Here is a 71919-nt window from a genome sequence, read left to right as displayed (position 1 = left end):
TGGGAAATGATATATAATGAAGTGAAAAAGATGTTTAAGATAACATTCGTAAAAAAAACAACCCAGAAGCTTTTCTCTTGGCAATTATAGGATTAGAACTACCCAAACAGTATATCGGCTGGGTGAGGACTGCAGGGCCTGCTCCCTTCCAGGGCCTTTTCCAACTGGCCCAGGGGGCGTGGCCCAGGCCCTCTCTCCCGGCTATAAAGGGACTCCTGCTGCAGTGAGGCCTCGGACCATCGGCTGGGTGAGGACTGCAGGGCCTGCTCCCTTCCAGGGCCTTTTTCAACTGGCCCAGGGGGCGTGGCCCAGGCCCTCTCTCCCGGCTATAAAGGGACTCCTGCTGCAGGAAAGCCTCGGACCATCGGCTGGGTGAGGACTGCAGGGCCTGCTCCCTTCCAGGGCCTTTTTCAACTGGCCCAGGGGGCGTGGCCCAGGCCCTCTCTCCCGGCTATAAAGGGACTCCTGCTGCAGGAAAACCTCGGACCATCAGCTGGGTGAGGACTGCAGGGCCTGCTCCCTTCCAGGGCCTTTTCCAACTGGCCCAGGGGGCGTGGCCCAGGCCCTTATCTGGAACAAACTCTTGGGGAAGTGTGGGAAGTGTTCTGCCATTGCTTCCCTGTTCCAGGTGGTCAATGTGCTTTAAAATGTCCTCAAGCAGTCGGTGGCAATTTAAATTTTTATTCCTTTTTTTCTTTTTTCCTTTGCTGGGGGTGGGTGGGTGGGATGGATAGTTGGTTGGGGGTTAATTTTAGTACAATTGTTCTGTTCCTTTTGTTGTTATTTTATTGGTTCTGTATAGTTTATGTTTTGTTTTTAAGGGGTGGGATCAGGGCTGCCTGGGAGTGGCTCCCCAGCCAACACAATGGCTGGGACAAGTTTCACAGGGGGGAAAGCACTGGGACATCCGATCTCGGTGATCATGGGCAGGAGGCGGAGTTACGCTAAGACCAGACCATGTCATTACCGAGGAGGCAGGTTTAGTCGTTGTTTGAAGACTATCCCTGCCTCCGGGTCTGGCCTTGACCGGATGGATACTGGAATCAACAGGGGAAACCCACATGACCTGAAAGTGTTGCTGTGCAATGCCAGGTCAATGATGAATAAAACCACTGCCATCCACGACTTGATTGTGGATGGAGGATTTGACCTGGCATGTGTGACAGAGACCTGGTTGGAGGAAGCAGATGGGCCTGTCCTTGCCGCTGCTTGCCCACCAGGTTTCTCTTACGCACAGCAACCCAGGTCATGTGGGCGGGGAGGGGGGGTTGCAGTGATTTTTAGGAAGTCACTAGCTTGCACCAGGCGTCCTACTGGGAAGATCCAGCTCTCTGAGTGCATGTTCTGGAAGTTGGGCAATAGGGGCAGTACAGGATTCCTTTTGGTGTACCGACCTCCCCGCTGCACCAAGGATTCCCTGTCCGAGCTGCTTCAGGTCGTGGCGGATTTTCTCCTGGAGACACCTAGTTTGGTTGTCCTAGGAGATTTTAACATCCATGCCGACACGACCTTACAAGGGGCTGCTCGGGACTTCGTGGAAAGCATGGCCTCCATGGGGCTGTCCCTGAATAAGTTTGGCCCAACTCATAGTCATGGACATGCCTTAGACCTGGTGTTCACCTCTAGTGACGTGGGTGATCTGACACTAAGTAAAAGTGAAACAAAAGAAGTGCCATGGTCAGATCACTTCCTGGTGCAACTGGACTTCTCCGCGACCCTTCCCCTCTGCAGGGAGGTGGGACCAATTCGGATGGTCCGCCCCCGCCACTTAATGGATCCAAATGGTTTCCAGAGAGTGGTAGGGGATGCTTTAGCCCATGTTGATGGCCTTTCAGCTGATTCCCTGGTGGCCCGCTGGAATGCGGAGTTAACCAGGGCTATCGACTGTCTGGCTCCGAAGCGCCCTCTCCGATTGCATGGAGCCCGAACAGCCCCGTGGTTTTCTTCGGAGCTGAGGGCGATGAAACAATCGTTGAGACGGTTAGAGCGTCGGTGGCAGAAAACTCACTCCGAATCTGACAGGACACAGGTTAGAGCTCAACGTCGAGCCTACCAAGTGGCGATAGCGACGGCGAAGAAGACTTTCTTCACCGCCTCTATTGCATCTGCAGAAAATAGTAGCAGGAGACTCTTTCAGGTGGTTCGCAATTTAACGGAACCACCTTTACCACCGGGGACTTGTAAAGACCCCAAGATCTCCTGCAACGATTTTGCAAAGTTTTTTGCAGATAAAATCACTCATATTCGGAAGGAGCTAGACACCACCGTGGGAGCAGGGCCGGGGCGGGAGAGTGCTAGAGCTCTGTCTGGTCAAGTTGCATGGAATCAATTTCAATCCGTTACCCCCGAGGATGTGGACAGGCTGCTTGGACGCGTGAAACCAACCACCTGTCTCCTTGATCCTTGCCCATCCTGGCTAATAAAAGCAAGCCGGGAAGGGCTGGGCGATGGGCTCTGCGGGGTGGTGAATGCTTCCCTCTGTGAGGGAACATTCCCAGATCCGCTGAAAGAGGCGGTCATTAAACCGCTTCTTAAAAAACCATCTTTAGACCCGGCCAGTATGGCCAACTATCGCCCAGTCTCAAATCTTCCATTCTTGGGCAAGGTGATTGAGCGCGTGGTTGCTGAACAACTCCAGGCACGCCTGGAGGATGCGGACCATTTGGATCCCTTCCAATCGGGATTCAGGCCTCACCATGGGACTGAAACTGCCTTGGTTGCGCTGGTTGATGATCTCCGGCGAGCTAGGGACAAAGGTGAGAGTTGTTTCCTGGTTCTGCTGGATCTCTCAGCGGCCTTTGATACAATCGACCATAACATCCTTCTGGACCGTCTAGAGGGGCTGGGAGCTGGGGGCACTGTTATACAGTGGTTTCGCTCCTTCCTCCTGGGCCGTGTTCAGAAAGTGGTGGTGGGGGATGAGTGTTCAGACCCCTGGGCCCTCACTTGTGGGGTGCCTCAGGGTTCCGTCCTCTCCCCCATGCTTTTTAACATCTATATGAAGCCGCTGGGAGAGATCATCAGGGGGTTTGGACTGGGTGTCCATCAATATGCAGATGATACCCAGCTCTACCTCTCTTTCAAATCAGAACCAGTGAAGGCGGTGAAGGTCCTGTGTGAGTGCCTGGAGGCGGTTGGAGGATGGATGGCGGCTAATGGATTGAAGTTGAATCCTGACAAGACAGAAGTACTGTTTTTGGGGGACAGGAGGCGGGCTGGTGTGGAGGACTCCCTGGTCCTGAATGGGGTAACTGTGCCCCTGAAGGACCAGGTGCGCAGCCTGGGAGTCATTTTGGACTCACAGCTGTCCATGGAGGCACAGGTCAATTCTGTATCCAGGGCAGCTGTCTACCAACTCCACCTGGTACGCAGGCTGAGACCCTACCTGCCCGCGGACTGTCTCGCCAGAGTGGTGCATGCTCTGGTTATCTCCCGCTTGGACTACTGCAATGCGCTCTACGTGGGGCTACCTTTGAAGGTGACTCGGAAACTACAACTAATCCAGAATGCGGCAGCTAGACTGGTGACTGGGGGCGGCCGCCGAGACCACATAACACCGGTCTTGAAAGACCTACATTGGCTCCCAGTACGTTTCCGAGCACAATTCAAAGTGTTGGTGTTGACCTTTAAAGCCCTAAACGGCCTCGGCCCAGTATACCTGAAGGAGCGTCTCCACCCCCATCGTTCTGCCCGGACACTGAGGTCCAGCTCCGAGGGCCTCCTGGCGGTTCCCTCATTGCGAGAAGCAAAGCTACAGGGAACCAGGCAGAGGGCCTTCTCGGTAGTGGCGCCCGCCCTGTGGAACGCCCTCCCAGCAGATGTCAAAGCGATAAATAACTACCTGACATTCAGAAGACATCTTAAGGCAGCCCTGTTCAGGGAAGTTTTTAATCTGTGATATCTGTATTTTTTGTTTCTATGGAAGCCGCCCAGAGTGGCTGGGGAAACCCAGCCAGATGGGCGGGGTACAAATAATAAATTATTATTATTATTATTATTATATATGTATGTGACTACAACTGAAAGAATGTTATTTGCCCAAAAGTGGAAGGAAGAAGAGGAGAATGGTTGCAGAAACTAATGGAGTACGCAGAAATGGCGAAACTTACCAGAAGAGTAAGAAGTCAAGATAAGAAACTTTTTAGAAAGGAATGGAATGCAATTTGTAGGAAAGGATGGAAATAAATGTAAGGAACTGCAGAGAGGGGGAAGGAAATTGATTGAAATTGAAAATGTTAAAACTTGGTTAGATAATTGCTGTAACATATATAAATGAAAATTATAAATATTTTTAAATAAATAAATAAATAAATCACACTGCTTTGGTTCCCAGCTTTCTTTCTGTGAATGATTCCTATCATGAAATGTCCTCCTCTACCTTCATGATCATCCTGCACCCTCTGAAAAAACTGCTTCTGGAGGTTAAAATACCTATGGGAATAATGTTAATTATGGTACAGGAACTGCAGGTTGGAGGAGGAATTAGCAGAATTTCACTTTCTTTTGTAAACAAAGGAGCAGCTTGGGTCCCAAGCTATTCATTAATAATAATAATTCTGATCTACAAAAGCATCTTTCAGGATTCTTGAATGTTCCAAAATAAGAAACTTAATTTCCTTTCTTCCCTGCAATGCAAATTATTTATAACCCTGATGTATACATTATTAAAGGCCAGTAAAATAGTTATTTAGGCGACAAGTCTATGCTTACTTACTTGGAATAAAGTCTCATTGAGCTCAGTGGGACTTATTTCTGAGTAAACCTGTGCAAGTTTTGCAATGTTAAAAATAAATCTCCTATGTTGGCATAACAAACTGTTCTCCGGTAAAGCTTGTAAATGAAGACTTAAGAAATCTCAGGCAGGGAGGGTTAACTGTCATGAAAGAACAAATAGACTCACTGAGCTGTCAGGCAGAATCAAAGGTTAATTTCCTAGGGTTTAGCATTTGTAGAGCTGCTTTTATGCCACCTATAATTTTTCTTAATGTCAGTTACGACAGATAATGCTTAGCTAACCTTGAGCAGCTAACAGTAATGCACGTTACAGTCTGTTGGGTTTGGTTTTTTTTTCAAACACACACACACACCAAGGGGAGGGGAGAGGGGGAATTGTACCACCGCAAGCTTCCCTTCCCACGGCTTATTATTATCCCGTCCTCTAAACATTATTCATTTCATCCTTGAGGGAAAAGATGTGGAGCAAGGAGGTGAGAAAACATAATTATTTGCCACCAGGAGAGCCTTTATGTGCTACTTAGTGGGATTTGTTAAAACACACACACACAAATAGATTATATTAATACTCAACCATTTTGCCGTATCTGTTTAAACGGCTTCCATTATTTTTTTAGAACAGCCTTCCTCAACCTTGTGCCCTCCAGATGTTTTCAATTACAGCTCTCATCATCTCTGCCTATGGGCCATGCTGGCTGGGACTGATGGGAGTTGTAGTTCAACATCTGGAGGGCACCCAGTTGAAGAAGTCTGTTCTACAATAAAGGCAACAGCAATCAATCTGTGAAGCATTGATTTGATTAAAGAAGGTGCTTGAATAAAAATGGTAGCATGTTCCTACTAGTATAATGTTTAAGGCAAAAGGATAGATGAAACAGGCTGAAGGGCCCACCAATAACAAGTGGTCAGTTTGGAACTTCTTCATTTAAAGGTCCTGCTTCCTTCACAAGCTGGATGGTGATAAAAGCTGGAGCAAGAAAATCAGTTGCAAAAATGTGTAGGCAACTGCCTTCCATGCTTCTTATTTGGACTCTCATTTAATGAAGGTTTTAAACAGAGGTTGGATGGCCATCTGCTATGGATGCTTTAGTTGAGATTCCTGTATTGCAGGGGGTTGGACTAGATGACTCTTAGGGTCCCTTCCAACTCTATGATTCTCAGGTCACATCACTGCCCTATCCCCCATGTCTCTAGTATAAGTCATGCCACCTCCTGGCCAGGTGTAAGTGTCAACATGCAGAGGGCCAGAAGGCCAGTTGGCTAGCCCCAGCTGGGCCATCTCCTTCCAGCCGTCCCGCTGCGAAGACCCATCGGCCTCTGCTCCGACGTAAATCAGCGCCCCAGGCTTCAAAGCCAAGGCACACATTCAGCAGATCAAACTGCGCACACAGAAGAGGCGTGAGGCTTGTGAAAGCAAACCACAACTACAGATTTATTAATCATAAATCAGGACAAAGAAATGTGTCGTCTCTCTCTTCAGCTTCTCAGAGAGACAGGGGGAAAGAAACGCAATACACACAACGGAAGTTTCCAGCAAGCTGTGCTGGAATGTAAACAGACATGTGACACGCAACAGTTCCACACGTCTGCTCCTTAAGGTGGAATAGAAATTCTCAACAGTAAGGGGGGGAGAGAAGCAGGAGATGGGCTGAATCCCAAAATACAGACCTCCTTTTTCCAGCTAGGACATCGGTCATGGAATCATTACAAACACTGCATTTTCCATTGCAAATCCAGGATTTTAACAGCCACCCTACAACGGGTGCAGCTTTCACGTTGTGTGAATTATTCTTTTGAAAGTGTTTACAACAGAACAAGCCCGTCAAGATAAATCTGGATTTAAAATGAGGTCTTTTGAAAGTTTCCATTTAAATCTAAGGCATCCCAATAGCACTGCATGTCAAGATGACAGCACTCTTGCCGACTGCTGGGGGAGGGGATTGTGCAACACAATCACAGGCTATTTCTTTTCCATTTTGATGACTTGCCTGTCAGCAGCCAATATATGGCTGTACATATGCTTCATTCACGACAACTCAGAATGACTGGGAAACATCTGTAAAACTTATGTAAACCTCTCAACAGGTTTTAAATTCTAGCATTTAATACATTGTGAGCCCTATGTTGTTAATAAAACACTGCAACTCGTTTGCTGGTCTAAAGAACCAATGTGATTTAGAACTGATTTGTCCCATGTGAGTAATAAAATGAAAGCTGTTAAAATCCCATTGTTAATATTTAAGTGACTTCAGAGCAGGGGAATCATGTCAGACTGATGGAACCCTGGAAATCATTTAGCCACAGCTTTAGACTCAACTTTCCTGTTGATGTGCCCCAATGTGCTAGTTCAAGGATCAATTATTTTTCAGTGATATATCAAACATTTCCTTTGGCAAACAAAGACTAACCTTGATCTGCATTTAGGCAGGAATAGCCAGATGCACAAATATAAGATGGGGCACATCTGGCTTGCCAGAAGTACATGTGAAAAGGATCTATGGGTCTTAGTAGACCACAAACTTAACATGAGTTGCAGCAGCAAAAAAGCTAATGCTATTCTAGGTTGCATCAACAGAAGTACTGTATAATTCCCAGATCAAGGACCGTAATAGTCCTGCTATATTCTGCCTTGGTCAGACCACACCTAGAGTACTTTGTCCAGTTCTGGGCACCACAATTTACGAAGGATACTGACAAGCTGGAATGCGTGTGGAGGAGTGTGACCAAGATGATCAAGGGTCCGGAATTCAAGCCTTGAGGAACAGTTGGGGAAGCTGGGTATGTTTAGCATGGAAACAAGGAGACTGAAAGGAGATAAGTTAGCCAATCCAGTATATAAAGAGCTGTCACATGGGAAATGGAGCAAGCTTGTTTTCTCCTGCATTGGAGGGTAGGACCTGAACCAATGGCTTCAAGTTACAAGAAATGAGATTCTAACTAAACTTCAGGAAGAACTTTATGACAGTAAGAGCTGTTCAGTAGTGGAGCACACTCCCTCAACGGTGGTGGACTCTACTTCCTTGGAGGTTTCAAGGCAGAGGTAGAATGGCCACCCATCATGGATGCTTTAGTTGAGATTCCTGTGTTGCAAAGGTTGAACAAAATTACCCTCAGGGTTCCTCTACAATTCTATGATTCTATGAAATGTTGCATGAAATGTAGGAACATTCACTACCTTCATTTCAGTGAAGTCAGCCATTCTCAACCTGGTGCCTTCCAAATGTTTTGGACTCCAAATCCTGTCAGTCACATCCAGCATGGCCAACAGTCAGGGAGTTGTAGTTCAAAACATCTAGAGGGTACCAGGACAGTCTGACTTAGATCAACATATATGATAGTGGTGAAGAACCTCCAACCCATAAGTTAAATTAGACCCACCATCAGTCCCAATTTGGTATGTGAAGCCATTTTCTCCAAACCACACCCTCCTGCCTCAAGCCCCACTGGGATCAGCTGTGCTACAGAACTTCTGACTGGGAACTCCATAGTGCAGCTGAATTCTATCCAAAGCAGGGCTTGCCAATCAACTGGGTGCCTTCATAAGATTTCCATGAGGATGTAACCGACAACTGCAGGGAGGGGGGTTGGTGGGGGGACAGGATCAGAAAAGGGGAGAGGGGATTGAATAGTAAGAGGCAATTACAAGGCAAACTGCTAGAAAGGGAGAGATAGAGAAGTAAGGTGACAAGCAGCATCGCAGTGATGCTTCATCATGCCAGAAGAATGGAGCAGATACTGCCAAGAGGAAGAGAGAAATTTAAAGGCACAGAGAGAGACAAGTTGTACTGTTATAGCTATCCTTTTGGGATATGTCAGACGCATACCAGAGGGAGGGAGAACTGGTTCTGCAGCATTAGAGTAGATAAAATAATAATAATAGGTGAAGCTGCGATTTCCAGGCAATGGCCTAGCAGAATTGTGGGGTGCAGCTATACAAAATAGGCACCCCAAACAGGATCTGGTTTGGAGGAGTAGCTACTGGCTGGACAGTTCTCAAGAAGAGGGCGAAAGTCTGAAAGTACAGTAGGCCTTCCAGCAGAGCAATTCAGAAGAGTGGGTAATGTAGAAACTGCAACAATACCACGCAAAGGAAGAGGGAGCAAAGAAGATCCTTGAGAGCTCAGGAATCCATGACAAGTATTAGTCCTAGAAAACAAACACCAACAGAACCCACTTGGTCAGCTTTCAAAATGCTTCATCAGACTTCATCCTTAGTTTCAGGGTACCTTCCCAGAAAGAATGCCACGTCAATAGGAAGGCCAGCCTGACCCTAGCCATTGGCCAAGAAGGAGCAGCTCAAGATAGCTTGCTTCTCTGATCCTGAAAGAAATCTGTTTCCATTGTCAGTTGTCTTGTTACTGCAGAAGCAAGAAAAGGGTCCCCCTGGCCCCTATAACCATTCAGAAAACCCAAACCAATTGGGAAATGCAATCCTAATAAGAACACTAAGAAAATATTATCAGTCTGGCTCCAGCTGAATGCAGATGCCTTTAACAACTGTCCTTTTTGTTCCGACATTGTCAAAACCAATCTTCCCCATCCACCATTTTCTATCACCTTTTGTGATAGGAGTCTCGTCCTTTTGTTTGCAAGCCTGGGGATCAGGGGCTGTGTCTGCTTGTGGCTTATGTACAGCACTGACATAACGCAGGCACTCTGGGAGGGAAAAAAATCACAATAACGTTATTAATATTCTTACAAACAGATCATTCAAAGGTTTTCATTTCATTTTCAGCCCATCAGAGTGACACTGGTGAGCATTCAGTGGTAAATGCATGGATCCAAATGAAGTGCTCAGTATAACAGGCCAGGTCCTTTAAACAATAGTGAGAGGGGAAGGAGTATGGCTCTGCAAACAAGCCTGGCCTTGTGTTTCTGTAAATCGAACAAGAGTGGTTACCATCTGGGCCTTCACTTCACACAGCAAAATGTCTCAGATCAGCCCTGCATCTTAACTTCTGGGCTCAGGAGTTCAGCCAATTTACAAGTCGCATTAGACTGGGATTACAAAATGAACTGACATTTCGTGTGTGTGTGTGTGTGTGTGTGTGTTGTTATTACATTTATATCCCACCGTCCCTCCAAGGAGATCATAGTGGCATAAATGGTTCTCCTCCCTCTCCATTTTATTTTCGCAACAACTCTGTGAGGTAGGTTCTGCTGAGACACTGACTGGCGGCAAGCTTCATGGCCAAGTGGGGATCTGACAACTTCATCTCTCAAGTCCTAGGCCAGCACTCTAACCACAACACTACACTAGTGATGTTGACATCCATCTGTTTCATGAGATGTAAGTGATGCAAATTCACTGAATAATACATGGTGTTAGCTCCTACATAGCCTACAAATAAATAGGTACCGGGGTCTATAGTCTAAGGCTTATCTAAGGCTGCAGTCTTAAACTACACAAAATTAAATTTAAAATGTCAGAGAGAGAGAGAGAGAGAGAGAGAGAACCAAGTTCCAGGAGATCCCTGGCTTGGATGACTACAGCTGCAAGGCTTGGCAAGGTGGTTCTTTGGTTGCTATCAATAGAATCATTGCTGGTCCTACTCAGTCCCACTGAGGTTAATAAACACAACTAACTCAGGTTCATTACTTTAAATAGGTCTGCTTTGTGTAGAACTTAATTGGATTCAACCAACACAGCGCATTTAAGGCTAAGGTTGAATCAGCTCCTTTTTGGTCTGAAATATGGGGTTTCCTTAAAAAATTCAGAAACTTGAAAATGATCAGAAATAAATACTATAATGATTTAAACTACACTTAAGACTGAGCATTTAAGATTAACAAAATGGAGCAATACCCGAATTCTATCCTTTCAATTTGGATTTGTAATAAAAACAGATCTGCTCAGTTACATGATTTCTCCCTTGCATATTTAAACTCTTTCAGCCTGTTGGAGTGCACACTGCAATCATAAACATATGCAAGGAACCAAGCTCCACTCAAAGCAGTGAAATTTAATTCCATGCCAGCATGCTTAGAATTAAACTGTTAATCTTAGCTATTTTTTAGCTAAGTTAGCTAGTTTCTATTTTTCCACTGTGATTCTTATTCAAGAGAGTACATGGATAGCAAATTCTGGAGGTATTTTACTATTCTGTTTGCAAACCATTCCAGTAGCAGCCTGGCTAGTCAGCTTTCTATTATTCCTCTTAAAAGCAAGATAGATCCATTATGCCACCAGTATCTGCCATTCATCATGCTTTTATATTAATATATCAGAAAGGAATTGTTTGATTGAGTTGTACAAAGACCAAAGTTCCTCCTAGTCTCTAAATTCTAAAGTAGAGCTATTCTTAAATGTTATAAAAAAAAAGGTTTTATTAGGAAGCGAGGAGCTAACTTTGTATCAGCTGAAGCAAAAATCCATTTATTTAACAGAATGTGATTTGCCATAAGGGAGATGGCCTATTTGGGGGCATAAGAGAGATCTTTCATTATTTTTGAATTTTTCATTATGTATTTAATGGAATTTTGTGTTGACATGGCTTTGCAATCATCGCCACTGCTGGGATTGTGGACTGCATTGCCATCGTTCATCAGCAATACAACATGCAGCTTGATTTGATTCAGTGCCTTGCGTGCAATACTAAGTATAAAGTCTGTTAAAGTCTAATTTATCTACAGTGAATTATCCTGAGTAGGGTGCCCTACTGAGTGATTGTTCTAATTTTTGTTAAGAGCTATAAGTGCAGAACCAGAATAAAGCACAATGATTTTGATGAGACTGGGAACAAAAGGAATATTGCTTGGCTTTCTTTGCCAAATGACTGTCACAGAACTCTCTCTCTCACTCTCTCTCTCTCTCTCTCTCACACACACACACACACACACACGTGGCAAATTTGCATTGATTTTGTTCTCTCTTACATTAACGAAAGATAAAATAAAAATAAAAGCCATAGCTACCAGCAGTTTGTTTTCTGGATGTGATTTCTCTGTGGCTTTGAACAGTCCCAGGGCTAGAAGACATTCATCTCAATGAGGTCCTAAAGAAATCCAGCTAGTCACAATGTCTTTTGATAGCCTTGACACTCTTCCCTCTGTCAGTTGCTGTATGAATTATTTGTTGTTTCTGAGCAAGTCTTCCGAGCGTCCCTCTGTGAGACACACAGCTTCCCAGAGCTGGAAATATTTTGTGGGTCTCTTTCATCATAGTGTTATTCACATCTGACTCATAAGACATCAGGGACGGCATTTTCTGATATCACAGAATTGTCTCGTGTTGCTTGCTCTGGAACTCTTAATGGCAAACAGATTCATTCAGGGTGTGTGCACATTACTACCTTAAGAGCAGAGTGAAGTTGTTTTTTTCAATCTGTTTCACAGCCTGCCTGCTTGCCCCTCCGCCCACCTTCCCCCCCCCCCCAGCTGATTACATCAACATGGCTTCATTAGTGTCAGATTCATTTCTGTTTATGCACATGCCATGGGACGTTGACAGGGTGATGATATATTTGCAGTGGTGTTCACACCTTGGCTAAAGACAAATTAGGAACAGTTTACAGACTTCAATCGGTGTGAAGCTGGTTTGAGAAACACATCAAATGGTTGAATCTTATTAAAAAGTAGAGGATACATATGCATTTTGGATAAGGTTGTGTGAACATGGATTAAAGACCCAGCATTAGAGACACAGTGAGTGCACAGTAAACAGAGCTGTGAACACATCCTCATAATCTAGAATAGTAAATTTGTGCATTTACACTTGTAGCCAGCAAAAGGCAGTTGTGCAAGTATGTATCTCCATGATTTGTAGCAGCTCCACAAGAGTTTCCACTTCCCTCTTGTTTTAACAATAGCAACAATATAAAGGGTTTCTGCCACCATGACAAGCCTTTAAAATTAAATTGATAAAATTAAGAAAGTTTGGGAGAAAACCAGTAATGGAGTTCTCTGTGAAAGAGCAACAGGCTTAGTTCTGGTACAGTGGTACCTCGGGTTAAAAACTTAATTCATTCTGGAGGTCTGTTCTTAACCTGAAACTGTTCTTAACCTGAGGTACCACTTTAGCTAATGGGGCCTCTCGCCACCACCGCACCACCGCCGCACAATTTCTGTTCTCATCCTGAAGCAAAGTTCTTAAACGGAGGTACTATTTCTGGGTTAGCGGAGTCTGTAATCTGAAGCGTCTGTAACCCGAGGTACCAGTGTACTGAGAACATATTATCTCAGAGGTGCCAGATCCCACACTGCCCTCCAAGTCTCCATAAGTCAGGCATAGGCAAAATCGGCACTCCAGATGTTTTGGGACTACAACTTCCGTGACCCCCAGCTAACAGGACCAGTGGTCAGGGATGATGGGAATTGTAGTTCCAAAACATCTGGAGGGCCAAGTTTGCCTATGCCTGCCATAAGTCATTAGTTTGCAACTAGTTCTGGTTAGTAGACTTAGAGTTCTAGTAAAAAGGCAAATAGATCTCACATGCCTGAAGTGTGAATTTTGAATGATAGCTGTGTTTTGGTCTGCGTATTGTTTCAAGTTCAAGTTTGATGGATTCACCTTTAAATGTGAACTGAATTAGATTTCTCCTCCATCACTAAGGTATCATTTGTGTTCTTTAACTAGTATTGGGAGCCATTGCCCACTCCTATGAACTGCTATGTGCATGCCCATCTCCTGGGCACTGGGCTATAACAGATTATAAACATGCAGCTTTAAAACCAATTTATTTTTTTGCTACTTGTTTGGTGTCTGCTAAGATATTAGCAGGAAGGTTTCAGAAAGTAAGTTATGGGCTGCATCCAATGCACAGCAGGAATTCCTCTCCTCTCCTGCCTCTCTTACCCATGAAAGTTTCTGCCATTATAAATTTGATGGAGTCTTTAAGGTGTCATGGGACTCTTTATTGCTTTTGCTGAAGCAAAGCAAACCAACCCCCCCCCTCCCTGGAAACTGTAGCAATTTGTAGTTTTCCTTGAGCTTTCTCAAAGACCTTAGTCATTCCCCTAAGGAGTTGAAGACTTATCATCACTTGCAGTTCCTCAAAGCCATTTCGAAATGTGTCTGCGCTGCTGGGCTGACAATCTCTATGTGTGTTTTAAAATCTCATCCTAGAGTGACAATGAGTGAGCAGCCCACGGGGCAAAATCAGCTTGTCTTTGAAATTTTCCATAAGCAAATGCAGGGGTGAGCATTCAGGCAGTAGTAGGCAGTAGCTGCAGATTGTCCATTTCTTAGCAATGAACCCCCTGAGAATTTCTTTTAGATGAATTCTCTTAATTTTCCTATCATTTTCATCACTGGGGCTGTAGTCATGTGGCTCCTTAGTTTACCTAGAAGTAAGCCTCATGGAAGACAGTGACATAATAGAATCACAGTGTTGGATGGGGTCTCAAGGGTCTAGCCCCTAACAAGGCAGGAAACCCACGGCTACCTGATATGTGACCATCCTGCTTCTGATTAAAAACCTCTAACATAGGGCAGACCACCACCTTTTGAGGCAGTGTGTTCCATAATCAAACACCTCATACTGTCAGGAAGTACTTCTTAAGTCTAAATCCTTTTCCTTGTAAATTGATTCAGATCCTAACCAATGGTCTGACATAGCATATAAGGCTGGATTTGTGATATGTGCTTCAGTAACCATTTTTTAGGTGCGCCTTCCTCTTTTTATTATTTTCCTGCATCTACTACATATTTTGGAAAGCTGTTTGTCCATTTAATATGCATTTGGACAGCTCAGAACAGGTCATAAGCAAATTTGATTTGTTTTTGTAAGTCACCTTTCTGAAAAAAGCAACTAAATAAGTAAATAAATAGAATAATAATTTTGCATTATGGTTCCTGAAATCAAGGAGCAAGGATTCATCTATTACCTGAAATCAAGGAGCAAGAATCCATCTATGTTTGGGTGCAATTGGACTCCATTTTGAATCAAGATGGTGGATCAAACCTTTCAAAACTGCACTGATCTTTACCACTGATTCCAAAACTGAATTGATTTTTTGGTCTTAGAATTCCCAAATAACACCAGGTACAAGGCTGCTAGTGTTTTATATATGCAATTTATAATATATACATACCCATTTACTATTCATCTTTTTCTTGTTATCTGTATTACGTATCTAAGAGAAACAATAGCTCCATAAAAGTAGAAATATAGAAATCAACATTGTAATATGAATCATACATATATTTTGCAACATGAACCAAAACAGAATCAGTTCAAATGCTGAATGGGAACTAAACTTATATTGGCCTGAACATCCAAACTGCTAAACTCAAAGTGGAACTGAGCTACAATATTTAGCAATGATATTCACTGGGGGGAAATCCATTAGTGCATTGTGCCACTTCTAATCTTTCATTTCTAATCTGCAAACAAAGTAATCTTTCACTTCTAATCTGCAAACAAAGGAAACAAAGTATCTCCAAAGTTTATTACCAGAAAACTCAACCAATTCCCTAGTAACATTCTATATATATGATACAGGCTTTCAATAAAAGCAAAATACTTTTCATCTGTCATTTTGAGTTGCTGTGAAAACCTAGTCCTGTAGTGCCACTTACAGGATAGATCTAGTAACTGTGAACAAACCGTTTGTGATATGCTGCTGTTCACTGCAACTACAGTGGTACCTCGGGTTACATACGCTTCAGGTTACATATGCTTCAGGTTACAGACTCCGCTAACCCAAAAATAGTACCTCGGGTTAAGAACTTTGCTTCAGGATGAGAACAGAAATCAGGCTCTGGCGGCGCGGCAGCAGCAGGAGGCCCCATTAGCTAAAGTGGTGCTTCAGGTTAAGAACGGACCTCCGGAACGAATTAAGTACTTAACCCGAGGTACCACGGTATTTCATTGTGTGAAACATTAGTAAGCTAACTTGCTAGTTGTGACAGCTCATTGGATTTCATCTCAAATTAGTGTATGTAAACAATCTTATTTCTTAAGGTGTTCAGGCAATTGCTGGGTTGAATTCTCCATGGCAAATGATTCTCACTGTAGATCCTTGTTTCTCCACTCCTGCCTTCCAACTTGATTTGAACAGCTCTGAATGAGCTGTTCCTTTGCTCTAAAGAACAAAGCCCTTCTTAAAGGTAGGTGCAGGCAAACAAGGTCTGTGGGTTTAGATTTGCTTTATTAATACTGCTGTTGGGTTAGACTTGTATGCACTCAATTACTGTGTAAGAAAACATGTGTATGGTCACGTTACCATCTTTCATGTGGGGGGCATACAGAGAAGTCTTCTTGAACCTGTAGTAGCCTCTGGTTCTGACAGCCACTACAAGCAGCAGCAGTTGTAAATCCATCTCCCAGCTTTTGCCTCATCCCATGCTCCTAGAAAGGAAGGCAAACATCCCCATCCACTCTACCTTGTAGCAACACCTCACTTTTTATTGCCAGAAAAATAAACAAGGAAATTGCTGCTGTTTCATTATATTCATTTGATGATTTGTGTCTGAGATCAAAATAAACTGTTGAACAGGTTATATACTGGCTCTTGAGATGGTTTAGAGGTGCAAAGGAATAGGCCAGTAGGGAACAGCATGATGGAGTGCAGCCACTCACCTGACCTCCAGTCAGCTGTGTGGCTGCTGCTTACTGGGGTGAGGAATCAGCAAGACTGGTGTGCAGCAACCAGTAGAGCCAGTTTGGTGCTCCAGTTAGGGTGTGTGTACCATGCCAATCTCCCCACCAACCTCCCCCTCCTGGTAAGCAGCAGCACCACAACTCACTGTCAGGTGAGCAGTGGCCCTTCACCATGCCATCCACTACTGGACTCAGGGTACAACATTTCATATTTAGGATGTTTAATCTAGGCCAGGGGTAGGCAACATAAGGCCTGTGGGCCGGATGCAGTCCTATCACCTTCCCAATCTGGCCTGCGGATGGTCTGGGAATCAGAGTGATTTTTACATGAGTAGAATGTATGTTTTTATTTAAAATGCATCTCTGGGTTATTTGTGGGGCACAGGAATTCACTCATTATTATTTTTTTCAAAATATAGTCTGGCCCACCACATGGTCTGAGGGACAGTGGACCGGCCCACAGCTTAAAAAGGTTGCTGACCCTGATCTAGGTGGCTATGAGTGGCAGGGAGACCTACTGGGTCAATTAAGATGAGGTTCACACAGGCAGCAAGGCAGCCTCAGTTAGCCCTTATTTAAACAAGGAGATGAAAGTAAGAGAATAATGGAAAAGGAGATTGCTCAGTCTATAGCTGACAGACTCAGCGTGGGTGGTTATGCCAGAGACAGTCTGCTTCTGAATACCAGTTGCTATGAATCACAGGTGAGGAGAATGGTGCCAGCTCTGCTTGTGGGCTTCCAATAGGCATCTGGTTGGTCACTGTGAAATCAAGATGTTGTGTCTTTGGCCTGTGCCAGAAGGGCTTGTCTTATGTTCTTAATGGAGTTTTCAGATAGTTTATTTGAAATGCCAGGGCATATATGCATGAGTCAGTCATCTTGAAGAAATGGATGTTAGCTACAATGGCCAGGGTGGCTGTACTCAGATACCCCTGAAAATGTGGGCTTTCACATACATATCAAACCACAGGCCTGGTAAGTGAATGTGTATATTGCCTTATGCCTTAACACTTAAAAGCATATTCCATTGCAATCTTCAGTGCAATTCCAGGGTGCTTAGGTCAGCAGCACTGGTTTTCTGATTTACTATAAATTCGGCAGTTAAGCAGCATTTAAACCGAAACCTGCAAGCTCAGCACACACTTGTTTAGCTTTAACAGGGTCATCACCTTTTCAACTAGTTACAAAAGAAGAGATGAGCTTATGCAAGACTGTGACATACTCATTTTTGTCCTGACTTTCCCTTTGTGGTTTTCATCAACTATCTCCAGGCTACTTAATGCTCTCAGCAAAGAAACCAATAATCCCAATGTTGCTAAGAAGCTACTCATTCCGTTGGCCTCAAATAGGATTGTGAAAATCAGCTCAATGATTTCTTACGTATCCCCTGTGAACAGAAGACACTCTGGTTTATTTTTTTAAGTGTAAAAAAGTTACAAATGACTACAATTGTAGTCATTTGTAACTTTTTACACTTAAAAGATGCCCTTGCCAGAAACAGCTTCCGGACGAAAACAGGAGCACTTCCCGACGGGAATTTAATCTGAAAGCGAGCCATGACGGAGACATCTCAAACACTGGCAACATATTTGTCAGCGCATAGCTCAGCTGGTTAAGACCTTATCGAGCATGGCGCTGATAATGCCAAGGTTGCAGGTTCGATCCCCGTATGGAACAGCTGCATATTCCTGAAATTGCAGGGGGTTGAGCTAGATGATCCTAAGGGTCCCTTCCAATTCCACAATCCCATGATTTGCTGCTGGAAGGGTAAGTCCGCGTTAAATAGGAAAGAGAAAGCGGGCGGGGCATGTTGAGGCCCAAGCTGCCATGGAGAAGCCTGGCGATCCCCTACCCCACTCCAAACATAGGGGCAGAGTGCTGCCCTCACATATTTTTCTAAGAAGCCGGGAGCGGGGGGGGGCTGATTCAGCTACAATTCCGGTCGGGGGGTGGGGCTTGCGGGGTCCATTCCGCCCCTCCTCCCCACATGCTGAGCACCGCAGAGGCGGGCAACGCTTCACCTTTTGGCTCTCCCTCGCGGCGCCAGGCCCGAGTGCCTGGAGCGAGCGAAGGCAGCCCGCCGCCTCGCCGCCCTTCTCCTCCTCCTCCCCTGGCGCGCCCTCCTCTTCCTTTCCTTTCCCTTCCCTCCCAAGGGGGCGGTCCGGACGCTGCTCGCTCCTCCCACCCCGGCTTGGCCCGCTCTGCAGCCGCCGCCGCCGCTCGCTCGCTGCCTCCTGAATTTCTTCCGGCGGGCTTTGGCGCGCCTATAGGACTGGAGCCGGCGCGGACGTGCGGGAGGCAGCCGTGGAGCGGGGCGCGCAGCGGGCGCCGTGAGTAACCCTGGGCAGCAACCAGAAGCACCTCTCTCTCCCCATCACTGGCCGCTAGGGAGGTAGGCGCTCCTTCGACGGCGCTGCACCCAGCCAGCAGCCCCGAAGTGGGGGGTGACCCTCCTCGCTCTCCATCCCCCGGACCGGGTGCAGGGAGGGAGGCCGGCTTGGCGCCCCGCAGCTGCTGCTGCGTCTCTGCAGATGACCGAGAGCTACGCCTCCCTTTCTCCCCGGTGCCCGTCTCTCGAGCGCGCTAGAGGCATCCTCTCCCCCAGGGTGCATCTGCCTACAACAGTAGCCTCTCCCCCAAAATACAATACATAGGAGCCAAGGTCCCTTCGGCCTCCCAATAAAATATTTGAGTGCCCCCCCCCGTTGATGGGCATTTCCACTCCAACGGTACGCGTGCGCCGTGACTTGTGATCGATGATGCGGGGCGGGGCTTACCTGGGCCCCCCAATATTTTATTCAAGTTGGCACCCTTGATGCAATGTGGCATCGCAATGCCCATTTAGCTAACCCACTTTCCCTGTCCTCCTGTATACCGTGTGCATCTATTCAGTGGGCTCAGCGACTAACCCAAAATCTCCCTTTCGGTTATGTGTGCGTTCCCAGTAGATAAATCTAAAAGTATTGGTTTAGTTTTTTTAAAAAAAGAATAAATAAGAGAAAGAGTCGTCCGTTTGGGTACTGATCGCTTTCTCCCTTCTTCCAGCTGCCTGATTTTGCGTTAAATGGTCCTCATAGACCGGGATAAGGTGTGTGCGCTTTTACAATTAATAATTTCCCACGGCCACGTTGTTAGATAGGAAGGGAACAGACGCGGCCATTCTCCCCAGGAACCTTGTTTGCTGCAGTAGCATTAGGAAAGGAAAGAGCAAAGTCGTCGAGGAGGCTGTCCGGGCTCGGCTAAGAGAAATGTGTCACTGCGGAGAACAGGTTTTCGTGTGAAGTTGCTGCGCTGGCAGGGACTGCTGTGAACCGCGAACATCTGGAGGTGACTTCAGCGCGGAATGATGAAATCTCCCGCTAAGTTACACACCAAAGATGGCTGCTTTGCTGCTGTGCAGGCTGCCTCGGCAGTGGGAATTATACGGGAGCTGTAATTTTTGTTGCTAGGTTACGTGGGGACTTCTCCCACCCTCCTATAAATTGCATCTTGTAATATTGATGTTGTAGACCCTCTTCCTGACTTCTGTCTTCCTTTGCTTCGTAGGCTCCTCCTAGCGCACTGTGGGGAAGTGTATATTGCAGACAAAGCGGCTGGTGCAGATAAATGCCAGTGCAAGCTGATTTTAAGTGAAAGTAACATTGGAGGGCCGGGCTGTTTGCCTCCCTAGCTTGATAGATGTGTTGCACCACTCCTCCTTCCCAGCCATCAGCTGGGCTGCTGGTTTTCTCAGACTGGAGCTGCAGGCAGGGCACAGTTTTGTCAAGTGAAGCAAATGAAGTCTGACACCCGTAGCCTCGAAGTTCTGAATGGCACCTTCTTTAGAAATGCCATGAGTTGATTTTCATTAGAAGCAGGGGAGGGGGAAACTAAAATTGCTCAGAGGAGGCAGGAACCTTGGTGGATTTGCTACCTGTCCCATTGCATGATGCTTGTTGTTCTTGAGCTATTCTGTGTAACCTTCCCAGTGTACCTGAACCCTCCTGCCGTGACAAGATGACCAGAAAAGTAGTTGGCAGAAAGGGTATGAGGGGTTTGTGTTGAATTTCATCACTTTAATATTAGACTTGCTTGTTCCGCGTGGCTGTAGTGCATTGCACTGATACCTTCAGGGTGGTTATTAATTCTTAGTGATTTGCTCTTTGGTTGGCATACTTGGAATAGCTTTTTACAGCAAATTGTTCAGGGGTGGGGACCCCAGGGGGCAAAGTGCAGTCCTCCATGACTCTCTGACCACATACAGCCCCTGACAGATTAATCCTAAGGCAATATGGCCCTCAGCAGTAAAACGTTCTTTTGCTTTTGTCCATGTGACCGTAGTTGAACTGTGGATGGGGCTAGGGAAGCATTCTTATCAGTTATATGAGGTGGGGGACTTTACAGCTAAGTCTTGGCTGTGATTAATGTATCCTTGCACCCAAAAGAAATGAATGAGCAAGACTTCTTGGCTGCAAGCCACAAGAGAACTCACAGAAAAGAGATAAGCTTTATTCTTCTTCTAAGAATCCTCCAAGAAAGCTCTTAAATAACTGAGCTCATTTTGAATGAGCTAAGCAGAGTGTGCCCATTGCTTCTTGGAATCCTGCTCCTGCAGTGAAATTGTTAGATTGCTTTATGCAAACTACTAAATCCCCACCACTATATTTGTAATTTTTTTTGTTCGTATTAATCTGTCTCAAAAGACAATGGCCTGTGCCTCCAGGGGCTAAGTCAAATGGCTAGAGAATCACAGCATTTGCTGTGGCTTCAGAGGCTGGTAACTGGTAACTGCTGCTTTCCTTGTTGTTTTCGTTGCATTATGTAGGTAATCCTTACAATCTTATAAGACATGGATGGGGGTGGGGGCTGTGGTCCTTCAGATGTTATTTGACTGCCACTTCCATCATCCCTGACCATTGGGCATGCTGGCTGAGACTGTTGGAAGTTGGAGTCCAATAACTTCTTGGTGGCCACAGGTTCTCCACCCCTTCTATAAAGTACATGAAACATTTTGAAAAATGCAATTAACTACATCAGTGCTATTGTTTGTTATCACCAGGTACTGGGTTTTTGTGGATTATTTGGTCTTCTCGAGTCAGTGTCAGCTCCCGTGTCCTTCAGAAGCTGAATGGACATTTCATAAGCAAAATTCATTCCAGGCAAGCAATAAACATATATACCCAAAACACACTAATCTGATTATAACACTCCGGTCTGAAAAATGTAGTTTAAACTAGAAGGATGTACGTAAATGTTTTCAGCTCTAATCATGCAGTATACTGCTGTGGAAAATCATGCATTTCCATGTACCAGCTGTGTCTTGCAACCATATTATACAATAGAAAGTTTTTATTTTTAAAAGAGAACTAATTTCTGATTGCTACTGGAGTTTCATTGCAGGTACATTGTTGACCTTTAAACAAGGTCTAAAGTCTCCTTTTTTGCTGTTATATGTACTCTTTCATACTAAAAGCATTTGGCTGAACTTTGTTCAAGACTTGCATTTCATTTTGAAACTAGATTAGATTTTACACTTGTGTTACTGATCTCCTACATTTTGTGTTGGTAAGACCCTGTAACCTTTCAAACATTCAGGCTATTCGCCAGCTCAAGTTTAACCAACTAGTTTAACCCTGGCTTCAACAAAATGCGTACACTGTACTGTTTCCCAAAGACTTTGCGGTTCTGGAACAGCCATTGAAATCCTATATGCCCTACCTTTTCCAAATGCAATACACAGGTATAGTTAATTCTGAGATTCTCTTTCAATCTTGGAGATTGCAGCTGGAATCCAGAGAACTGCAAAGCTGCTTCCGCATGTACACCAAGTCTGCTTATGAATAATCAGAAGTGTTCCCAAATATAACTGGGCTGTCTCACCACAATTAGAAGTATGTGAAGTAATACATATTACTATCTAAAGAGAGCTAGTTATTTACGTCCAGAATCTAAACTTGCCTGATTGCATACTCTAGAGCAGCATTCAGTGGAGCATGAGCGGTTTATGCTATCAGCAAAAAAATGCAATCCTTTGCAAATGAGGAAGATTCCCAGGCATTCAAATCGTCTCTTTGGATCCCTACTGTAATGGTTCTAGGGATTGCTTGTGCGTAAGTTGCCTTTACTCCTGGCTAGGTTGCATGGTTGAACCCTTTCTGACCAGACAGCCTCTATTCCGTGGCTGCCTCAGTCGCTGGCAGAATCCGTCAGTGGGCGTTTCTTAAACCGCTTCCAACATAAAAGCTGCTTGACGCCCAGTCTCCTCCCCCATTGCCTGCGCGAAAGCTTTTTGCGCAAGTTGGGTGCGGGCAAAGGAGCACTAGTCCCCTCTCCGCTGGTCTCCTGGGAAGAGTCCTGGAGCCACCTCTCCGCTTCCTTTATCTCCTCCCCTTCTCCACTGGTGTTACGCTGATTTCCTTCCCCAGCGTATGGGCTATCCCTCCTCCTACTGGGACCCTCTCCACCATTATCCGGGAGCCCTCTCACCTCCTCCTGCTCCGATGGCAGTTCCCTGACACCTACCTTGGGCAGTACATTGACGAGCTTCAGTGATTCAAAGATGGGAAATGGTAGCTCACACTGTCTGTCAATTATGGCATAAGCAGTTGTGGTTTTAAAACAATAAGAAAGATAAGTTGGAGCCAAGTTCAGCAATGCAATTAAACTGTCTAGGGTAAGTGGATTTTTTTTCAAGAGCCAGTGTGGTGTAGTGGTTAAGAGCGGTAGTCTCGTAATCTGGGGAACCGGGTTCGCGTCTCCGCTCCTCCACATGCAGCTGCTGGGTGACCTTGGGCCAGTCACACTTCTTTGAAGTCTCTCAGCCTCACTCACCTCACAGAGTGTTTGTTGTGGGGGAGGAAGGGAAAGGAGAATGTTAGCGGCTTTGAGACTCCTTAAAGGGAGTGAAAGGCGGAATATCAAATCCAAACTCTTCTTCTTCTTCTTTTTCTTGGAGTTTTTTGTGTTTTTTTAACTGAGTAAACATTGGCCAGTGGAGATCCTGTCCTATGATAAGGTTTCAGATTAGAAACTTCAGCAAGCCTTTCCGGTTCTAAGGAAATGTCCCCTAGAACCAGGAGACGATTAAGAGATGTGTTTGTGGTTTGGCTTGTCTATGAGAATCCAAGCTTGACTGATAATGCTGATGTGGGAGTAGGCAGGACAAGCTTTTGTGTCTTTCATGAATAAAACCCTAAATAATTTTGCATTGAGACTAGCAAATTTGTAACCCTTTGTAACCTTGGTTTTTTAGTATTGGGTTGACTGGTAGGCATTGGACTATCTCTAGTACCCACTGGCATTTTTGATGCAGCCCCCCCCCCCCAGATGATGGAATGACAGCTCAGCATATTGTTGTTGCAGGTGATAGAAGAATAAATGGCACCTGCTTTCATTTTTCCTATCGATGTGCATATGTATACACACATGCACAGAAATTGTGTAATATGCTGCTTCAGAGGTTACCTGCATCTTTAAGGCATGGGTGAGAAATAATGAAAAGTCTGTGAAATCTGTGTGTCAGATTAGTTTCTGACCCTATGGACAACATGCCCATAGTTATTTTGCTGCCTTCTGCTAACTGCATCTTTAAGATGACTAGGGGAAAGTAAAATCCAATACAGTCCTTAATGTATCTCTCTCATATAACTTTGTAAGTAGATACACACACTGTTTCATCCTCAAGTGAGCTGCAATAAACTTTTCTGCTGTTATGAATAGAAAATTAAATATGATGGGAAGCTTACAAAACAGACAAGGGCATTCAACAAAAGCTTTGTGGGACATCTTGACCTACTTTTAGCATGATCTCATCCATGTTGCAAGCAGGGTTTTCTATTGAAAACTCTGGTCAAATATCCTGTTATTGGAGATGTAGCACATGTGCTATTTCAGCATTTGACTGCATCACTGGACTGAGTTTTCTCTATCTCTGATTTTCAACAAGAGTTCAGAGATCTGTGGCAGAGAACCAGAAATCTAAAGGGATCCAGATAAACACAGGAAGCCAAGAACTGTGAAACTGAAAACTGCTTCTGTCTCCATTTCTTATTTAGTGTTCTTGAAAAAATGTCAGCCGATATACCATTCAACATCAATATCAAAGAGCCTCGCTGGGATCAAAGTACGTTTATTGGACGAGCGAGCCATTTCTTCACCGTCACTGATCCTAGGAATATTTTGTTGTCCAATGAGCAGCTAGAAAAAGCAAGAAAAATTGTGCATGATTACAGGTAAATGTTTATTTTTAAAAAGCACCCTAATTTAATCCCAAGGGCTCAAGGTAGTTGAGAATACTCAAGGCATAATGTAAAAAGAGTAAAATAAAATAGCCACTTGCAGTAGAAAATAGTACCCAGGCCCCACTCTCTTCAAAAAAAGCAACTCTTGTAGTGTCTGGTCAAGAAGAGTCTCCACCTTGAATCTCAGGAAGTCTTAAATGGGAAGAAAATCCCACAATTGTGGAGCCAGCAAATACCCAGGCCTCCTTAAGACCCCCCCCCTTGCAAACATGGTGTACAGATGTTATCATCAAAAGGGTGTTCTATGCTGATGTTAGAGGGGGAAAATATGTACACAGTGTAAGAAACAGCCTCTGTGATATGTGGGTGTGTATTTATGCATTATGACCAGCCCTTCCAGACATCCCTTTTATTGTGCATTCATTCTTTTTGTGCTCATGCTATCGAGGCTGTCATATGCGATCCCACTTTCAATCCTGTTTGTGCCTGAAAACATGTTGGGGTGGTGACAGTTCTTTGTTTTCAATCAGGTCATATCCTGTCACTGCCTGCTGAAATCCCATAACTTCCTATACAAAAAAATGATCTGGTTTATTTCTGCCTTGCCTCTGTTGTGCTATAAACCCCTCCAGAGGGCAATACGCTATTACTGTGTCAAGAATATGAGGCAGAACGCCATAAAACACCAGTCCAGAGGCATCCACCATCATGAATTGTAACTGCTGATCAGAGCTGGTTCCAGGTGTTAATTGGTTTTTACAGTGTGGTCAGATCATAGAATCAAAGAACGATAGAGTTGGAAGGGACCCTGAGGATCATCTAGTGAGTCCCAGCCTTTCTCAACCTGTGGGTTCCCAGATGTTGTTGAACTACAACTCCCATCACCCCTAGCGAGCAAGGCCAGAGCTCAGGGATGATGGTAGTTGTAGTCCAACAACATCTGGGGACCCACAGGTTGAGAACCACTGAAAGTCCAACCCCCTGCAATGCAGGAATATGCAGCTGTCCCATACGGGGATCAAACCTTCAACCTTGGCATTATTAGCACCACACTCTAACCAGCTGAGCTATCCAGGCAGTGTGCCAAGAGATACAATAAGTGGGGTGCTCCTAAACATGGTTGCTTGAGAGGAAAAGGCCTTCTGCAATGAACATTTAGGAATGAGGAATTAAACTTTGTTGTCAGTAGTGAGGAAGAAGGGAAGATGGGGTGGAATGTAAGGGACTGATAAAATATTTTGGAGTAGAATGCCAGAAGTCAATTTTGCAAACAAGCAGTGACTATTTTCTCCTTAGGGCCTTGCCCTTTGATGCACAATTGCATGAACAAAATTCAGTGTGAGCCAGCTGCTTACATTGACCTACCTGCAATACTCCTGTGACTATGCTGACATGAGAAAGAGCAGTTTTGATGATGGAAAGGGACACAGAGGTTCTTATGCTAAGCTGCTGCACAGTTGTGTGTGCAGAGAAGATATGTGCCAATCTTTCGTGTGAATAATTACTTAAGTTTTGGACCTTAACGTCATATTTATAATTAAATATTTACATATATTTCCATGTGCCCCAAGACAAGGAATTGTATGCCCTGGATTAACAGAAGATGAACTATGGAGGGCGAAGTATATCTACGATTCAGCCTTCCACCCAGATACTGGGGAAAAGATGGTTTTAATTGGCCGCATGTCTGCTCAGGTGCCCATGAACATGACCATTACTGGCTGCATGATGACCTTTTATAGGTAAGTAATGCATGATAGTACATGAGTGAAATAAATATGCAATTGGGAAATCCAATTTGAAGGCCATAGTACTACTGACACTGGTTGTAACAACTTTGTGTATTCTAAAGGGTTTTAGTGCTGCTGAAGCCCAAGTGAATGATGTTGTATACTTTGAATGTTTCAAAAAACAGTTAAAATGAACGTTTTGGGTTTCTTCTTCTCCCTTATATTTTTCACATATTGGTTTGGTTATTTATTTACCTTCAAAAGAAAACAAAGTAGAGAAAATTCAACCTGAGAACTCTTGAACTTCAGTATGCAAGATACTGATGGAAATATGAAGTATCAAATTTCCCTTTAACCATGATTATCGCTACCTTCCCACTTGAATTATAGTAATTGGCTTTTTTGTCAAGTCTTACAGGATAAAAACCACCGTTTTAATCTATGTGACTCTCTAAATCTGAGCTGGAAATGTTTGTCAAGTAACATAGCTCTGTACCTGGGAAAAGCACTTCAGGTTTTACATTATTGTAACTGAACAGCTACATCTAATAGAATCTTAACTTATTTCAGTACTCAAACTGGAACAGATTCCTCAAGAAGACCTGCGCATTTCTACATTTCATGTGGGAAAGCTATCATTTTGTGAAGTAACTGTTCAAAAGACTGATTTGGCTGATCCTATACAGAATAATCTTTGGGGGGAGTGTGATGAAGAATAATCAACCCAACAGCATTTGATTGTCTTAATCTCATCACTTTAAATATAATTGATGGTACTTTTTGTTTTTTAAGAACTACTCCAGCAGTGGTCTTCTGGCAGTGGATTAACCAGTCGTTCAATGCCATCGTAAATTACACCAACAGGAGTGGAGATGCTCCAATTACTGTCAGGTAAGGTATTTAAGCCACACCAGGCAGAAAATTCAAAAACCTTGAATTACAATATCTGCTCTAGTTTAGACCTAAATTCAATGCTATGATGTGAATGGCCTGAGAAAATGCTTTAATATTTTGCCCATGTAATCTCTCTGAGTTAAAGTTATGCTCTAATTAGTGTAATGTGATATGCAGGCAGTGTTATCTTTGATTAAAGCCAAAATAGCTCACAAGACTGATGACGTGACCAGTCACTAAAGCAGGGGTGGCTAACTTGTTTTGCCCCCTCCCCCGAAAAGAAGCCACACTCACCCTTGACCACGTGCCAGCAGTGTGTGCACCAGTCCACATTCTCACATGCACACACACAGTCCAACACTCTCCCCTACTCGGCTTATCTAGAGGGGGTGTGGTCATCTCCCTTTCTGCACTCCTAAAACGATCAGTCTGATGACTGGGGAGGAGACCTCTTGCATCTCCCTCACAGTGATGGGCTCTGCCCATCCCAGCACTGGGTCTATGTTAGTGCTTTCCCCCACTTTTAATACCAGCCATCAAATTGATGGGGCCTTGCCCAACCAGGAAGAAATAGTTAGCCCCCCAAACCATGGGGGCTAGTCGTCCCTGCCCTAAATCATCTTCCCTAAAGTTTGGGGTGAGGGTGGTAATTGGTTGTGGAGCCGGCAGTAAGGTTTAGTTTTTGAGCCGCAGCCAGGCCCTGCATCTTTGAAACAGCCCGGTATTCTGCCCTGCTCTGAGGAATTCATGCCCAAGGCAAGAGAGGTCCCCTGCTTCTTCTGAATGGCTTCCAGCAGCTATAATAATAATGGATCCCAGATTGCCTAGTTTGGATTATTATTAAATTTGCAATGTGGTTTTTCATAGACTGGCTTGACGTGACGACATGTAAGCACAAGGTAAACTATAATTGGGAAATCGAAGTGATGCTAATTTAATAACATTAATATGTAACATGCATATAGCGAGCATTCCAAGCACTTCACGTACACCGCCTCAGTAATCTATGTGAGATATTACTAGATGCATGACTGCCTAGTTACTTCTGTCTGGTACTAAAAACAAGTTATTTGCATGTAGATAATCACCCAAGGTCATATCTGCATAATTTGAATGACTAAATTAGGCTACTAATGCATTCTAGACATCTACTATGGATTGCAGCTGGTATGGGATTCAGAGCATTTCAAACAGGCATGTGTGCTTCACTTCTATAGTCCATGAAGTTTTCTGGTTCTGGTGGGGTCTTTTAAATGTCTTGAGAATTATTCATCTAGTCCAGCACATCTGGGAAACAATGAGGTAGAAGACCAAAAGATGTTGCCCAGATGTGACAAGAGCAGAGCAAAGATGATGTTCTTGACTGTAGGAGCAGAACTGCCAGTGGGAGACAGGTGGTCACAGTACAGCCACTCAGTGTCGCTTGACATCCTAAGCTTGCACACTCAGGGGTTGTGTGTGTGTGTGTGTGTGTGTGTGTGAGAGAGAGAGAGAGACCATAATTACATGCTAGGAAGTCTTTGCATCAGAGCTGAGGAACCTAAGCCCTCTACATGTTGTTAGACTGCGGTTTCCTTTGTCTCTGATCCTTGGCCATGCTGGCTGGAGCTGGTAGGAGTCCAACGATATCCAGGGGCCCTGAGGTTCCCCACCCCTGCTCTTTATTCTTCCAGCTGCTTTTGGTATAACCAGTTTCTGACTGGTATCAAAGTGTAAAGGCACACAGCAAAGCAACTTTTTTGAAGCTAAGCACCTCTGGGTCTGGTCACTGCCTGGATGGGAGAGCACAAGAGCCTTGTGTATGTGGTGCTGAGCTGGATATAAATGTAAGAAATGAAGTGAATTACTTCCCAAGATATTCTGAGGTGATCTATCTGCCTCTGGTGAAGATGGCTCAAGGTTACTCAGTCTCCTTGGCAGCTTATGATGGCATTAGACCCAATTGGGGTGGGGGACCCTGTTTGGGGGCCGAGATGATGAACGTTGTTAGACTTTTGTTAAGGGTCCAGCCCCAAAATTAGTACCTTGAGGACCCTTTGTATCTTTTCTCCTTCATGAAAAGGACAGTTTGTCCATTCACCTAGATCCTCCTGCTCTCTGATAAATGGACTGGCATAGTTCACCATATAGTAGAGTTGGCAGAGGAAATAGCTGCAAATAATAATAATAATAATTTATTATTTATACCCCGCCCATCTGGCTGGGCCTCCCCAGCCACTCTGGGTTCATTCTGCATAGGAAGAGTATATCTGAAGCCCCAACCCACTAGATATTTTATCATGCTTCCAAACATAGTGAACTGTCAAACGTATGAGGCAGCTTTATATTCTTAGCCCATTAGCCTGTCTAACCTACTATCATATGGCATGACTGACAGTGGGTCTCCGAGTGAGATCTTTTAAACGGAATGTACCGAGGACTGAGATGAGGATGTGTTGCATACAAAAATCACATGCTCTACCACTCGGCTAGAAGATCTCAGCCCTCTATCTAAGCACGATGCTTCCACTGAGTCCATCATCAGAGTACAGGTGTACATCACCCAACTGTCAGTTTGGTACCCGAGAACATAGAAGTCCTGCTGGATGGGGTCAGAGGCCAGCATCCTGCCCTCACAGTGGCTAACCAGATGCCTATGGGAAGCCAGAAGCTGGAACCTGAGGGCAATAGCACTCCTCACATGTGATACCCAGTGACTGGCATTCTGAGGCGTACCACCTCCCAACTGTGGCTATAGAACATATAGATCACTTAGGAGTCAGCTACTTAGCATCATAAGTGGGAAAGGGGAAAGTTTGTAACCCCACTAGATGCCCTGACATTATATTCCGGTGCAGTTTTGTATTTCATCCAGGAGAACATGTTACAGTACCATTCCAGTTGGGCTTACATAATTGGAACATGTGCGATGTAACATATACGGCTATTGTGCACACACAAACGTTCTTATTTTTGTTTTAGCCAGCTGGGAACAGCCTATGTTTCTGCCACCACAGGTGCTGTTGCAACTGCTCTAGGACTTAATGCACTAACAAAGGTATTTAATCATTTCCTCCTTTTTGCTTTGAGAGAAAGAGTTTTGATTGTTGTGGAAACTTTTAGTTAATGATTTCCATACGCACAAGGAGTAACAAGGGTTTTTGTGGCACCTTAAAAGCCAATGCATTTATTGTGACATGACCTTGCACATTCAGGAGCCCACTTAATCTTTTCATCTGTGGGTTTATCAGTCTCTTGTGATTGAATCCTGTTTGCTTCAGTTCAGTACTGATTCATTTTTATAGCTTTGAATATGTCAGCACAAAGAAATTAGATGTCAGGGAGAAGTGTTCTAGCCTAGCATTTTCCCTAGAATTTTCTGGAACTTCCAGCTTTCTTTGTACAACAATATTTTTATATGGAAGAGTATTCAGTTATGTGAGCTCAGGCTTGGATTTACCACCTCACTGAAAATATAGTCTCAGTTTCTAGGGCAAGGTCTCTTGCAACTGATATTCAGATCATGTGCTGTTTCTGATTCTTGCATAAAATCCACTTTAGATTTCTTTATAAATAGTTTATACTGCTTGTATAATAAAAATCTAAGCAGTTTACATAGAAACAATGAAACAACATTAACTAATACAAATATAATAATACATTTTCCTAAAAGCTAGATAAAAGCAAAATGGGATTGTATATCACAAATAAAAACTGAGCGATGTGCAGAACAAAAATAAAACTTTGGTATACATTTTAAAGAGGTGTTTAAAGGTCATTTTTATCTCCAACCCCAAATCATTTCACATGTGCATATCTTCACTGTCCATGTCGTGCATCTGATGAAGTAGAATCTTGCCTGGGAAAACTTCTGCTGCAATAAATCTTCAAGAAACTATGAAACACCCTGCTGTGTTTGCTGACATACTCTAAGATGGCTACACTTCAAAAATGTTCACAGAATGACTACAACTATTTTTCAAAGAGAAAGATAGATTTTTTTTAAAAAAAATGATCATATAGCTTCCCTAAATGGCATTTCATCAAAAACTTAACCTGATTTCTGGGAGTGCTAATAACTCATTATTTCTGTTCTAAAATGTTTTTATGTCACTGTAATACAGTTGAGAAACCACTCTCATTTTTTAAAAGGTACAATCTATACCAGTGTTCTCAAAAGATTCTAGCTTCAGGCACATATATTCTCAGATGTGTTGGCATAGATTCTTAAGATCAGTTTTCACAAAACAATACTTAAGATGATATTTTAGAGTGGCTGAGGATTGCTGGGGTTTGTCCATCTTCAGGTAACTCTTACTTCTTTTTTCACAGCATGTCTCACCTCTTATAGGACGTTTTGTTCCTTTTGCTGCTGTAGCTGCTGCTAACTGCATTAATATCCCATTAATGAGGCAAAGGTAAGATAAAAATCTAGCATGTGCCACAGACCACCTCTTGACTTAGTAGGGATGCTGCAACATTTGTTCCAAGCCAGACTTTGAAAAGAAATTCAGAGGCTCATTAAAGCCCATTTCAACGCCTGCACAAGCTTTAAATGGTCCTGAATTCTTCTCCAGTTTTGACTTGAAATTGGATGTGACTCCTGCAGAGTAAGCCACTTTCAGGAAGCCACACCCACTCACCCACCCCACACCTGATGTCATGACAGCAGGTGTGGAGCAGGTAAGGGCAAGACTTCAAAGGAGCAATCGAGAGCTTAAAACTCCCAAGTTGTTCCAGGAAGGTAAATTCCTACCCACCCAACAGCTGATGGGTGGATCAGAGTGTGCCTTCAACACTCACACTTTGGCAGGCAGGGGTGGGGGAGATAGAGATCTGGCCCGCTAGCCAGCAAAGATTCCCCACCCTGTGCTAAACCAACCCATGGCTTAGCTTTGGGTGCAGCAGGAGGAGGACTGGGAGAGGAGCACAGTGGCCACAATCCAACCTCTAGCATTTGCACAAAGCCATAGCATTGCTTGAGCATCATGTGCAAACCAACTCTTATGAATGTAATGAAAAACAAAGCAGGGCTGTTGTTGAAGTTTACAAATGATTAACAAATGTTCTGGAACGCAACTTTAGGAACATAAACAATTTGAGCATATAGTACCCTTAAGGAGTAACCTTTCACAATTGTTCAGCTTTTTTCTTTTCTTTTTTTAAAACCCAACAGGGAACTAAAGTATGGTATTCCCATTACAGACGAAAATGGAAACCGATTGGGTGAATCATCCAAAGCTGCCCAACAGGCCATTGTGCAGGTGGTTATCTCACGGATCCTTATGGCTGCTCCTGGCATGGGTTAGTTCACCTTCAGCTAAGCATAAGTAGTGATTGAAATCATGCTCTTCTAAGAACTTTGGCTTCAGTACATTGGATTTGAACAGCTAATGGCTCACACACAAAAGATACTGTAGAAAAACATGGTGGAGTTTTATTTATTTTTACAATGTATCTGCAATGCATTGTTGATATTGTAGCAATTGCTCTAGCTGACCATCAAATATTTTTTTAAATCTTTTTTTTAATTAATTTTATAAGAATCTCTTGTGAAACTTCATGTGCACATTCTCCATCATCTCTTTATAATCCTTTTTCATCTCCATACATTGCTAATTTATTTATGCATATTAATAGAGTACCCCAGGAAAGCTATACACTACCAGTAAACTCAGTGAAGCATACCTGTTATTAGAAACTGCTCTGTATACATAGTTTGCTAAGGTTTAAGCATTTCATTCTTTGTTTTTGTAGCCATTCCCCCGTTCATAATGAATTCTTTGGAAAAGAAGGCATTTTTAAAGGTAAGCCTAAGCTCCTGAAGATATATTAATTTCCTTCTTACAGCCAGTACAATTAAGAGATCAGTTTTAATTAAATAGCCATTCACAGAGCAATAAAAAGAAAAAGAGAAAATCAGCGGTTATTCCCTGTCCTGCTCTAGGGAACATTTTTGTTTGTGAATAAAACAAGGGGTTGCGGGGGGGATGTGAAAGCTCTTCATTCCATTGTGCAAATTAGATCCACACCGTTGCTTTCATAAATTGTAACAAGGAGATATATGTTGATTAAAGCGTTTATGCTAAAAGTCAGGGTTATTTTCAGATGCACGACGTCTCCTGCAAGGACCTAATTTGAAACTGATGTACATGTTTCAAATACATGAAGTATGCTGTCACATGGAAGCTGCTTTAAGTTAAAATTGATCCGTATGGCAATGGCTGTCATGCATCAGTCGAGTACTGCATGGCGGCTCCCTACATAGTCAGATGACTTTTTCCATCCTGCTGCAAATTTGCTTATTTGGGGCAGAGTGAGAGGTTTGTGGTGGCCTGGAGTCACCTGCCTGAAATATAGTGTGCCTCTGAATACCACTTGCTGGGAATCGAAGCGGGCAGATGCTTCTGCACTCATGTCCTGCTTGCAGGCTTTCCCCAGGCATCTGGTTGGCCACTGTGAGAACAGGATGCTGGACTAGATGGGCCACTGGCCTGATCCACCAGGGCTCTTCTTGGATTTTTGTGCATATAAGTGGCTAGAAGTGGCAACAGGGAGTAATTGTTGAAGTGGCCTCCATGCTTCTTATGCTCTTGCTGATGGACTAAACATCAAGAATATTACCAGCACCACACATTGTTGCCGACCTATGCAATTCCACAAGAAGCAGCTCTTTTCATGTAACATTCTGTATGTTGGGGAATTCAGTGTCATTGTAAGATATTAATCTCACCTAGGGCAAGCACAGGGCTTCTGCTGACAGGGTTCAAGAGTGAATCCCTCCCATAATTTTTTTCTTGCAACATTGAAGTGAGAATAATTTTCTAGGGACATAGTTCATTAAATATCAGTTATGCTATATAGGCCATCATTATCCCCACTGACAGATAGCTACTTGCCTGAGGTTACCTAGTGACTTAGAAAGAGTTTGATCCAAATCTCCTAGACTGATATGAAGTGTTAGCTGAAATAGGTTATGTGGAATTCAATGCTTCATGTTCGAAGAGTCAGTCAGTCACTTATATTTATTTGCTAAAATCCACTGGACTTCACAAATGTATTGAGGCACATTCTAGCACACGTAGCCCCCAGCACACTGGGCGCTGTGTTGCACAATTAAATGTTGTTTAATCCTCTGGGCTGCTAAAGCAAACATGGAAACATAATTCTAGTTACAGGTAGGTAGCCGTGTTGGTCTGCCGTAGTCGAAACAAAATTAAAAAATTCCTTCCAGTAGCACCTTAGAGACCAACTAAGTTTGTTATTGGTATGAGATTTTGTGTGCATGCACATGAAAGCTCATACCAATAACAAACTTAGTTGGTCTCTAAAGTGCTACTGGAAGGATTTTTATTATTATTATTTTGATGGAAACATAATGTGTAAGTGTATTTATCCCCATCCATCAGCAAATAAGAAATATTCTCTGTAGAATTCCAGTGGGGGACTTGAATATGTTGGAAGAAGCAGGGATGTTTGCTTAAGCATATTACACATTTTGGAGTTAACATTGTTTGCATTTGACTGTGACAAGTTACGTGATGAGCATTTCTGTTGGTTCAGTGATATTTCTTGCAATGGCTAATGAAAAGAGAATGCCATATGTCAAGCAAAGTCTCCACTGGCGTGTATGTAGTTTAATCAACATGAAGATGTTGTAATTTTTTCAGATCAGCACATCTGAAAGAGCCCTTCAGTGACTGTTCAGTGTTCTTTGACACCATCATGACTCCCTTTATGTTTTCCTGCTCCTCCCCGCCCCCTCTCTGCCTCCTGGACTGTGAGCTCAGGTGAATCATTGCTCTACAGCTAGTTAATTATAAGACTTGCTATTGATCAGCCCTGGATCCATTGAGCAATGAACTGCACTTCTTTTTTAAATAAAACAAGCAGCTTCGGCATGTCAGCTTAAAGTTCATTACTTGCACTACTCTGACACCATCTACAACCTGCTTTATTAATGCATACAGGCTTTAGCATTTTCCCACCATTCCAGATAATAGCTCTTGTTGACTCAGCCTAAGAAAAAAATCTTTACTTTAAAGGTTCAGACAAAGAGAAGAAAAAGAGGGATTGTGTGAAGGTCTTCATTTCTTTGAATCCTGCCACAGAAACATTGCCTTCCTTAATAATAACAATAATAATAAATAATAATAATAATAATAATAATAATAATAATAATAATAATAATAATTTATTTATACCCTGCCCATCTGGCTGGGTTTCCCCAGCCACTCTGGTCGGCTCCCAACAGAATATTAAAAATGCTATAAAACTTCAAACATGAAAAGCTTCTCTAAACAGGGCTGCCTTCAGATGTCTTCTAAAAGTCAGATAGTTGTTTATCTGGGAGGGTGTTCCACAGGGTGGGTGCCACTACCTAAAAGGCCCTCTGCCTGGTTCCCTGCAACCTCACTTCTCACAGTTAGGGAACCGGCAGAAGGCCCTTGGAGCTGAATCTCAGTGTCTGGGCTGAACAATGGGGGTGGAGATGCTCCTTCAGGTATCTGGGGCCGAGGGCATTTAGGGCTTTAAAGGTCAGCACCAACCCTTTGTATTGTGCTTGGAAACATACTGGGAGCCAGTGTAGGTCTTTCAAGACCGGTGTTATATGTTTCTAGCTCCAGGTGGCTGTCCTTCTAGCTGTTCTTCACTACATAATGCCTTCAATATAACTGTAGTGAATCTTGCTGAGTCATGGAAATAGCTGAAGCTTTCCAAATGTGACTCCCCAAATAAAAGCAGACAGTTCACCTGAGAGCAGTGGTGAATTTGGAGCACGAGGAGTTGGCTGCAGCATAGCAGAAAGAAATGGCAGCAGCCCCAAACATGCCAGGCATTTTAATCACTGGAGTTTGAGAAAAATATGTGATTTTAATTTGAGCAGCAGCCTGGCAGCACTTGCTTTTGTCCTCAGCTGGGGAACAGAGGAAGGAACAAGCAGAAAAGCCATTTCATGCTGACTTTATCTCATTAAAGGTAGTAATAGGAGGTGGGGCCATAGTTCAGCGGCAGAGTGTCTGTTTTCATGAAGAATGTCCCAGATTCAATCTCCAGCAAACTGGCCCTGAAAGAGACTACTGTCTGGAGTCCATGAAAGTCACTACCAATCAGCATAGGCAATATGATCCAACTTGCTAAAAGGCAGGTGCCAATGTTCCTGGTTAGACCTGAGTCTTAAGACAGAGTAATTTTGGCCCCATTTACAGCACCCACGCAGATGCTCCAGTTCTCACAGTTGTGGGAAGCTAAGTGCTACAAGCTCACCAAACTTGAGTAAAGGTTTCCGGCTAGTATAAACCAGCCCCATGCATCTGATAAATACATTTAAACATCCATGTGTCTGTTGAGCATCAGTGGTTCCTCTTGTTCCCACATATAGGAATGTTTTTGTGCGCCTGCTCTATCTGAAAATGGTAGTTGACTTGAACGGTGCTATGAACCCCAATTCAAATGCTTAGAAAAGGAGACTGCCTGCTGATTCTGTGTAACAACAAACTTAAAACAAACTTTAGATTGCCCTTGTGTTCAAGAGGCTCCCCTACACAAAACTGTTCATCGTACAAAAAATGAAATATTTCCGAACAACAGCTTTGAGTGTCATCTTGCATTTGGTGTTAGAACATCTCCAGTGCAGAGTTCTATCCTCTGCCCTTTTGTTATGATTCCATTGGGTGGCATCTGCTGGTGTCTGGTTGATCATAAACTGTGGTGCAATAAGAAGTAAATAGGAGTCCTTTGGCTGGCTGGAGTTCTGCCATCTGCTCAGTTTCCAGAGAGATGTAAGTGCTGCATCATTACATGCCGCACCATCCTTGAAGTTTAAAGCTGCCATTTGTTCCTTGACTACCTGATTCACAGGCAGCTACTTTGTGGCTTTGGATTCCTGCAGAGCAGAGAAAGCCCCAGTAACCTTAGTTGTCTACATCTGTGGGTGTGATACATTTAGGCATTGTTAAAGATCCTTGTATATGTCTAATCTGGGAACTGATGAGCAGTTCAATATAGTCACTCCGATCCTAAAGACTTGTTCATCTACATTAGTTCCCTAGGAGTAAGCCCCAGTGAACATAGTGGGTCTTAATTCTGAGTAAATATGCATAGAATATTTTCCCTGCCTCTTTACCTCATATCTAAAGCACAAAATCTATAGTTCCACATTTGCTGCTTATTTCCAACTATTTAACACTTCATTCTGATCCTTAATACAATAGCAGTTTATGAAATACTTTTTACTTGAAAATCATAATTGCACACATCCATTGTAATTCTAACCAATTAACTATTTTACTTTTAATCTTCATCCTGTTTATGATACCATATATGAAAGGGAATGGTTGTTTTTAGTAACAGAAGCAAATTCAATATAGAAGAGGCTTGCTGTGGTTTGGTTTCATTAGCATCTACTTTCTGGTAGAAGTCTTAACACAGCATCTTTATAATATCCCTTAAATGATTAATTGTTGCAAGATTAGTTTTGCTTGATGATGTGACAATAAACTCTGCATAGGATTTGTATGCTGTGAAACAATGCACTGGGGTTTTTTAGATGTTATAATAATTCCCAAAGAATAGCCGTTCTTACTGACACGGGAACAACAGTTGATAATGGGGAAAGGGGAGGCTTGTCTATCAGTTTTTATGAAATTTTAAAAAGTTCTTTTTCCAAAGTGAGGGTAGGGGTAGGATTGTATTGCTCTTGCTTATAGAGAAATACCCCAGAATGCAACCCCTGCCCCTATTTCTCTTTAAGTTGCACTTGTAATTCTTTAAAAAAGAAATTCAGTGCAACTTTAACGTTGGAGTTAATCCTTTTGCATTATTTAACAAATGCAATATGGGATCACATGTTGTAGAAAGTCCTAACATTGCTCACATTGTCTGAGAGATTCCTCAGTACTTCCTGATGTGTGTATTTTTACTACAACTATATATATATATATACCTCTAAAGCACCCATCCCAGGTTTTTAATGGCTAACAGCAATGAACATTTTCAAAACCTGAAGGCCCAAGCCTTTTTCTCTATAGCAATGGCAGTGCTTTCAGTGGAATTTTACAAAAGTAATTCATCTAATTGCAGGAAAGGACTGTTTTCATCCCTTAAACACTCTGTGTGTCTGATATTATAATACTGCCCTACTTTTAGAATTCTGTCCTGCTGTTAAGAACACATGGACAAATCAGCAGAGTCGGGGTGTGCGGGTGGCTATTGACCTTCGAAGCTATAACACCTCACTCTAAGGCTGGGAATGTTTGCAGAACCCATAGTAGTTAGGTGTGTGTTCAAGTATGCCTTCTCCATTTTGCATAAATTTTCAGAGACCATGTGCTTTGAAAAGGTTTGGACCCAAGAATGTGAATAGTACATATGTGGTGAGAGGAAATATCTCATTTCATCATGTAACATTTCTTTTAAAACGCAGAGGTTTCCATGGATGAGTGCCCCCATTCAAGTGGGTTTAGTTGGCTTCTGGTGAGTAAAAAAAATAAATAAAAATGAATTAATGGTGATATGGTTGTGGTTATCTGTGAAAGATGCTGATTTTGAACCCTAAATGGGGAATTGCACATTGCACTTCATGTGTGCAGTGTGGCTGTGTATCTTGTGTTTTCTTTAATTTCAGCAATGGTGGGAGGGGCAATTGCTATTGAGATCACAACATGTGGAAAGAATAGGATTGTCCTTTCCCTCTCCACCTATGACCCCATCCAAAAACAACCCACCAGGTTCAGCTGTAATCAATTAAAGAAAAGCTAGTGGCTTCACAGAGGCATCTGATTGGTGTCTTTGAGGACCAAATGCTGGACTAGATGGGCCTTTGATCTGGTTCAGCAGAGACAATACCTGCATGCTACACATTAAGCATAATGTGTAGTTTTGACTTTGGCACAATGAGGCCATCAAAGCCTCTCTTTAAGACTAAGGCAAATAACTTGGAGAAAGTGCTATGATAACCTTTTCCCAAAGCAGCTACTGGGGGAGCAATGCAAACAAAAGCAGACCTTGAGCTTCTGGAATAGGCTGACTTCGTCTTGTTTGGGGAAGGAACAGGGGGGCCATATAAGCCCGGGGGGGGGACGGCATGTGATAGTCCAGAGTCGGGGAACTTCTAGTCCACAGGCCAATCCTGGCCCACCAAGGGGTCGTCAGCTGATAGGCGGGAGAACAGGCTTTCATCAGTTGTGTGGGGATTACTGGCCTGTGCAAAAGCACCCATGGAAACAGCTTGCACACACAAGCTACTTCAACGAGGTTTCAGACATCGTCTTCTCCAGAGGCTCAAATGAGAGCATAGGGCTGTCTCCTGCCTTTCCTTTAAAGTCCCCAATATGGTGGGACTTGGAAAAGGCTTTGTGAGCCTTATCCTGTGCCCCATTTAAACCTCCAAGTTTTGGAACTCAAACTGGGTAGGGAGGAGACTCACAGAACCCTTTACAAGTCTCCCAGTGGTTCCTTTTCAAGCCTCCCATATCAGAACCGTGTTCATTACTATCAGCTCTGTTGAATAGTAAAAAAATTGAATGTAGTACATAAATAAAGTGACGCAAGAGCAAAGGAAAGAAACAATGGGGAGTTCCATGCATCTGATGAAGTGGACTTTAGCCCATGAAATCTTTTGCCGCAATATCTCAATGTTTTGCTGCAATATTTTAATGTTGATGTCCAGAGTTAGGATTTTTAGGTGCTTTGAAACTATCTGCACTTTTTAACGAGGCCAGTTCGTACTTTTGAGGACAGTTACCCCAAATAACCTAACTTAATCTTTGTCTTTTCCAGTTTGGTGTTCGCAACACCTCTGTGCTGTGCATTATTTCCACAAAAAAGGTAATGTGTGTGTTTTTTTATTTTTAAAAATTACCGATACTTTGGGCTATGGTGAGAGGTAAGATTATGCTGAGCACATTGCAACAAATTTAGAAAACAAAGAGTCATCATCATTTCGAGAGAGACATTCCAGAAGTCAGAACATACCCCCCCCCTCTTTTTTTTTTAAGGAAGTAAGAAATTTAAGGAAGTAAGAAATTTTCAAAATGACCTTATTCTTAGGATAGGTTCCCAGCCCAAAGTCTGCTCTTGCCTAGCTCTGTTAGGTAGCATTTCTCTTCTAATCCTGCCTGGCATAATAAGATTAGATCTTTCTCACGTTCATTTTCCTCTCCTTCACCCCATTCACTTGTAGTTACTAACAGTGCTATTTTTCTAGAAAAAGCGGTGCCAGAACTCACCATGAACACCCGCCTTGTTCTCTTATAATGACAATGGCGCCCACCTGGAACTGAGTTCCAGCTTGGGGGGGGGGAGCCTCAATTCTGTCTTGAAACACTTTCTCATTCATGACTATGTGAGGAAGGTGATGCTGCTGTTTCCCAGCCAATGAGAAACCACTCTGATGCCTCTTCAACTCCTTTTACAAAGGAGTGGGACTTTCAGCAGAGAGTTACCTTGTTCCTATGTAGATTGGTGGTCTCAAACTCACCCCTGGTTATTGCCATACCAGCTTAGAATAAAATACTGCCAGTTAAATCAACAGCACAGACCTCCAACACAGGTCTGTTCTTTAGAGGAACAGATCCAAGACAATGCAACAACAGACAATACATAAAACCTTAACCAAGGGATGTGGGTGGCGCTGTGGGTTAAACCACAGAGCCTAGGACTTGCCGATCAGAAGGTCGGCGGTTCGAATCCCCACTACGGGGTGAGGTCCCGTTGCTTGGTCCTTGCTCCTGCCAACCTAGCAGTTCGAAAGCACCTCAAAGTGCAAGTAGATAAATAGGTATCCCTCTGGCGGGAAGGTAAACAGCGTTTCCGTGCACTGCTCTGGTTCGCCAGTAACGGCTTAGTCATGCTGGCCACATGACCCGGAAGCTGTACGCCAGCTCCCTCGGCCAATAAAGCAAGATGAGCACCGCAACCTCAGAGTTGGTCACGACTGGACTTAATGGTCAGGGGTCCCTTTACCTTTACCTAAGGACTATGTGCATGGAACACCACCACCTAGTGGTTGGTGGTGTTGCTTATATAATCATCACTCCCTCTTCACCACCCAGAGGAAGCCCAGGAGAGGAAGCACAGCAGTCTTTCTTTCTCATCACTACAGGCATTTTCTTGGTTGTTTTCTATAGCTACCCACTGGGGTTATGCTCTACAGTCATTCAGCCAGATTACTAATGGGCTGCTGTGGGGAAGGATGCCATAGATTCCCTAAGAGCTTCTTCACACTGAAGTGCTTTATCCTGAAAGGCAGTATAGGATCATGGGGGGAAACCTTACAGAGGCACCTGGAATGTCTTTCTGTTGAAGATGAACAGCTTTGGTGTTCCCTGTTGCAACACTGTGGACCTTTGTGCCACCTTGTATAAGGGATATGTTTGCTTCTGTATTGAGCTCTAAAGGAAGCTCCATAAACAAAGTTTGACTCCCATTTGCTGGGATCAATAAATATAAACTTCATTTCATGGGTTGATCAAGGTTCTTTCATGGAACCAGAAATCCCCCTGCTGCTTCTGTTCTCTGGCACATGAATGCTGACTTAACTCAAAGCAGTGTGATTGTTAACATTATTTCCCCTCTTGGCTTCGAAAAGGCCTATGAGTTGCATATACCCAAAGCAGTTCCAGGCTTAGTTTGAGAGGGATCAGAATTTATCACGCTTAGGTAGGTATTCTCTGGTGTTGACATGTTAAAGAGTTTTGTGACACAGTTTTTGATTTTAACTGCATGCCTTTGTTTTCACACATGCTAAACTGTTTTTTATTATTAAGAGTGAATGCAATTAAAATGTTAGCAATCAGTTTTAAAGACCTGTTGGTGATACACGAACTGTTAGGCCAAGTTTAATTTATAAGCGAAAGCTTAATGGTTCATGTAAAGTGCATTTTCCTGGCTGACACATTAACATACATCACCAGTTAACTTTAGCCAAGCAAAACAGCCAAGCAAAAACTTGAAAATCTTCTTCTGTGGCTCATAACAGGGACTATTTGAAGTGCAAGAAAATACTTTTAGAATTGATAATGAAGTACCCTTAGTACAAAATCATATTTGATATAAATTCCAACTTTTTTTAAAAAAAAATCATCATCATAAAGCTTCACCACTTGCATGTATGAAATTTGATCATGGGTTGTATGTGATGTCTCTTCTATTTTTCTTTTGCTCAGTTCCATGTCTGTAACTCGTCTGGAGCCAGAATTACAAGCCAAGATCCAAAAGAGCAACCCTGAATTGGAGCGTGTGTATTTTAACAAAGGGTTATAATTTGTAGAAGACAAAATATCCCTCAATGACAATTAGGTGAACTTATTTTAAATTGTGAGAAAGCCTTGTTGAAGACAACTCGGTCCTAGTGTATTATTTCAATTTTACACTTTTTTTTTTTTTAGCACTGAGGTTATTTAAGCATTGCAATATAATTTTCGTAATTATGGCCTCAAATTGCTGTCAATGCCATTACTTCACTGTCCACTTTGTTTTTCTGCTGCCAATATTTAAAACAGTTCCCATTAACTACTCTCAAGAAGCTAAAGATAAAATTCCTTTGGAAAATGTTGCAGACAGAAGGAGATCACAGGATGCTATTTTAGATTTGCTGCCTTTCTCAATTTTGCCCTGCAGTAGGGTTGCCATACGTCTGGGAATTCCAGGACATGTCCTCTTTTGGGGGGTCCTCCATGCCCATCTGGGGGGGATTTTACATTTTAAAGAAAATGTCCTGGATTATTTTTTTTTAAATGTGCACAGGCGGCTCTTGTTCAGGCTCCAGTGTGGACGACCCAGGCTCTGGCTTCCACCCTTAAAAAGCTCAACAACTTTTTGTGTCCGAATTTTTACCTCTTGAAATGTGGCAACCCTACCCTACAGGAAAGCAAAGAGCAAGTTCATCTTTGCTATTATATTTATATCTACAGTTCAGGTGGTAATTCTCCATCAGATTCCTTTCCTCAAAGGCCCAGAGTGTGAATGTGTGGTTTGCATTTGATACTGGGTTCATAAGTTGCCTTATCTCAGTTATGTCACAAGTATTTGGGGATGGGTGAGAGAAGTTTGATGGGTGGGAGAACTTGAACAATGTAGAGCAAAGGAAAGCTATCTTCCCCCATCACTTCTGAAATCACTTAACTAATACAGTGAAAGGAAACTGGTAATCACAGAAAACATAGCCTCTTATAGTGTGCAAAGTTCCCACAGATGGGGCAAACTCACCAAATTCCTCCGAATTGCATTGAAGCCTATCCAAGTGTTGCGCAGGGTACATGGTACAGTCCTCTCATTAGGGGTTGCATTTTAAATGTGTCCCATGTTAAAGCGTGTGCATATAAAGTTAGTTATGCTAACTCTCTGGGTGCAGAAAAAACCACCCTGTTCAACGTGTGAATTCACTCCTAGTCATGGTGCCTGGCATACTGCAGTGTCGGGCAGGATCCTAATGGCTGCCAAACTTAATTTGTCCTGCTTAATTAGTGGCAGTTGCCAAATTCTTGGGGAAATCAAGAGACTGGGTTCATTCATGAGTTTCATTTGCCTTAACTGACATGTTTCCCCCAGAGATGGGGGTTTATTAGTTCTCTATTTCCTAGCCTTATTTTTTCATATCTGACAATCACATTCTTGATACAATATTTTAAGTCCAGTCACATGAACACACTATGCTAAAAACAATGGCAAGAGTGCCCTATTTTCCACCCCAAATGAGTTGTGTCACTTTATATATTGGTGGTTGTTGGTCAACTGTTTTAAGAAGCACAGACATTGTTTTATGGCACTTTTAATTCACTGCTTATTGATTATGTTTTGCAATCCTTATTTATAGTGTGTTCCTGTGAGGGGTAGGCTGCTATTATTTCTGGAAACCAGGGCAGACTCCCAAAAGCCACCTGGCAAGACTATGTCTGAGTTAAGATTTGAATCCAGGTTCTAATACTCTGTTCACCAATCATCAACATTTCACTGTAATTTCAGTATGCCTGACATACCTACTTCATTGCTACTACTTATCTTTTCATGTATGGTAAACCAATTTTAATGTCACAGTGAAGACCCCTTTGTACTGGTATCAATAGATCTACCTCTGTACTCAACAAAATTGTTAGCCAGCATAGACCCTGGCCTTTGTCCATGTTCAAAATAATACACAATCAGTGAGTGTTGTCCTACCAATGTGGTAGTAACTTTATATGATAACTATTGTCTAGATGTGTTAGACACAACATAGAATTGAAACATGCCATACAGCTGAGTCTTGTTTAGCTGCAGGTGATGTTCGTCTTCGAACTGAAAGGAGGAGATCTAATGCTTGATCTGAACGTTTTGCTTTGAAAGACCCACCAACAGTGGGATTTGCAGAGTAAAGTCTGTGGTTTTCAAGCTGTTTTCCGGGAAGGCCTGGGGTTGCTTAGAAGCTTATCATGACTTTCTCAGTGAAAGGATCAATAACAGGAGACAAGCTTTCCTGAAAGGCAGCTTAGCAAGCACTACCAGTCTTTCCTATAGCAAGAATGAAAGCATCTGGTATCTTGTAAATTTCACTCTCAGCTCATATGGGACAATACTGAGAAGGTCAACAGGCCTGGCTGAAGCCCCAGATGAACTAAGCTGACTGTGTACTCTACACCAGTGTTTCCCCAGCTTGGGTCTCCAGCTGGTTTGGGGCTACAACTCCCATCATCCCTAGCTAGCAAGACCAGTAGTCAGGGATGATGGGAATTGTGGTCCAAAAGCAGCTGGAGACCCAAGTTGGGGAACTACTGCTCTAGAGCAAGGGTGGCAAAGCTTGGTTCACCAGATGTTGCTGGACTACAGTTACCATCATCCTTGACCATTGGTGCTGCTGGCTGGGGCTGCTGGGAGTTGGATATCAGCAACACATGCAGAGCCACAGGTTACTCACCCATGCTCCCAATTTTTTGAAATTATATTGGGAAATTCCTTCAGCACAGCTATTTCATGTGGAAATGAGCACCTGAATGCAGAAAGATTGGAAACACTGAGGAAAGTGTGATTTAGGTATTGTTTTTAAACAACCTTTTTGCCTCTATTTTTTTCAGCATTGCCAAATACCTCGTGCTGCTTGCACTTTCCCCATTGTTGACACACATCAGCACTAGTTTAGAAAATGATAGTGTGACAAATCATTTGCCTTTAAACAGGAGTGATGTGATAGGCGACAGACTTCTCCTGTGACCAGGTGGCCACAGTGAACTGCATTTGCACCCATTTCAAAGCAGTTAGGGACAAGGGACAAGTCTGCTGTACGATCAAAGGATAGTATAGGCTGGTTGCAACTCTGACTTGTGAAATTGTGCCACTCTAGACACAATCTTTTTAAAATGATCTAGCAGCCTGGTTGTATCACATCTACTAAGAAGTAAATTTCACTGAGTTAACTAGGGATTTGCCATCCAGTAAAGAGGCTTCGGACTTTGACTTAGGTTGCACTGAGTTGGTTTTCCTGGTGAATTCTGGGGGGGAAATGGCAATAAATAATTCTATGGGAGAAGAAATGTGCACTTCAGTTAAACACTGTTTTTGAATGAATTGCAAAATAAGGTGTTTTTCAGCCAAGTAATCACAGAAAATAACTATTTTGGTCCCCCTTTTAAAGTGCTTGAATTTTAAAACAAAAATCTGAAACTTTCCAGTAGCTCTTCTCTTTAGTTTTTTGATCCGCTTTGTGTAGCCTCCATGTTTTTGGGGAAACTAGGTATTCATGAGTGGCGTACATGGAATAACATTCTGCAGCACAGAGTTGTATCCAGTTAAATCACTGCATGTGAGGAACACACACACTGAGTGCAGCAGAATCTTCCCTCCCTGTTTTCTCACATGCACACCCTAAATCTCCAGACTACATTGGGGGGGTGCAGGAGACACCTGGGGGAGAAGGAGGGTAGTTCTGTTGTGCCAACAGAAGTCATTCTGTACATATAATGATTTGGTTGGATACAATCCAAATAGTTTTATTGATAGATTTAACCAGGATAAAAGAGGATTCTTTTGCCCCATGGAAGTATATGCATATTCACACAAATGTATTATGCAGTGTATTATTATTTTTTAATTAAACAGGTTTAATAACTGTGGCATGTTTCTTGGTGGTATTAAGCAGAACAAAATAGTATTAAGATCAGCCAATTTACACTGATCTTGTAAAACTAGATTTTTTAAAAAAATAATTCCAATAAAGTGCAATAAAGTCGTATGCCTAGGAAAACTGCCAAGTTATATTTCCACATTTGGAAAATGATTCTGGATTACATTGTGACCGAAGAACATTTTTGATGTTAGTATTAACACAATGTCTTGCCAGTGTTGATTGAATTTATTCTACTATTTTAAAAGTATGCTGGATGAAATATTAAAAGCAGTGACTGGCATGAATGGTGGTGGTCTCTGTTTGAAACAAACTTTAGGAGGGCAATGTTTATGCTCACAGGGATATTCTTGTGTATGGGTAAGCAACATAAGCTACTTTACATTCGATGGTTTCTTCCAACCAGATACAAACTAAGTGTAAAAAAGGGGGGGGGGGTATTGCATGCCTGAGAATGAATTGTAGTTTCCCCCTTAATGGTTTCTGCAGAAAAATGATCAAACCTCTGCTTGTGTAAAAGTGTTAAGTGGACAAGAGGCAATTTATATAATACGCAAGTACAATAACATCCATTTTTCCATCTGTACGCCTCCTTAATTTGAGGTGGGGATTCATTTTGATTCCAAACTCCTGACCCAGTTCAAAATTCCAGTCTTTTCTATAGGAGCTTCAAAAGTGGAGTGTTCTCTCTCTGCATTTCCAGAACGTCGTTGCTTTTAGGTGGGATTCAGTCACATACTGGCAAATTCGAGTGGTGCAGTTCCAGTTGACTGGCAGGTCTTGCACAAGAAGCCCACTTCCCCAAAGGACTGGGCTTTCTTCCAATAAGAAAAGTAATAGGAAGATGCACTGTAAAATACGGGATAGCATTTCCTTGACACAACTTCATCTAACCTCCCCACAAACAAATCAGGATGAATGCTCAATAAACAAGTCATCTGGGCATATGTATGTCTCCCAACCCAGCACATTCCCCTGAATGCCAGAAACACATTATTTTACCTAAAACAAAGCAAATGAAGATAATGGGTCAGGGTGCAACTCATCTGTTTGCCAACATCAGCTTAGAGCAGAGGAATCGCTAGCCTTGACAATCACTTTCTATCTGCTGTAGGAGAAGGAGGACTACAAAACATAAAGCCCCCTGCACTTTTTTCTCATTAAACCAACTTTCAAATCCATTTTTCCTCCCATTGAGGGGTGAGGGGGGGGGAATCAATTTCTTCTGCTCACAAGTCAGAGTGGGAATGAATGCAGTCTCTGGGAAGAGAAGGAACTAGGGCAGGAAGAAAAGTGTCATGGTGTGATAATTCATGAATTTAGTGCAGCACTTCTGTGTTCCTGCAGGCAAGCTATGGGAGGTGGAGAAGCAAGGGAGGGGATAAAGAGACAAGAGGGGTCACTTTTCCTGCTTATTTTTTATTTGTGCAGACGCATTGTAAGTCACAAATCTTTGGTGAAACTTACTATTTCAGGCTTCTTGTCATGTGGAATACAGTACAGTGGTACCTCGGGTTAAGTACTTAATTCGTTTCGGAGGTCCGTTCTTAACCTGAAACTGTTCTTAACCTGAAGCACCACTTTAGCTAATGGGGCCTCCTGCTGCTGCCACACCGCCAGAGCAGGATTTCTGTTCTCATCCTGAAGCAAAGTTCTTAACCCGAGGTACTATTTCTGGGTTAGCGGAGTCTGTAACCTGAAGCGTATGTAACCTGAAGCGTATGTAACCCAAGGTTTTGTTTGCTTAGTTGTTCAGTCATGTCCGACTCTTTGTGACCCCATGGACCAGAGCACGCCAGGCACTCCTGTCTTCCACTGCCTCCCGCAGTTTGGTCAAACTCATGCTGGTAGCTTTGAGAACACTGTCCAACCATCTCGTCCTCTGTCGTCCCCTTCTCCTTCCCAACATCAGGGTCTTTTCCAGAGAGTCTTCTCTTCTCATGAGATGGCCAAAGTATTGGAGCCTCAACTTCACAATCTGTCCTTCCAGTGAGAACTCAGGGCTGATTTCCTTAAGAATGGATACGTTTGTTCTTGCAGTCCATGGGACTCTCAAGAGTCTCCTCCAGCACCATAATTCAAAAGCATCAATTCTTTGGCGATCAGCCTTCTTTATGGCCCAGCTCTCACTTCCATACGCCACCCCTGGGAAAACCATAGCTTTAACCACACGGACCTTTGTTGGCAAGGTACCACTGTACATTTAAGGCATGGTGCTCTTCTCCAGTAAGGGCACTAGGTGGCAGCACCTCCCCTTTCCGGTTTTCTGTTATAAGGAAATAATACTTCACTGCTCTCTTTGGAGGACCAAATCTCATGCTCACCCAATATGTGAATCCAAGAAGCTTCATGGAAAAATGGGTACTGCAGACCCACCGCCACAAGGTAGTATGAAACTTACACATGGATGCAAGCTTAATTCATTTAATTTTATCCCCTGCATTTTGAGAGGATGGAATTGTGCAAAACAGTCCTCTGCATGTACTGATGTGTATATGTGTGGTAACTGCATCACATTCCTTCCTTCCTTCATTTTTCCTTCACTTTTCCACACACAAAAACCACGCTGAAATGGCATACAATGAAGAAATCAGTAATACATTTTAAACATTAAAACATAAAAACTTTTGCATAACAATATAGCGAAACAATAACATGGTAACAATTTCTTACTAATATTGCAAAACAAATACAATAACATACAAACAACCACAATTCAATACTGTAACATTAACTAGATCACTTAAGCAACATGCAGCAACCAATAGCAAAAACAACAAAGGAGCTTCACAGTTTCAGGTTAGTCCTGGAAACGGCCGAGGGTGGGGTAGCTTTTTTCATCCTTGAAAATTACATACAGCTGAAAGGAAGCTGAGAGATTAATACATGTCCCACTTATTCTTTCAGCTTTTCAAGACTTAGTTTAATTCTACTACAGTGGTACCTCGGGTTAAGCACTTAATTCGTTCTGGAGGTCCGTTCTTAACCTGAAACTGTTCTTAACCTGAAGCACCACTTTAGCTAATGGGGCCTCCTCCTGCTGCCGCGCCGCCGGAGCATGATTTTTGTTCTCATCCTGAAGCAAAGTTCTTAACCTGAAGCACTATTTCTGGGTTAGTGGGTTAGCGTAACCTGAAGCGCATGTAACCTGAAGCATATGTAACCTGAAGCATATGTAACCCGAGGTACCACTGCAGATCTTAACATCTATGCAGCTTCCTTGGAAAACTCAGCTATAGGTGTGAAACTTTCTATCTGTCTTTTGGGGGGCGGCTGACCTAGGGGAGGCAGACAGCAGTGACCAGAGAAGAGGGTACCCCCAGAACTTGCTCAAAAATCAAAATGTGCTCACATACCTGAAAAGGTTGGCAAGCCCTTTTCTGTACCACACATGGAAGGCTGAGGAGGCAGGGAGCCTGGAAAATCATTTTCTTCTGAAGGAAAAATTTTTTGATGAAGAGGAAGATTTAGAACCCACTTTATTGTACCTTAAGGAAACCTTGGTTCAGCAATAACAGGCATGCATGTACTACAGGCTCATCCTGCATAGGCCCTTTGAACAATACTAAACCCGAGCCTGAAGACATTTTTCAGCATCATCTGGTCTTCTATGAGTACAGAATTATATAAAATGCAGATGATCATTGGGGGATAGATTAGATTCTCATGCAAAGCTTCTCATCAGGCTCAGGGCTCCCAAAACCAGCTGTTACCTTCAACTGTAGCCATGCAAGCAACTGCCCTTCCTGTGTGCCAGGCCTCATCCTATATGGCATGGAAACTTCATAACAAAGGCAATAACTGACTTGGGTCATTACCATTTTAAAATGTGCATACCGACCAAAAAATTAGAAGCTTTCCCCCTGAGAGTCATTTTCAGTTTTCTCTCCCATTAGTTTGATTTTCTATTTCTTTATAGTTTCCAAAATTACAATAGCCATTTCCTCAAAGGGCAAATGATTTAATTTAACAGCATTACAGAAACATCTCTGACACTGGATTAACAAGCCCAGTGATTCACAAGGCCGTGTTTGATGTTCACCAGATGGAGAAATGACCCGCTTGACAACGTACGCAATCCAGCCGTTCTGTATTTGCATGACTTTATTGAGGTGCTATTCTGAATAAGAAGAATAAGAAATAATGGTGATACCTATGACAAATATGCTCCACTAGGGGCAGCTCAAACTGTTTGCATTGCCCACAAATGCAGCCTACCAGCCACTACCAAATGCTTTGCCAACCCTCCCCCCCTCACACCTGGCCAAGCTCTCTGCCTTCACACCTTGCCCCCCCCAAAAAAAACCCTTCCTTTACACTACCCCAACCCAGGGCCAGATTTAGGTTTGATGAGGCCCTAAGCTACTGAAGCTAATGGGGCCCTTTATATGTCCAGCTGTCCTTTGTCAACAACAAATTGTCACTGTTTTTTGTGTTGAATATATGCTATATGGTAATTTATGGACCTAACAGGTATCTAAAGCCATTCGCTGTATGTAGTTTTATTTTATTTGTTTTTTATCTTATATTTTGGAAATGTACACCCAGGGTTTTTTCTTTTAAATTTTTTGGGGGCTCCCAAGACATTGGGGCCCTAAACTATAGCTTGCTTAGCTTATGCAGTGGTACCTCCGTTTCTGAACAGCCCTGTTTATGAACTATTCAGTTTACGAACTCCGCAAAACTGGAAGTAGTGTTCTGGTTTGCGAACATTACCTCAGTCTACGAATGGAAGCCAAACGGTGGAAGGGCACCGGCGGCGGGAGGCCTCATTAGCATAGCTGTCAACGGTTCCCTTTTTTAAAGGGGAATTCCCTTATTCTGAATAGGATTCCTCGCAAGAAAAGGGAAAAGTTAACAGCTATGCTCAAAGTGTAAGGAAAATAAAATACCTTCCTGATGATTTTGTGCATCTAAAACACAAGGAAGTAAGGAGACCACATCTATAAAGTCTGGTTAGGGTGTATTAGTAGGTAAGTTAAATGAACTCCCATAATGAAAAAAAGCAGAACAGCTTAGAGGATCAATAATAATTTAAAAAACCCATAACTGATATTTATCACTATAATAGCTTCAATGAAAGGGAATACATAAACCTAAATGATTACGTGTAGCATCATTTTTATTAGCCTATTTTGTTTAATAAAATGCCTTTTAAAGCTGTGTTGGCTTTTTCGGTAGCCTGAAAGTCACATGATCCTGAAGTTTCCTTTATCATTGATTCTTTATGCGCCCAGCAAAAGCTCAGGCTCGTAAATGCATATGGGTTTAATTTTAAGGGCTAAGTCACTTTGCCTTGCAAACCTGGGGAGTGGGTTATTTGTTTTATCCTGCCCTAGAGAAAAAAATGGCATTGATAAGGCAGCCGCAGCCCTTAGGCTTAAAATGTAAGAGACATGACACAAAAGGGGAAAGGGATTGGGACAGAAAGGGGGGGGGGGAGCAAATTCAGACATGATTCCTTAGTTACAGAGTTCTTGCAATGACCAGCTGGAATGGAAAGAAAGGGTGAGCACAAAGAGACTGAGATACTTTGGTGTTGATGGAAGATGCTTGTAAAGCCTTCGTTTTCAATAATGTTTTACATCTGAGTGCTTAAAATACCCTTCGTTGTTAAATTATAATTCAGGGCAGGGAAAGGCTCTGTCGTATTCCAAATGGGAGATAGTGCTGAAGTTCATTCAATTAGCTGAAGGTACCTAATTATGTGTTCTTTTATTTCCACGCTATTTTAAAATGTAAGAGTTAATGTTAGTCCTACATATTCCAAATATATAATAGGCAGGCAATTGAGAACATGGGAAGCTGATTTCCTCCGAGTCAAATGCTATACTGAAGCGTTGAAACAGCAGCAGTTTAAAATAAAAAGAGGGCCACAGTTACTAATTAAAAGTTGCTTAAAATAAGGTCTCCAAGGTCTGTTCATAAGGCAGCAAAGTAGGTCTATATGTGCCCCCTAGAGAGGGAATTCCTCAGATATGGGGCCACAGCTAAAAAGACCCAGCAGTCTAATATATACCATATATTGAGGGCAAGTGTCACTTCTTTGGGGAAAACCTAGTGCATAAACCAGCCCTGAAAAAATATCTGGACCCAAGAAATAGCACTTGCTAGATGAGACAAGATGGGGGAAATCCATACCTAAATGGTAGAGCTTCTGTCTTGAAAGTAGAAGACCCCACGTTCAAGATCTAGTGCAGGCATACGCAAAGTCGGCCCTCCAGATGTTTTGGGACTACAATTCCCATCATCCCTGACCCCTGTTCCTGTTAGCTAGGGATCATGGGAGTTGTAGTCCCAAAACATCTGGAGGGCTGGGTTTGCCTATGCCTGCTCTAGTATCTCCAGATAGCGCCAGGGGAGACTGCTGTCTGAAACCCTGGAGAGCAGCTGTCAGTCAGAGTAGACAAATACCAGACAAATGGTTTGATTTGCTACAAAGCAGTTTCCAGTGTTCTGACATTCCAGTGTTGCTCTCCTCTGGGCAGCACTTCCCTGCTCTTGCCGATTTTGCTGGCTCCTTCTTGACATGGCAATTAGATACACAGGGGGACGATAGTATTATGAAAAGCCTTCCTGTTGTCCCCTTGCTGCCAGTGCAGGCTGTGTGCCATTATTCCTGGTTTTGGCTTTGCCTTGAAAGTTGGGGCAGGGGGCTTCAGGAGAAGAATTTTGAGGGCAAGTTTTAATTTGGTCTTCAAATTCCTTACCAACACCAAGCAGCACTGAGGGCATTCTGATGCAGCGGGCGGTCAAGGTTACGGCAGTGGCAGCATAGGAAAGCATATGAGAGAGAGAGAGAGAAAGAAATTAATTAGGCACCTCTAACCAGCCACTTTTCCAGCTTTCCAAAGCCTCTGAGCTCTTGAATTATTCATTGCAAGTGTACACTTCAGATAAAAACAATTTGGCTTTGCACTTCTTTTACAGTGCTGCCCTGCCCATCGCATAATTTCATGCAGGGAAATATTCTGTGGTGAACAAAGTTGTCCAAGAGATACCAAAATAAAACTGAGGCATATGCAACATACAACTTGCCCAGAACCAAAATAAATGTTTCAAAGGCCAGTCCCATTAAAGGTCAGTATACTATTAGGAATGTGTGTTGTTTTCTCCTTCAAGTAGCTGTGAGAAACCAGTAGACCTTTCAGACGTCAGATTGTATTCCTGTGTAGGAAGCAAGTGTTTCATTTTAGCGACAGCGTCCAATTTTTTGAAAGGCACAGAAATCTTGTACCATTGTGGTGAGTTTCCTTGATCTTAGGAACAGACAAGGAAGGGGAGGTGGCAAGCATATTTTCCCAGGACTTGGTTTTACTAAAATTACAAATAAGCTGACATGAGAATTATAGAAGTCTAAAATGCAAGTCACTAGTAAGCTAGATCAAAAGCTTAGAAGTCATTCAACTATAATTAGAAACACACACGTGTGCACGCACACACACAAAATTATGCTTTGGTTTTTGTTATAATATGGTTGTGGAAAATGAATCCATTAAACCTGACCTCTTGGTGTTGGATTATTTGGTGACTCAGTCATAAAACATACATTTCACTTTCATTGAATAAATCAGTGACAGATTTCACAGGCGTTTTAACAGTGCCAGTTTTCTTTTTCCTAACAACTATGCATTGTATTAACACAAAACCACAAATTCCAAGTGAACTTCTAGGAGCTTGGAAATAAAGCAGGTCACAAAACGATGCATAAGTTTCCTCCAGAATTTTTCTTTAGGCTACATGGTACACAAATTCGGTGGAGGGTGGGCAGAATAGAAAGAAAAAAGTTCATTAGAGCCTCCATCTCATAAGCGACTTGTGGGAGGAAGTACCAGACGTTCAAATAAGGCTTTGTAGATGCTGGGCAGGTTTCAGGTTGCACTTTCCCGGGAAGGAAAAAAACACATAATGACTGATATGCCCCCATCCATCTGTACACGTATAACAAACAGCTGTTACCCAGGTCTGCCTTCTTCCTTAGGTGAAACACACAGGTTCCTTGGTATGCAGTAAAGAGGAATAAAGATATTGCCCACTGCAACACAACAAATGTAGGACACACATACAAAAAACCACAACCACCAAGTGTGGAACATATTGTATTTTAATGTTTTGCTGGAAGCCACCCAGAGTGGCTGGGGAAACCCAGCCAGATGGGTGGGGTGTAAATAATATATTGTTGTTGTTGTTGTTGTTGTTGTTGTTGTTGTTGTTGTTGTTATTACTATTATTATTTGTATGAAAAGGTACAGAAAATCTAGTAGGAAACTATGGCCTGTGCACAGATTGCAAATGAAGCACCATCACAGCCCCCAAAACCACCTAAAAGGCTCTCTCACACACCTCAGCCTATTGTATTCCTTCTTTGGATGATGTGGCATCCAGCCAGGTAAGGTAGGAAAAGGCCAATTCCTTCCTCCTGGAAGCACCATCACTGAGTTGTCACTATGGCAACATGGCTCATTCTTTAAGATGCTGGTGAATGGTCAGCTATGGTCATTATTTTACAAAGAGACAGGTTTGCTTGTTTAGCAGATTATTCTGCTAGGTTCACAGGACTGGAAGGCTTCCCCAGATATCCTCCAGATCAACCCCCCAATACTATAACATTATAAATCCACCATAAACACACTATTATTGCATCAAGGACATGTTGCAGAAAACTCCCGCAAGAAAACACCAGCATGAAGCAGCCCGAAGACATCGTGAAGCATGCATGCAACATACACAAGTTTCTAAATGTGTACCATAAATGCACTGGATTTACTTCTGCACAATATGTCAAGTGGCTTTGACACAATTGTTTCTGTGTTGGTTGAAAACTTCTTTACTTTTTCTGCAAGAGCTGCATTCTTAGAACACAATCATGCTCTGTAACAAAGCAGCAATTGGCACTATTGTCTGTCGTCTGGTGAACAAGTAAACATTCAGATAAATGGCAAAGGCTATTTACATAGATCACATAGATGTGACCAGGCTGCGACTCTGAGGAACACTCTCTGTTAGGATAGCCACTGGGCCATAAATGCAAGGCCAGCTGTTTCTGTCATTTTAAGAAACAACAAGCCATGCAGACTCCATGCATTATTTCAATCCTATAGCAGAAAGTAATGCTCAGATACCTTTGATCTTTTGTGTGAGCAGAGGCAGTATATTCTAAGTCATGGCTGGGGAATCTGCAGCTCTCCAGATGTTGGGCTCCAGCTCCCATCAGCCCCAGTCAATATGATTGATGGTCAGGTGTGGTCAGCCCCGGTCAGCAATAGAGTGCCCATCCTTAAAGCCGCCCTCTTTCACCACTCCCAGATAGCTTGAAATAAACTCTTGTGCAAGCTTTGTTGACAGGCCCCTACTTGCTTGCACAACAAGTTGCTTACACACACCTGCCTTAGCTGTAAGGAGTGTAGGAGGAGCACAGCAGGTTGCTATGACGAGTTCTGCAAATTAATGGTTGAAAAATGGAAAAAAATCCCCCAGGGGTCACTGCGGAAGCACCCTGGGCATAGTGACAAAGCACATGATGGGACTAGATGGAATTGTTAAGATCAGAGACAGGGGAGCTATTGGGTCATCCTACCTCTGCTGGTAACTTCTTTCTCTGATAGTGTATTGACAGAAAAGGTATGCTTATTGTTACCTCACAATTATGGACCATAGCTCAGTGGCTGAGCACCTGCTTTGCATACAGAATATCTCAGGTTCACTTCCTGTTAAATTCAGTTAAAAGGACCAGGTAGCAAGTGATAGAAAGTAACCCTCTCTGCCTGAAATCCTGAAGAGGCTCTGCCAGTCAAAAGAAACAATACTTCGATCAGTGTTTCACATTCTGACAGCACAAATTTGCAAAGCATTTGAGGGCAAAGTTGCTCACATTTGCTCTGACCTTGATGCTAGAAGCTGGACAGGGGGCTACCCTGGAAAGTTAATAGGGAGCTACGTCTGTTAGTGTTAATCCTGTGAGCCTTTCCCTCCTGTGCTCAGGTTGTATATATGAGTAAATAAAACTGTATCTGCTAAAGACATCACAGTCTTGTTCACCTTTATTCCAAGAGAATTAAACCCTGGGAAAGTGCAGAAACCCCTGGAGTCTCTTGCTGCTTAGAGATTGGGGTAAATGCAATAATGCTATACCACCCACACACCATTCTGCTTTATTAGTTCCGAAATGCTTCACTAATGTTACTGCGTTTATTGCCAACTGAAGGGGTACTATTGTGCTGCAACACAACAAATGTAGGACAAAAGAACACAACCAAGTGTGGAACATTTGTTGCATTAAAAGGTACAGAAAATCTCATAGGAAACTATGGCCCATGCACTGATTGTGAATGAAGCATCATAACAGCCTCAGATAGAAATGGTATTGCAGGTGGAAATGGTATTGAAAGTGTGATAGTGTATTGATAACATATTGAGCACAAAACATGCTGAATGTTCAATGAAAGGACATACTGTAAGGTGGATACACACCTTAGCTGTACACCTAAAATTATAAAATGTGAAGTTATCCTGACAGCATCCTGGAAACAAAGCATCTCAATTATTATAGCTATATTAAACTAGTGCAACCTTTGGCAATTTGACCTCTACCAGATGTTTTGTACGACAACTCTCATCATCCCTAGATAACCTGACTTTATTAGGGCACGTAAGATGTTCTGTAACTTTATATAATAAGAGGGTGCAAACAACCTATATTTATTTAAGAACTATTATTGAAGCAAACCTCAAACTCATCTCCACATGAATGAACGACAGTGTGAGCTGGAGACAGGCTCTTGTTGCATTTTTAGCAACAGCTGATGTTAGATAAATTATACATTTGAAAAGTAGTAACTCACCATGTGATCACTTGATAGCTGGCCAGTGATATTGTTATTCTGAGAGTAGATCTGGTCACAAAGCTGAATGAACATAGAAACACACACACACACAAACAAACAAACAAATTTTTTTAACCTTTTGGTAAGATGACTTAGAGCAGGGCTACAAGCGGCCCATGGGGGTCGTTTAACTGGCCCCTGAACCGCCCCCAAACTGAGCCGCTCATGCGACGAGTCCCCGCACACTGCAATAAACCAGCGCAGCACAGCACAGCACGGGGACTCTCTTCTGAGGTGCTGGAAATCGCATCTGCACAGACGCAGATGCTGGAAATCACGGGCACATGCGCTCACACGGACGCTCAATCCAGCCCACAGAGGGATCTCTGCTGGAGTGAACCAGCTCAGGTGAGGTAAACCTTGCCGGCCTCTGATGTAGAGCATCGTCTTACCATGCACTCAGTTCTGATGTTTCTTGAATACCATATGATATGTATAACAGCACTTTTCCCAGTCACCACAATGGCGGAAAGCAAACATGTGCCCACACTCCCACATGGAGGCTCTAGTTGAAATGATCCCAGCCAGGTCACAAGTCCAACAGGGTCCTTTGGGTTCTCTCCTGGACAATCACATCAGGGTCATGTCATTGTATCCTTAGTGAGGAAAGTGCATAGGCCCACAATTTGAATCTAAAAATAAGACCCCAGTCACATTTAGTACAGATTGCCATGTTTAACAAATCCTTAATATCCAATAATAACTCTTCTCCTGACATATTAGCCTTCCATGGCAGAGAGACTTTGCCACACACCAGCATCCTGGAATGGCAAAGTCTGAAAAGCATACGTATTTTTTCCTCCTCTCTCTTTTCTCAGTGAGCAAATTAGCCTTCAATGGATCTGGGTTAAAATTCCAATTTGGTCAAGGATGCAGCTGGTTATTAATGCTTCACCACTATAATATCAAATGAAGCAGCACACCAGCCCATGGTAGCCTTTCTGTCCCCGACCCATAGGACTGGAAGCAAATTAACTCATGGGAAATATTAGACAATTTCATTTCTGCCATCAGCAAGAGTTGAACTGCCTCCCAATGACATGCTAACACTGACCTTTGCAATGAGGTGGTGCAATGCCTGTCTCTTGAATGGGAATTTCTACAGGCATACTCTGTGCAAAGTCGTTCAAGTGGCAGAATGCAACCACCCGTGGAATTCTTCCTTGTCGTTTTAATAAGACATGCAGCAATCCCGAGCTTTCAGGTACTGGGGTCTCTCAGGTCAATACATCTTCCTAGAGAGTATGACCTTCTCAACAATACTGGCCTACAGGGAAGATCAGTAAATCATTGCCAAACTCTTGTGGGAAAGTGGCAAATCAAGATGTGGACTTAAATAAATGAGCGCAGTATTTCATTACCGTCTTTCCAGGAGAAGAGTGATGAACTTCAGTCCGTAAAACAGAGTGACACAACTGATAGCGTGTTGCCAAGTGGTGTGCTGCTGTTCAAGATACCAGCCACTCAGTTCCATTTCCTCCACTCTCTAGTTCTCCATTCTTCCCACCCCAACAGCCAAGACTGTCAGCATTCTGTAGTCAATGAGCACAGTCAGTCCTCAGTCTCATTCTCAGTCAGACTACTTTGCTAAATAACCCAGTATGAAATAAGCAGCACATAAGCAGCACACAAAACACTACCAAACCATTCTACATTCTAAATCTTATATTAATAATGCAAAAATTGAGAGAGCTATGTACAGAAGCCACAAACAGAAAACTAATTCATATTGTGTCCAAAAGGAAAATTCAGTCTTTAGAGTTCCTTTAGCCAGGCTCCTATAGATATCAACGAGGTTAAGTTTGATCAAACGAAATGTCGGTAATGTTATGCACAAGAGTTAGACAGGGTGCCGCCCATGAAGAGTCTTGGGCTTCTTCAGTAAATTCACTCTCACGCTTTCACTCTCAAGTCCATATGTTACATTTCTTTTTAGATTAAGCTACAATATTTAATTTCTTTCTTCAGGAAATTCTCCCTCAAGATTATGGTGTATTTACATACATTCAACTTCATATGTTAAGTTCTTTCTTGACTTAAGCATTTATTCATTTACTAAGCCGGCACCCTGTCTTATCCTCGTTGATATCTAACCCTTGGATTATTAATAAAAGATTTAGAACCTAGAATGGCTTGGTAGTGTTTTGTGTGTTGCTTATGCGCTGCTTATTTTATATTGGTCTACTACGAGAATTGGCAGCATAGGTTCATTTCTTTGGTACTTGCTAAATAACCCAGCAGTCCCTGATTACTGCAAACTTTACCAATACACATCCCTCTAAAGCAGTGTTTCCCAAACATGGGTCTCCATCTGTATTCAAACTACAATTCCCATCATCCCTGACCACTGGTTTTCCTAGCTATGGATGATGGGAGTTGTAGTCCAAAAACAGCTGGAAACTCAAGTTTGAGGAACACTGCTCTAAAGCAAGTCTGGAGAATGTATGGCCTTCCATCTCCTATCAACCACACCCAGCATGGCCAATGGTCAGGGATGATGGGAGCTATAGTCCAATGGCACTCCTACCCTGCTCTAAGGACGACTCCAAACAAGTTTGTTCTTGCCATTTTCAGCAATTGTACCCAAGTAGAATAATACATATCTTGTGAAATCATATATTAGTGGGAGTATGTTCGCGCGAACACACACACACACACACACACACACACACACACACAATGGCTTTAAAAGAGAGAAGTAGACAAATTCATGAAGGATAAGGTTGTCAATGCCTACTAGCCACAATGGTTATGTTTTACCTCCACTGTTGGAACCGGGGCTGCCACAGAAAAGCTCTCTCTTGGGCCGCCATTCCCCCCACACCTGAGGCTCTACAATATTAAGGTCCACACTATGGGGGGTGTGCATAGGCTGTGCTGACAGCCCCATGGCCATAATGTGTTATAAAGTTGTTTGCTTTGGGGGGGGTTAAAAAAAAGTTAGATATAGTTGCTGTATATTAATGTGGACTCTTAACAATGCACTGGTAATTTAGACTCTGAAAACTACTCCAAATATTTTAGCAATTAATGCATCATTAATTGGGTATATGGTTAGTTATCTTGATGCCATTTGTTTTTACTGTTGTTACCTGCCTTGGGCACCGTGTGGAAAAACAGAATGGAATGCTAAATCATAAATGAAAGAGGCCACAGAAAGGACACCCATGCTATAACTGCTGTGCTATCCAGACCAAAGCTGAATATATATTTCAGATTTATCGTCTGCATCGAGGGAGGGCAGTTTGTAGTCTTAAGCTACCAGCAATAAGCTTAGCGATTTCACAGTCAGCCTTTTTCTCACACCCACATTTACATATTGTTTATCTCACATTTAAAGCAGCAAGCAGAGTCAGGCTGGGTTGCCATCTCTTAACAAGTCCTTAAAGATCCATAATTATTATGTCCTTCAGTTTGACTTTCCCAGAGTAGAATTTAACCCCTATTTATCATTGAGATGGTGGGAGCTGCTTATCTAATATAAGGACTCTCTCTTTCTCTCTCTCTCTCTCTCTCTCTCTCTCTCTCTGTGTGTGTGTGTGTGTGTGTTGAGGGAATTTCCTGTTAATAGGAATGTGGATTGTGTTCAACACCCTGCTCTGACCTCCTTGGATGAGAAATTCACCCTCTTCCCCCCTCCACCAATAATAGTACCCTCTGAAGTGATTTGCTTGCCTGTCAAAAGCAGCTTTTCATTGCTAAAGATACTGAATCTCTCTCCTTTTTTCCTCGTCCCCCCCCCCATCTCCTTGCTTCCCTTCCATCTTTCATGGCCGTTGCCATGGTGCCCAGGGAGAGCAAAGCACCGCAGCAGGGGAGGGGGGAAGGAGGCGGTCCATGCTGCAATTTCCAGGCTCTCTCCTCAGTGAGCTCATCAACCTCCTCCTCCAAGGAGGGAGGTGGCTGAGGCTCTGTCTATTGCTGGTGGGTGGGTGGTTTCCATCCTCAGCATCACCAACCAAAGGAGGGGGGGATAGAGAGAGAGAGCGAGCGAGAGAGAGAGAGCAGTTGGTGATGTTGTGCTCTGAAGCAACCTCAGTAGAAGGGAAAATGGATCCAGCTTGCACATCATCCCTCGCCTTTCAGCACCTTCCCTTGGTCTCAGCATGGTGAGCATAAGCAACAGAGAAGCATCGGCTTCATCGCTGCTTTCCTTAATCATCTCTAAATCCGATGGCAATCGATATTTGAGGTGTGCTCTTTTCTGTACGAGCATCCTAACCATGTAACAATGACTTTCATCAGAGCCTCTGGAAAGGGTGGAGGAGGAAGGATGGGAGGGGTGTTGTGGGAGAGAGGGGAAAGGAAGATGGAGAGGGATGAAGGCTGATTAGGCGCCGTCTTAGGAAATGCGGCTCAAAGATTAATTGCAACTGCCTTCTTGCCCGTAGATTTAGCAAAGAAAGATGCTTTTGTTTGTCCTTTTCCATTGAAATATGGGATGCCTTGTGGATGTCTATCAGCTTGAAAATGCAGTTGTTATTTCTGGGATGTTTTAATCCCTCCTTGTAATTGCCCAAATATTGGGCTGGGCCTCAGCCAGCTGCAGTAAAGCCAGAAATAAGCAATGTCGGATCCTGTCAATGGCTGATCGATGGATAATAATGTTTACTGCTAGAGGTGTGTGTGTATCATTTGGAGGCACTGCTGAAAGGTTCAGGTCGGATGCAGTTGGTGTGTAGGTGTATGTGTGTGCACACACGCATGTATGCATGCATGCCACACACATCTGGGTTTCTTTGTAGGTTTCTACCTACAGCACATGTGCTGTTTTCTTTGCCAGTGATTGATTGACAATGTCTTCCACTCAGGCTGGTATGAACTATCTATGGCCTCTTGGTTTCATTTCAGCCACTCAGGACGGAGCTGTATCCTTCATTTGGTGTGCTATATGGCCTCTCTTGGTCACTGCCCTCATGTCCTACTTGGGGGCTTCTAATAAAGATCTGGTTGTCCACAGAAGACTAAACTAGGCAGGCCTTAGATCTGACCCAGAAGCATTGCTCTTATTACATTTTTTTTTTATGACAATAAGATAAATATTTATCAAATTTTAACTGAATTGATTTTTGGAGAGTGGGGGAAGAATAGTGGCAACCCATATTGAGCAAACCTCCATTTTGATACTTCAGAACCTGAAAAACCAAATCACTATTTCTCCACACTCCCATCTCCATTCAGTCTTCCTGGATGTATGTATCTTCTTGAATAAGGTTTTTGTTATGAGAATCACTGGTTTAACCCTGCAATGATTATTTTGGTCATAGTTTTTTAAATGAGTACATCAACTATTGTATACATTCAGGGCAGAACAGTCATGATATATGTTCCAGGTCAATTTATATTTTTATTCTTACAACAGTAATAAATCCACATAGCAGTGACTTAAAGAGGCAGATTCAAAGCATTACTTTACACTTCGTAGATTTGATGTACTGTGTGGGCTACTATAGTTCCTGACAAAGCATGGCACCATATAAGTCAACACTAGTTGTGAACCCCCAGTTCATAGCAAGCAGTATGTGTTCTCTGTATCCATGGTAAATTGTAGGGTTTGCTGAGGTGATCACTGATCCTGAGGTTTAAAAGACACCTTGATTCATCTTTATTTGGGACAACTGCTTAAGTAAATCGAGGCTACAAGTGAGTTTTTAGAAAATGAGGAAATCACAATCCGTATCACTTTTTTTTTCCCTCAGAAGAAATAACAATCCCATAGTCAATATGTTTGGTCTGAGTAGGAGAGGGTTCAACAAAAGAACCCAAGTTACTGTATTTGAGATGATCATTTCTTAAATCTTATGTCTCTTTTGCACCAGTAATGTGGCAAATGTGGTAGAGGACACAGAAATGACAGTTCTTGCTCACTGGGCTCACAATGAAAAGACGTTTCCAGCCAATTTACCGTACAATACATGCACACTTCTTTCTCATTCATAGCACACCGTCTCTCTAGCTCCCCTCAAGATACTGCATTCTCCCACAAATGCATTGTCCTTTTTAGGAGGACACTTAAGAATGGGAAGTGTGAATGAAACAGACAGGGGTTTGAAAACACGCCATACTCAATGGAGAATCAGAATCTGCTGCTGATTGGGTATAGTTGATGAAAAAACCTCTTTTTGTTGTCAGACTGCTTTTAACAGAATTCTGACCTGGGGAGAGGGGTTGTTACAGACCATAGGGACTCAACCATAAACCCAAAAATAAATTTAACCATACAGTTGAATATGATGAACAGGAAAAGAACGTATGAATTGGCTTGGTATTATACAAAAAAATAAAAATACTAACCAATCAAATAAATTTAATTAACCTTGTCACTTCTACTTTCATTCCTTATTTATTATCTTTGGGGGTGGGAACAAAAGCTTTCTCCATTGTGGGAAGATCATTTGAGTCATAATCCCTATACATATGATCTCCCTTGAGGAATCACTAAATTTTATCACTAGTAAAGAACTAGTCTTCTCCCAGCTGCTGTGTATACTGCTACTAGGTCAGCTGTGTGTGAAATGATGCAATGCATGTAACTAGTAACTATTGTTTGTGTCAACAAGTCATGGAAGAGCTGTGCAGCAAAGTGTGCTTTCTGCCACTGTGGATGAGCAGAATTATTTGGCAAGAGAGCCTGGTTATGTCTTTGGAGAGGCAGAAGGATGGGGTGAAAGGAACTTTGTCTCAAAACTTTTAGCAGTCAGAATATCTCTAGGCAAAGGTGTGTGTCCCCCCCCCCACTTTCCTAGATCAACAGATGGAGGTGTTAATACAAAAAGGAGATGGCAGGAAATAACTGGAGGTGTGGGGATAATAGGATAGCCTTGCTGTCTTGTGCAGGTAACCATATTACTGTTCACCATATTTTTTTAAAAAAGAAAAGAGTTTTTGGATCTGTTCACTCTTATCAACCTACCCACTCTTTGAGATCGGTGAGGATGTCTATGTATTGTTCTTCACAGAGGGCAGCCCTCTGTTTGAAGAGCTCTCTGAGGACTATTTGAAGGAATCCTCTATTTGGAGCGCTGTCCAGTCTGAATTCCATTCAAAGAACACCAAGAAGGAAGAGCAAGGGCCTAGGAATTGCCCATCAGTGGACTGCAGACTAAGCAGTCATATCAGACATGTGGTCAGTCACAATCTATCAAGCCAGGGTTTCCCAAATTTTGGTCTCCAGCTGCTGTTAGACTACAACTCCCATCATCCCTAGCTAGCAGGATCAGTGATGGAAACTGTAACCCCCAAACATCTGGAGATGCAAGTTTAGGAAGCGCTGTTTCAAACTGGTGAGATGCATTTCATCTATTTTTTAATTGCAGTAATACTTTCTAAAGTTTTCAACTGCACATTTGCACATGCAAAATTTATGCAAATCTGGCTCACCTCTTGCCTTTTTCTGGTAACAGGCTAAGATCAGATTAGGAGATCTTCCCTCCAGGCCTGCTGGTGACATCAATTCAGTTGGCTGCCCCATTGCCCCAAGGTCAATGCCCCTGTACTGAAGCCCAGCAATCGGAGCACAGTCCCATAGAGATCAAGGAACATCCAAGCCAAACTCCATCAACATGGGCAGTTGAGCAGACACAACACCTCAGCTCTGCTTCCCTTTTATACTTTGCATGCTGATTGCAGCATCTGGGCTTGAAGAGGCATATGACCTTCACCTGCTCCAAGCCTACTCCAGGAATCACACACCTCCCAGAGCTAGTGAACCCTTGCTTGCCTCAGCCTCCTAGAAAAGCACTCCTGCTGCTCCCTACGCTGCTTCAGAGCCCACCTTGTTCATGGAGACAGGTGATGGATCCTGCTGCTCTGGTTTCTATACAATGACCTCCATCCCCTTGCCATCCTCCGTCACCCTGTGAGTACTTCCTTCCCCATCACCTGCTTGCCCCAGTGTGTCCCAGTCCCGGCTACACCCCTCACTGGAATCCTCTTCCTCTTATCCTTCCAGTTCATGACACTTGAAATGTCCTGGGGATGAGCCAGCGATTGCCAGTGGCGTAGCGTGGGTTGTCAGCACCCGGGGCAAGGCAAGTAATTTGCGCCCCCTAACCCGTGGATTTTAGTAGGGGCAGAGAGCTGCGAGCGCGCCCCCCCCAGATGTTGCACCCGGTGTGGCTGCCCCCCCCCTGCACCCCCCACGCTACGCCACTGGCGATTGCAGCCCGCTGAGTTTGACGAGAACATGGCACCCAAAGATGCACGTTTTTTGGTACTGCACTCTCACATCCCAGTTTTCATCAGGGGAGTGTTGAAGAGTGTGCCATTCTGCTCCTCCAGTAGTTTTGCCTTACTGGAATGTGTCTTTGAAGGTAAACGGCATTTCCATGCACTCTGGCACTTGTCATGGTCCTCTGTGCGCCAGCAGTGGTTTAGTCATGCTGACCACAGAAAGCTGTCTGTGGACAAATGCTGGCTCCCTTGACTTGAAGCGAGATGAGTGCCACAACCCCATAGTTGCCTTTGACTGGACTTAACAGTCCAGGGGTCCTTTACCTTTACCTAATCCCTCTGGTGTGCAAGGAAAGGGAATGTTGAGGTGTGTATGCAAAAATGTCTGACATTGCATGGTCTGTTGTGCAAAGGTTAGAATCACATCCACGTTTGCCACTGACTCCACCCACTGTTGGCACGCAGCCCCTGGAACATTGCCCACAAGAGGATTTGGCCCTCAGGCTGAAAGAGGTCCCCAACCCTGGCCTAGTCAAACTGGCTTACAACCCAGCCAATGGCTAAATACAGTCTGTATGTCTCTGTTTGGTAGGAAAGGAAAACAGCAGCTGAAAGCAGCTAGGTCGTTCATTAAATGCATGAGAGGCCGTCTCAACAATTTAATTATTATTAAGACTGTAATCCAGCAGGGAAGAGGATGGTTTTTTTCTTTCATTGCTACAAGAGATGACTAAGCTTATGGTACTCATGTCAGGAAAATATATGTAAAATTACTAACAAATTCAAGCCCAGAGCAATGGTCAAATTTATGCTTCCACAACCCATCACTTTACTGTATTTCATGGTAATGTATTCTGGATAACATAACATTTCACAAATCGGTTTATAAATGCATATGTGGGCCTCATATTTCTACCACTGAAATTGGTATAAATGCCAAATAACTGGAAGGAAATTAGTGAATCAAATTCCCCCTTACATTAAAGCTCTCTTCAGGTGTTCAGCTGCGATATGTGAGGCCAAAAGTGTGTTAAGCGGGTGGGGCAAACATGGGTTGACTTTGCTGGCAATGTCTCTGAGCACTGGACATGCCCACTCTACCCCTGACCTTTGCATGTTTAGAGCAAAGGTCTGTAAGGGGCTTGTTAGCAGGAACCCTGAAGGCTAAAAGGCTTACAAGCTCCCTTCACAACTTCACACCAAACACACACAAAGTTTGGCAGTGGAGATGATGTGCAGGACTTAAACTTGCCTGTATCTATCCCTACATGCCTTTTCTCTCAGGGGCCTGAACAGGGCTCCAAATATATTCCGTACATTTCTGTAGGACTGTAGTTCACTGGCGATGTATCAACCACTTCCTAGCTGCATGCTTTGCTAGCATGTTAAGAAGAACCATTTTGGTACCAGTTTTTCAGTTTGTAATTTGGGCAAATGTTGATGCCTGAGTGGACCTCTTTCTCCATACACACCTCCCACTTGGCGCTATGTTGATTTCTACCCTCTGCCTCCTGTAAAGCAGAAGATAAATAATGGCTAGCAGCTCAATTAGAAGGAAGCCTCATTGAATTAAGCGGGGCTTACAGATGGCAGCCTAAGCCAATAAATGCACCCCAAGTACATCAGGGTCTTTTTTGTGGTACTTGCTATGGACACTGTACCCATGGCATGTACATCTCTTGTAAAAAGTGCTCTCACCTATGTCTGACTATCAAACACAGTGATCATGGGGTGGAGAGAGATCTTTTGTAAAGGAATGCTCAGAGATGCTTCCTGCCAGGTGCACATATCATCCATGGCTGCACAAATTATGACCCACCAGCCCAAAATGCCAGCCCACCAGGGACTCAGTGAGCCTCCAGTTTTTGCTGCCGAGAACTGTAGTCAGAAGGCACTGTCACAATCATGACAGGCCACATAACATGGGTGCTGGTCTGCATTTAGCTTGGTGGGTCAACTTGTGCTGGCCTGATCTACTTGCTTTACCTGATAAGGTGGAGCTGAACATGGCTTTTAGAAGGCATCCTATCTCAACACATTAAAGCTGGTAGTTAATAAAAACAGGACTAGCTACAAACACACACACACACATCAATTCCCAGAGGCTGCTATGAATTTCACTCTCATTTCAGTGGAACAGGGAATATTGATGAGCAATCTAATGCTACTGTTGACACACATTCTGCCGTTGATGAATCACAGTGTATATAGCACTGGTGGTTGTGGAGGAAAATCTTAACAGATGTGGATAACGACCCTCTATCACTTAGCATTCCACTGGTTTCTTCTTGGTAAGTCACTCAGTGTTTCCTCTGCTTTATCTGCCAGCCACCTCTCCCCATGTGGGCAGAACTAAATCCTTCTTGTTATGCCATCATTAAACCACTTGTATGCAAATGGTGTCCGTGATTTACTTGTGGCTTGCAGAGTTTCTAGCATGAAAGTGATTATTATGGTACTGCATATACAAAACAAGCCGTTCTTCAGCAGTGACACCAACAATATCAGTGTCTACCCAAGTCACATGCAGAGCAAATGGAGGTGCTTATATCTCTGCTTTGCATTCACTAGTGGACACCATGACAGCAACTATTTCTGATCACTGCACAAAGCTCCCACTGGAGCACAACAAGCCTTCTGACAACTGTCCCCTTATAGTATACAGGCTCATTTACACTTCTTAGAACTTCTTGCAAGTTAAGGAGAAAATACCAGATTGCATCCTTTGGCTGCAGTAAGAATTCTATCATAGAATGAACCCACCCTTTATTTATTAAAAAGCCAATCATTTACAATTTTAAATGCATAGTGCAAATGAGACCTTGATCCCAGCAAGTGATGCCAGTGACTGAACCTGGCATCTCCTGTGGCCCTGCTGCTAAGATGTGGTTTTTGACCTGCATTGGACATGATCTTGAAACACTGTATAACTGTGCCAGAGTTAGCTTAAGCAAGCCAGAGACAGGAGAATTGGCAAGTTACTAAGGTGATGGAGGGCATGATGTCACAGGAAAAAATGTCCTTTTTGGAATGTAAAGGTGTTCTGGGAAAAAGGAGGAAGGAGGCAGAACCATATTGGCACCTGCTGGAGGTGCCTAAAAACCAGGAGCCATGACTGACCGTTGCTTGAGGAAGCTATGAGTGGGGCAATGAGACACTCTTAGGGCATAACATTCTGCGCCCTCTCCATTTACTTTGGGTATAAATATGTGTAAAATAAACCATTTTTCTTAAAGACACTAGCCTCTACTGTGCCTAGATTTTCGCAACAGAAACACAAACCTGAGTGAGCATCTAGAACCCCCCTGGAATCTTGCTATCGCTCTGCAGAAATTGATGGTGGCTTGCAACCTTCATAACTATATATAGAGACAGGTTGGGGGGAGAGAGTGCTTCTCTGAATGTTTAATTTCTTTGAAACCAAACTATGTGGCTTACAAATGGAAGCTATAATTTTCCATGTTCCCTGTGGAGAAAGAGCGACTGTTCAGCTATTTTGTCAATTAGCACTAAAAATACCTTATCAAAAATGTGTGGGTTTTGCTTACTCTCTCTGTGGTTCTTGCCTGAGAAAATCCAACAGCAGCATTATTGTTTTCACTTAATATCCGCCGTGTTGTGCAGGAGGATAGGTGGTCCTTTACGGATCCTGGCCCGTCTGGTCGCAGTCTTACCTACAGTAAGGAGACATATTGTATTTTGATTTGAATTATTGCAGTTATTTCTAAACTTGCATCTATACACAGAAATTGGCATTTGCAAATGTTATGCTAATATGTGTACTTCTTGATCCTCTTGTGTTTTCCTGTTTGCAATTTGCAAGTGACCTCTATAAGGAGCATGCATTTTTTTTTAAAAAAAGAAAGGAACAGATTACTATATCAAGTTGACATTTATGTGACCGTCAGATTCTGAAGATGACACAGCACCACCAATCATCTTCACTAAAGCACAGAACTGGTATTGTAACTTTGGAAGTCTATGTGATACTGGGACTTCTTTCTTATGGGTAGAAGTGGATTTGGGGCAGTGCAACTGGTTCCACCATAATAGGCGCTGAGCCTAGGGGGCACCACAGGGTGTTGCAACTATACCTGAAGGAGCATCTCCAGCCCCATTGTTCTGCCTGGACACTGAGGTCCAGCTCCGAGGGCCTTCTGGCGGTTCCCTCACTGCGAGAAGTGAGATTACAGGGAACCAGGCAGAGGGCCTTCTGGATAGTGGCACCAGCCCTGTGGAATGCCCTCCCACCAGATGTCAAGGAAATAAACAACTATCTGACTTTGAGAAGACACCTGAAGGCAGCCCTGTTTAGGGAAGTTTTTAATGTTTGATGTTTTATCGTGTTTTTAATATTCTGTTGGGATTCACACAGAGTGGATGGGGAGACCCGGTCAGATAAGCGGGGTATAAGTAATAAACACAATAATAAATAATAAATTATTATTATTATTACATAGTTGAGCAAAATGGAAGGCGAGAGGCCCACTTACTTATGCTTCAGTGGAACTTAATTTTCAGTAGACATGTCTAAGACAACCTATTTCTTTAAAGTGGACATAATAATGTTTTTTACATGTAAGCCTTAATTATTTTCTGCAGATTTCCTTAGGAATAATTATATGCATGGTTATAGATTTCATAAGTATTATTATACACATATTTATCTGAGATCGGCTCTTAGCTACTACTGTGATATATTGATGCAATACACAACACAGGTTGGTTGGTAGGCATTCCAAGTCACCAGTATGCTTACAGTTTCATTTCTACCCTTCAGTTTGGGCCAGAATTTTATTAGTGGTATGGCTGCAGACTTTTTCTAGTCTGCCATAACTGATTGATTTTCTGCCTGTGTTTATTATTTTTAATTAATATTCAAGGAATTGATTTTTGTGCTGCTTTTGTTGATTTGTTTACTGCATTGTGCATTGAGGAAAGTGATGAGATGGTGATGTGTTGCAGTAATTGTGGCAATAATTATCCAGAGAAATTTGTCCTGGTAGATTGCTTCTCCCCCAAACCAGCCGCCCAGTCTCTCTTTTTAAATACTGAATACCACTAAGCCTGCTCCCAGCCCCCTCACTCTCATTCTGAAATCAGCAGCTGATCTTGCATGACCGCCCAGATAAATTTGTCAGACTCCTTGTGATTTCTTTATTTTATAATCTCAAAGCAAAGCCACTTTCCCTAGGAAGCTTCATGCACTAAGTACAGTTAACTGCCAGCTAAGATAGGTCTAAAAATATTAGGGTAATGGACATAGAATGAGCTTCTTCGGAATCCAGAGCTGAAAAATATGAGTTTTCTAATCTCCTTTGTAAGTGAAGTGTTTATTTAACAGGCATTTTGGTGGTATGCCTGTGTAGAAAATAACCAATAACTGCGGAAGGCTTCTTAGTGGTGCTACTGAGCCAAGGATAATCTGTGCACACAGTACAAAGGCTGAGCTTTTGAACTACTTCATATATTTTGTAGGTCACAGACTGACCTATATGATTTCTCTTCCTTTGTTTAAGCCACTGCTGTCTGTGGTCAGTGCATTAGCCTATAGGCTGAAAGCCCCACAACAATACAAACAAGCTTCCTTCCACTTATGGCCAGTATGATGGATACAATACAAATATATATATATCTATATTGATGAAATGTTTTACCAGCAATATCATTTGGGTTTTACTGACAAGTTCCTCTTCCTTCAGTATCTCAAAGAAGTCAGGGTGTTGGTGGGGAACCTGTAGCCCTTCAGCACCCATCACATCAAGCCAGCATGTCCAAGGGACAAGGATGGTGGAAGGTGTAATCTGGAGGGCATCACATCAGCTTTCTCTTGTATAGACAAGTACCAATAGCAGATTTGCAGGCATTCACATTTTCAACATCATATATATAGAGATAGAGATAGAGATATATAGATAATTTTTATTAAATTTTCTGTTTTACAATTTAAAGTACGCGTTTTCACATCCTTAAGATATCAGTGACTTCCCTTCTTCTCTTCCCATGGTTCATTTTACATATCATAAATCCCTGCATATTTTACAAAAGCTATACCATTCAATATTCCATTATTGTATCCATCCAAACTTATTTACACTGCTGAATTTTTCTTAATGCTGCCAGCGTTTTCGCTGTACACAGCTATTTCCCATATATTCATGAACGTTTTCCAATCGTCTCTAAATGTATGTTCTTCTTGTTCTCTTACTCTATTTGTTAAGCTAGATTTGCCTTACAGGCCTTGGTTAGACTTTTTAAAGGGATTCTTCAGGTAGGACTTGTTCACTTAGAACAATCAACCAATGGCCAAACTATGCCAGGGGGTGCTGGAATAATCAGAACAACCTAGTTGGGATCATAAAGCTGTCCAAACTCCATAAAAGGAGAACACACACACATTCTTTTTATTGCCATCCAAAGACCCGCAAAAACAATTTCAAAAGCAAAGTATAGCAGAATATGGAAAATATGATTTGGTGCTACTTGTTTATCAAAGGATCACGCTAGCCATTGCATGATAATTTCACATAGCAGATCTTATCCTGGATCAGCCTAAGCCTGTCATTTTAAATATATTTAAAATGGAGTAAACCCCATTGGATTAAGCGTGACTGAGTAAACATGCACAGGACTACACTACATGTAGATTTTACAACACACTGTAATTTA

The 71919-nt window shown here is 42.9% G+C and overlaps 2 protein-coding genes and 1 long non-coding RNA gene across 13 annotated transcripts in view; 2 read left to right on the top strand and 1 right to left on the bottom strand.

The window, feature by feature from the left end:
- The first annotated feature begins 18291 nt into the window (after positions 1–18291).
- Positions 18292–46478, top strand: SFXN1 (sideroflexin 1). Of its 6 annotated transcripts, none has more exons than XR_014508779.1 (12): positions 18438–18669; positions 24311–24487; positions 26068–26238; positions 27019–27117; positions 30082–30157; positions 31432–31517; positions 32276–32403; positions 32857–32906; positions 34770–34889; positions 38525–38574; positions 39880–39927; positions 42267–46478. XR_014508779.1 is itself a non-coding variant. In XM_083430957.1 (11 exons), the coding sequence occupies exons 2-11, from the start codon at positions 24324–24326 to the stop codon at positions 42361–42363; spliced, it is 969 nt and encodes a 322-aa protein (XP_083287083.1). In that variant the 5' UTR covers positions 18292–18669; positions 24311–24323; the 3' UTR covers positions 42364–46478. The 6 variants fall into 6 exon arrangements, 3 of the variants coding, with proteins under 3 accessions (XP_083287083.1, XP_083287084.1, XP_083287085.1); XR_014508780.1 differs by lacking the exon at positions 34770–34889 and having other exon boundaries at positions 18439–18607; positions 42267–43175; positions 43380–46478; XR_014508781.1 differs by lacking the exon at positions 34770–34889 and having other exon boundaries at positions 18439–18669; positions 42267–43175; positions 43380–46478.
- Positions 42700–58601, bottom strand: LOC310673077. 4 transcript variants are annotated; one of them, XR_014508814.1, is made up of 3 exons: positions 58440–58601; positions 57037–57099; positions 42700–52931 (listed from the first exon to the last, which is right to left on the bottom strand). It is a non-coding gene; the product is annotated as an uncharacterized lncRNA (long non-coding RNA). The 4 variants fall into 4 exon arrangements; XR_014508815.1 differs by lacking the exon at positions 58440–58601 and adding an exon at positions 58133–58337; XR_014508816.1 differs by lacking the exon at positions 58440–58601 and adding an exon at positions 57471–57664.
- Positions 58602–60922: 2321 nt separating this feature from the next.
- JAKMIP2 (janus kinase and microtubule interacting protein 2) overlaps positions 60923–71919 on the top strand; it is an 81231-nt gene continuing 70234 nt past the window's right edge. For 2 of the 3 annotated variants that reach the window (XM_083430758.1, XM_083430754.1), the window contains exon 1: positions 60923–61270. The gene's annotated coding sequence lies outside the window, so the exon portion shown is untranslated. The remainder of the gene's footprint in view (positions 61271–71919) is intronic. The other variant, XM_083430755.1, reaches the window with a different exon arrangement.

Source organism: Podarcis tiliguerta (genome assembly GCF_965153285.1).
Source record: "Podarcis tiliguerta genome assembly, chromosome: 2".
In the NCBI taxonomy this organism is placed as follows: Eukaryota; Metazoa; Chordata; class Lepidosauria; order Squamata; family Lacertidae; genus Podarcis; species Podarcis tiliguerta.
This window is presented reverse-complemented; position numbering and strand designations above follow the sequence as displayed.

Excerpts from the sequence above, each read along its gene's own strand:
- SFXN1 (XM_083430957.1), top strand. The coding sequence starts at position 24,324 with ATGTCAGCCGATATACCATTCAACATCAATATCAAAGAGCCTCGCTGG. Across the intron at positions 26,239-27,018 it reads TGCATGATGACCTTTTATAG|AACTACTCCAGCAGTGGTCT; the intron begins GTAAGTAATGCA and ends TTGTTTTTTAAG. Across the intron at positions 39,928-42,266 it reads GCATTATTTCCACAAAAAAG|TTCCATGTCTGTAACTCGTC; the intron begins GTAATGTGTGTG and ends TCTTTTGCTCAG.